The sequence below is a fragment of the Zingiber officinale genome, chromosome 8A (genome assembly GCF_018446385.1).
Source record: "Zingiber officinale cultivar Zhangliang chromosome 8A, Zo_v1.1, whole genome shotgun sequence".
NCBI lineage: Eukaryota > Viridiplantae > Streptophyta > Magnoliopsida > Zingiberales > Zingiberaceae > Zingiber > Zingiber officinale.
The window spans coordinates 63,246,184-63,318,272 of NC_056000.1; the positions used below are offsets into that span (position 1 = coordinate 63,246,184).

The 72,089-nt window shown below is 38.9% G+C and overlaps 1 protein-coding gene and 1 long non-coding RNA gene across 2 annotated transcripts; one reads left to right on the plus strand and one right to left on the minus strand.

Moving 5' to 3' along the window:
* Positions 1-6,285: 6,285 nt before the first annotated feature.
* On the plus strand, positions 6,286-54,810 carry LOC122009276 (oligopeptide transporter 7-like). The gene is made up of 6 exons (XM_042565378.1): positions 6,286-6,422; positions 6,515-7,011; positions 7,095-7,192; positions 53,027-53,596; positions 53,670-53,925; positions 54,013-54,810. Exons 1-6 carry the CDS (start codon positions 6,380-6,382, stop codon positions 54,808-54,810), a joined length of 2,262 nt encoding a protein of 753 aa, XP_042421312.1. The 5' UTR covers positions 6,286-6,379.
* Positions 47,734-49,381, minus strand: LOC122009277. Its single transcript, XR_006119518.1, has 2 exons — positions 48,862-49,381; positions 47,734-48,068 (listed from the first exon to the last, which is right to left on the minus strand). It is a non-coding gene; the product is annotated as an uncharacterized LOC122009277 (long non-coding RNA).
* Positions 54,811-72,089: the final 17,279 nt, after the last annotated feature.

A 72,089-nucleotide genomic window follows, 5' to 3' on the forward strand; every position in this document is an offset into this window, starting at 1 on the left:
ATGTACGCAATGGGTTGCACATCGAAATCCACTAATGGACCTAGACATGTTCGATCGAACTAATTTCAATACATGTGTGTTTCTTGAACTGCAAGGAGTCCAACGATTTTTTCTATTACTTATTTTGACTTCTTCGAAGGTGCTATAATATTATGCTAATTTTCTGCTAGAATATGGTTATGATCTTTTTAAAATTATAGTCATGTTGGACCTGATCTTAATTATGTGGCAAAAAGATGATTCGCTCGCCCCCAGTACCTCCGGCAACCCGTCCCTAGGTAAATACGGAGGAGGTAAATCACTGATGGCTACTAACCATTAGTGCAAATGGTCAAGACATGGGGGAAGTTATGAGCCTGATCTTAATTAGACCATAGCCATGATAGTGCAAATCATTATTATAATATAATTAACTTGTGACATTATATTTTAAAATCAGTACCATAATAGTAGTTACCAAGTAAAAGATGATTATACTTGTACTCAATGTCTTCTGTTAGTTCACTCTATGATCATTACAAAGGAAGGAAAGAAAGATAAATTATATTGGAGTATAAGGATTTATATCCAACCAATTTCAAAATTTAACACTATTTATTAAATAAATCTATCATATATCTACCATTTTAATTATGTGGGGCAGCATCATAAAAATTATCAGTTATTGTATGCGTACAAGAAACAGAGATAAAAGAAAGAAAAAAAATAATTTGACGGGGATAAAACGAAAGAAAAGTGTGTCTTTTCGACATTTTAAATTTTAAAACATCAGTTCAGCGATTCCAAATTTTGAAGCGTCTCGAGAAATTCCCGAAAACCCAAACAAATGGTTGTAGGTGATGGATTGTATGCAGGCCTAAACTACCCATGTGATGTGATGCTGACATGTCTTCTGACGATCTCTCAAATTAATCATTTCCCTGTTTAACTATTAATAGTCAACAATTATTTTATAAATAAATAATAAATATGGATAATTTTAAATACACCCCAATTATTAATAGAAAAGTAGCAGTTACGGTAGGTCAGTAACAGCTATTAAAATCGTAATTAGTATAAGCAAATTGCTTCCCCCGACACGCGTACCCCCTCCTCTCTCTCTCTCCTTCAAATGATCATTTTACCTTCTATCTTTTTTATTTTTTTTTATTTTTTAATTTTATTTTTAATTTTTTTAATTCATACTTATATATTCATACTTATATATTTTATATTTTATATTTTATATTTTATATTTTTAATTAATTTTAATTTTTTATTTTTAATTAATTTTATTTTTAATTTTTTTATTCATACTTATATATTTTTAAATTTTTATTTAGTTTAATTTTATTTAGTTTTATTTTTAAAATTAATCTTATTTTTAATTTTTTTCATTCATACTTATATATTTTAAAATTTTTATTTAGTTTATATACTTTAAAATTTTTATTTAGTTTATATATTTTAAAATTTTTATTTAGTTTAATTTTTAATCAATTTTATTTATTATTTTTCATTAATACTTATATATATTTTTAATTTTATTTAATTTTATTTAGTTTTATTTTTTAATTAATTTTTTTTATTATTTTTTCATTAATACTTATATTTTTTAATTTTTTTTAATTTTATTTAATTTTATTTTTAATTAATTTTATTTTATTTTATTTAATTTTTTAATATTTATTTAGTTTTATTTCTTTAATCAATTTTGTTTATTATTTTTTTATCAAATTTTTTTAATTTTTTTATTTTATATAATTTTTAAATTACATTCCTAATTTGACACTTAAATTACCCGCATCCAACTATTAACACATGTCATAATCTTCTCTCCCTTTAAATCATCCCTCCCTCCAACCATTGACATATAACGCATGTCAGAATCTCTCACCCTCTTTAAATTACTCATCCTCCAACCATTGACACCTGTCAAAACACTCCCTCCATTTAAATTCATCATTCTCCAACCATTGACACTTGTCAAAACACCCCTCTCCCTTTAAATTACCCCTCTTCAACGCTTGACATATGTCAGAACCTCCCCTCCCTTTAAATTACCCCACTTCTAACCCTTAACACATGTCAAAATCTTTTATCCCTTTAAATGACCCACTTCCAACCCTTGACGCATGTCAAAATCTCTCATCACTTTAAATGGACCCCCTTTCAACCCTTGACATATGTTAAAATCTCTCATCCCTTTAAATTACCCTACTTCCAACTCTTGACACATGTCAGAACTTCTCACTTTCTTTAAATTACCCATCCTTGACACATGTCAGAACCCCCCCTCCCTTTAAATTATACATCCTTCAACTCTTGACATATGTCAGAACCTCCCCTCCCCTTAAATTACTCACCCTTAAACTCTTGACACATGTCAGAACCTCCCCTCCCCTTAAATTACCCACCCTTAAACTCTTGACACATGTCAGACCCTCCCCTCCCCTTAAATTACCCACCTTTCAACTCTTGACACGTGTCAAAATCTCTCCCTTTAAATCCTCCTCTCACACTTCATTTTAAGTCACTCTTCATTCACAACTCCCTTCACTGCTATCTCCCTCTCAGCCTCTCATTCTCTCTTCCTGAAAATATGGATGACTATTTGGGTTTATTTTTAGATAGTTGGTCAATTGAGAATGATGTTCTTAGTCAAGATATCTCCAACAACAGTCGCGATTATACAATCGAATTTACCACAGATCAGGTTAGTTATTATCATTGTTTTATGTATATTCATTATTTATTTTATTAGTAGAGAAATTATATTAAGATTGGTAATGTCATACTTATACATCTTTGTTATATTTTTTATATAGATATTTAAAGTAGAGAAGATATGATAAATTGGGTAAAGACAGTTGGTTTGAAGAATGATATTGTAGTAGTTATTAAAAATTCTGCTAATTTAAAAGGTGGCAAGCTACCAAAGTGTCATCTTATGTGTGAAAGAGGTGGAAAGTATAAACTGCCACGATATCTAGTCGATGGACAATCCTTAAAAAGAAATATTGGGACTAAAAAATGTGAATGCTCATTTGAGCTGCGAGGTATACCAATACCTTTAGATGGTGTAATGTGGGGCTTAAGGGTTGTTTGTGGCTTTCATAATCATCAATTAGCAGAATATATTGATAGACATGAATACCCAAGTAGGTTAAAACTAAAAGAAAAAGAATTTATGCTTGACATGGCCAACAACACCACACCTCATAAAATTCTTAGTATTTTGAAGGAAAGAGACCCATCAAACACTACGGGGATCAAAAGCATTTATAATCCTATTTTCACAAATAAATCTGCTAAACGGGGCGGCCTAAATTCTATTCAGTATGTCTTTGACCAATTAATCAAGAAATAATACCTCCATAAATATCGTACAAATCCAAACACCAACGAAATCACAGATATTATTTGGGTTCATCCAAAAAGTTTAGAGCTGTCTGTCAACTTTTCATCTGTGTTGATCATTGATGCCACATACAAGACTAATGAGTATCGGATACCACTATTAGAGGTTGTGGGTATCACATTCACAATGCGAACTTACTCACTTATGTTTGCATATCTTAGTAATGAGAAGACAAAGCAACTGACATGGGCATTAGGTACCTTAAAGAAGTGGATGGTTGAAAAGAAGGCATCGTTGCCATTGGTATTTGTTTCAGATCGGGATTTGGCGCTTATTAATGCAATTGAAACATGTTTTCCCAATGTACGTCACATCCTTTGTATTTGGCACATAAACCAGTGCATAATGAAGAAATGCGCCCTTATACTTGGTCTGGAGTGACAACATTTTTATGCATCATGGCACTCACTCATTAATTCATCGACACAATGGTCTTATCAGCATAAGTGGAATGTCATGCGCAAAGAGTATCAACGATTCGAGGGTGCTCTAAATTATCTTTGGGATACATGGTTACACCCTTACAAAGAGCGATTTGTTTTAGCATGTGTTGATACATGTATGCACTTCGGGAGCAATTCAAATCAAAGGTATAATCATTTTATAGTTTTATTATTTAAATTTTGTTCATTATTGTAGTATTTCAATTCTTTTCAGTATTTAAACACAATGCATTTTTTTTATTACAAGGCAGAATCTGCACATGCGAGATTGAAGTTATATTTGGGAGATAGCATGTCATCCCTACACACATCTTTTGAAAAAATACATAAGATGTTGAGAATTCAATTCGGAGATATTAAGAAGTCGTTCGAAAAATCTCTGAACATTCCACGCCATCAACATTTACATGATGACATTTTCAGTCAAATAAGGTGTCGGATTTCATTAGAGGCAATGAAGTTGATTTCTAGTCAGCTAAAATATATTGAGGAAGCATCTCACCAGCTATCCGGCAGATGCAACTGTTCTATCAAAATTGTATACGGATTGTCATGCGAGCATGATCTTGCACATTACCATTACTTTTCTATTCCAATTCCGCTTCAGAGTATCAACGCTCATTGGAGGAGATTGTCGATGCACGTACATCAGTTTAATGACGAGAGAGCAGAACCTAACAGGACATCCCACGTTGTTTAGATATTAGATGGGATGGATCCATATATGCAAGAGCATATGATAAATAAGTTTCTTGATATGATTGATCCATCTCAAAGTACATTGCGAGCTCCTTCATACAACACAGAACATAAAGGTCGACCTACGGGTAGAGATGAGCAAAGTGGACGCCGCATATCTTCTTTCGGAGAAGCATCCACTTCAGGATCTAGGGTCTCTCAATCGATTACAACATCTCAAGGGAGAGGAAGACGTGGAAGAGGGTCGAAGGTTCGCAATACTCAAACGACCCATGATCACTCTCCAGTTCCACCCATCCGTGATACTTATATTGAGAAATTACCTGTGCCTCTGCAGCGTTATATTTCTCACACTGTTGATGTTCAACCTGATGGTCATTGTGGATTCAGGGCAATAGCTGCACTAATTGGGTATGGTGAAGAAGGTTGGGTTCAAGTACGATTTGAGCTTATAGAAGAGATTCAACAAAATAAGGATATATATGATCAACTTTATCCAGATCCAAATTTGGTAACCAATCTATTATTCTCATTGAATTATTTCGAGCAGTGGGCACCAGAAATATATTGGATGGACGCTATGCCTTTGGGAATTGTCATCGCATCAAGGTACAATCTTGTATTTCATACATTTGGTGAGAATATTGAGAATTATTTTACTTACTTGTCATTAAGAACTCCTCCAGTTCCAAACCAAGAACGTCGAGAAATAGTTATAGCTCATGTTGGCAATCACTTCGTACAAGTTTTCTTATATCCTCATTATCCTGTACCACCCATTCCAACTTGGTGGTGACAACATTCATCGTATGAAGCTAAAGGATGAGTCACTCGTTACAGGACACACGCTCATTTGTGGCACGAAGTAATAGGTGCACCACCACCAAACGCATCGGGAGCAGAATTTGGTAGCAATATTGATTAAGATTTCTATTTTTATATGTTTTTATGTTTTTTTGTATTATTACATGTACTCTTCATTTGAAAAAAAATATGTTTGTTCTTAAGTTATGAATATGTTCATTATTAATTGGTAGTATTTTTTTTAGTTTTAAATATAAACTAAAAATAAATAAAAGATTATAAACATATAAAAAAATTATTGAAAAAAAAATTGATAAAGAAATTGATTAAAAAAATTAATAAAAAAATAAAATTTAAAAAAAATCAATTGAAAAAATATAAGTATTATGAAAAAAATAATTAATTAAATTAATTAAAAAATAAAAACTAAATAAAATTTATATAAAATTGAAAAATAAAGTATTGATAAAAAAATAATAGATTAAATTAATTAAAAAATAAAACTAAATAAAATTAAAAATATAATTATATAAGAGTTATTTTTAAATAAAATTAATTAAAAAATTAAAACTAAATGAAAATTAAATGAAATAAAAAAAATAAAAAAAAACAAAGAAAAGACTACATGCATCTTTTGGCAAGGAGAGAGAGAGAGAAAGGGGAGGGGGAGGGAGGAGGTGGAGGGTGTGGGTATCAGACAGGGAAAAACAGCTCTCTTAGTATAATGAGTTCGATTGATTCAAGTTGTGTCATATCAATTGATGGGTTGAATGACTTTTTGATTTTAAAAATTAAAAAAGGATAACATGGGCTACTTTTTGATTTTGGTAGGGTAGCTGCAGCTGCTCCCATCATTTTGACCAACAAAATTAATTAAAAAAAATACAAACTCAATAGTCTATCTATCTTATACAAACAACTCCCGTCCCTTTACTCTTCTTCTCCTCCTCCTCCTCCGATTGGATTCCCATCTAATAGACAGAAATCGATCGAAAAATTCTAGGAGAAAGAAGAGAAAGATCGAGCAACAATAATGAACAGTCGACGAAGAGAAGAAGATGACACAACTCCGCTGCGTAAACTTCTGATCCCCGGCCCATTAGTCTCCTTTTCTGCTTGTTTTATGCTCCTCAGCCATCTCACGCCCACCGACGTCGACGTCATGCAGTTCACGCCGAAGCAGCCTCGCCGTCGGCAGCGTCGGTGGAGGAAGAAGAAACAGGGGAGCAGGTGCTGGAGAACTCGCCTGTGGAACAGGTGGCGCTGACGGTGCCCGTGGAGGACGACCCGTCGGCGCCGGCGCTGACGTTCCGGATGTGGGTGCTGGGGACGGCCTCCTGCGTGCTTCTCTCCTTTCTCAACCAGTTCTTCTGGTACCGGAAGGAGCCGCTGTCCATCACCGCCATCTCAGCCCAAATCGCAGTGGTGCCGCTCGGCCACCTCATGGCTGCCACGATCACCGACCGCGTCTTCTTCCGGGAAAGCCGGTGGGAGTTCACGCTCAACCCCGGGCCGTTCAACATCAAGGAGCATGTGCTCATCACCATCTTCGCCAACTCCGGCGCCGGCAGCGTCAAAGCCATCTACGTTGTCACCGCCGTCAAGATTTTCTACCGAAAGGACTTCAACTTCTTCGTCTCCCTCGTCGTCGTCATCACCACGCAGGCAAGTTATTTTTGTTAATTAATTTGAGAAAATAATTGTGACAAGAATTTCAGTTTCTAAAATTTGGTTGAAACATGAAGCAGGTGCTGGGATTCGGATGGGCAGGAATATTCCGGCGGTATCTCGTTGAGCCGGCGGCAATGTGGTGGCCGTACAATTTGGTGCAGGTCTCGCTATTTAGGTGAGGGATGAAAGTACTCCTTTTTTTTTTTTTCTTTTACAGATAAATATTTAAGCAAATATCAGAAACAACCCTTAGTCTTTATATTTCAAATCAGGAGCCATAAATTTAAAATTCTTTAAGACAACTAAAAATCATTTTTTTTCGAATTTATTGATATTTAAATGTAGTACAAATTCATTAAGCGACGAAGAGGATCAAGAGACAACTGAATTATAGTTGAGACTATCTTTTCATTGATATTGATTGACATGACAACAGCTCTTTGAATATATTTGAGATACAGTCATTAAAAAGGACACATAGATTTTTAAATTTATTAGAAAGAATACGTAACTGTATTATTTATTAGAAGACATTTTTGAAGTGTATTTCTTATAATGATGTTTATGTTAAATCTGACTTGTTTTTATTTTTTTATTTTTCACTCTCTCTTCTATTTTTTTTTTCTTTTTTATACATACATCCAACCATAACATAGACCAAAAATATAAATTATATTAAGCCCACAACATTTAAAGTTGAGTTGAAATCAAATTAGGTCTAATGTAATTTTATTTATTTATTTTTTTATTATATTTTAACATCTTTTAAAAATTAAAATAAATAATGAATAACATATTTAAACTCCTTACAATTTTAAAAATCCATATGAATTGAAATAAGTACAATCGGAGTTTTCTAAATTCATTAGTGGATTTTGATAAAAAAAATTCATTTATGTACCTAGAGAGTTCCAATTATATCAATTTCAGTTCTTGTGAATTTCTGATATTGCAAGAAGTTCAAATATACTATCCATTATTTATTTTGACTTCTAAGAGGTATTAAAAATATGATAAGAAATAATCGATAAAAATCTCCATATATTGGGCTTGATATAAATCATATCAAACGTATGTTGGGCCTGATAAATTTCAAAAGTGATAACCCAAAAAAACCTATAATTAAAGGTTTTAGTTTTGATATGCATGAAAATTAGGCAAAGGAATCTACAACTGATAGCATTCTTCTGTTCTTCAGGATCCTTGCATTGTATCATAGTGCAATTCCTAAACTAGATGAGAAAACTGGTGGCTTTATTTATGAAGCAGAATCGTCAGATGAAGCAGCATTTCTTGTTGCTGCCAAGGAATTTAGCTTTGAGTTTTGTAAGATAACTCAATCTAGTGTATTCATTAGGGAGAAATATGTTGAAGCAATCTCAATGGTCCGTGGGACAATTTATTTTGGTGTTTGGACAAAGAGTTTAAGTTAGGTTCACCCTTGTTATTTGATATGTGCACTTGAGTTGTACAGGACTGTAGGATACACATGTGACTCAAGTTGACGACTTCGGGTCCGGTGAAGGATGGAGCATCCGAGGGACCATGGACAAGGCAGCGAGGATAAGGGCCGAGGGAAGCGACTTCGACGCATACGCGAAGAATGACATTCAGGACGAGCTGTGAGTTTGAATGCATCCGAAGGACGAAAGTCAAAGGAAGTAGCCTTGAAGGCAAGAGGTCATGGCTGCAAAGAAGCACCAAGTGAGTCATAAGGGTGAGGGAACGAGTGCACGAGAGATTGTACTCGGAGTAAAATTTTAGTTTTAGGGTTTTACTGTAGCGTTACTGTAGTAGTACTGTAGCGCTACTGTAGCAGTCGACTGCATGTTTTAGCAGTGCAGTCGATTGGTGCAGTCGACCGAGTAGTCGATTGGGAGCGAACAGAATACTTCTGTTCGTTCGATCAGTGTGGATCAGTCGACTGCTAGTTTTAGCAGTCGACTGGTTTCGAGCCGTTGAGATGTAACGGTTGAATTTTCAAAAAGGGCAGTCGACTGCATATTTTGGCAATCGACTGGTAGGCGAGGTTTTCAACCCGCGACCTATATAACCAAAGCTTGGGAGTTTGGTTATAGTTGTCGAAATAGAGGTGGTTAATCTCTATTAGTAGTCTACCTGTGCCCTAGTTTGGAAAGAGTCCTTGGTGGGAGTTATGGTGAGGTTTCTCCACCCACAAGGAGCTACGTGAGCTAGTCGGAGGTCTTCCGAGGAGTAATCCACCGACGGATAGGGATCGTCCACCTTAAGGACACGTCGTGGAGTAGGAGCTTTATCTCTGAACCACGTAAATGATTGTGTAGCTTGGTTTGCATTCTTTCTTGTCTTTAGTTTAATTTCCTTTAGCTTGTTTGTTTTGTATATTCCGCTGCGCATACTAACAAGTGTAGGAAGATCAATCGATTTGGGGGTGTCATCTATCCAACCCCCCTTCAAGCCGGCCGACCGATCCCCTACAAGTGGTATCAGAGCTAGGACGCTCTCCTTTGGACTAATCGCCGAGGAAGCAAGAAGATGGCCGACTTGATAACACCTCCAAAGTTTGAAGGAGGAAGCCTTGGGGGTATCACATTTTGGAGGATGAAGATGGAAGTCTTCTTCAACACAGATTGGGATACCATGATGGTGATCAACGACCCGTTCGAAGTCCCAAGAGACAAGAAGGGGAAAAGACTCCGACCACGACATTGGACGGAAGAGCAAACATCATGTTCGGAGGCAAACTCAAAGGTAATATCAATCTTAATAGATATATTGCCGTCTAATGTGATAATTGGTATAGGTGAATATAAGAACGCCCATGATTTGTGGAGCAAGGTGAAGATGGTTCTATGGAAAGAACCTAAACCTACACAAAAAGAAGAAAAATCCAAGGAGATGGGTTTAATTGCTCAAGTTGAGGAGGAGCAAATGGAAGTTGAGTCACGCTCAACATCTGAGGAGGAAAAGGAAGATGAGATATCATCTACATCCTCAAGAATTGAAGAAAATTCCAAGACAAGTGAAGAAGAAAAAGAGGTATTGGAAGTGGTCAACCTAGCAAGCACCTCCACCGAAGTGAAGTCAAAGGACCACATAATTTGCTTCAGGTGCAATGAGAATGGGCACTACAAGAGTAGGTGTCCAATAAGTAAGAAGAAGGTAACTCCTAAACTCATTCAACTTAATTTGAATACTAATAAGGGTTGTAGGAATGAAGAAACCCAAGGAAGAAGGATGCACATCATATGCTTCACGTGTGGAGAGAAGGGCCACTATCACACCAAATGTCCCAAGAAGGGAGAGATTAAGAAGCTAGCGCATCTAAAGAAATGGGAGAAGAAGGAGAGAAGCAAGTGTCAAGGGGGAGCTTCAAGGGTAAGGGAGGTATACCCTAACTTGAATCGTAATTCAAATTCTTATACTCCCATGCATGCTAGGAAAAATAATGATTATCATTATGTCGCCATGCAAAATTTTGGATTTAAATATCATGATAGAAGTAGGGTAAATATGGATCATAACCCTAGGAAAGCAATTCATGATATATCTAGAAACGTTAGACCCAAGGAGATCCAAAATATTAATCCTAAGAAGGGGAGACACATGCCTAGAAAGGGTAGGTCTAGGAATATCCATGGTGGACATGTTAACTCTAGATTTAGGAACCTAGAAAGGAAAAATCAAGTTTTGAAGGCAAAACTTGATAAGTCGGAGAAAACCCTAGAAAGATTCAATGTTGGATCTAAGGGTTTAGGTATGGTGTTGGGTAGCCAAAGACCCAACAATGATAGATCGGATTTGGGATACCGATCTAGTGTCTCCAATGCTAAAGGAAAGTCATATGCTAGGGTTGCATATGACTATAGTAAGGATAAGCCAATAAATGGCAAGAGAAAGTCATTTAATGATAAGGTTAAATTAACCAAGGACAATATGTCCAAGGTTAAGAAGATGAGTTTTGTAGGTCAAGTGTCACCGGATGTGCACCGATGTTGCCTAGCTATTGTGGATGAGTCACCTAGGGAGGTGACTAAGGTTAAGAGCTCTAGGGGGAGCTCTAAGAGTCAAATTGGGACCTATGACCAATGGATCTCAAGTGAGTTTTACTTGGAAGTCTAGACAAGCCATGGAATGTGCCAAGTGGTTTGGAGACGGACTTGAGTGTCAAACCTAGGGGTTTGACACAATTGAGTTATGTTTCATGCTTAGAAATATGATATCGGGGTCATATAGCATGATATTTGATTTTGAATGTATAGATGTCATATAAACCAATGCTAGGGATGCTTTGTGGGTTAGTATGAGCAAATACATTAAGAGGAAGCCAAAACTAGGACTTTAGATCAACGTTCAATTGAACTTTTCTAGTTTTGTATTTTGTGTCAATCTTGAGATTTATGATAAATATATTTTATATATATTTTTCCCAAGTAGACATTGATAAAATAGACCTTTTCATAAAATTTGAGAATTTTTGGAGGTCTGTGGAATTTCTGGTGCATTTCTGAAGTTGGCTCAGAAAGGTTCATTTTTGCATGAATAGTGTACCACTCGACTGCTACAGTTAACAGTCGATTGGTAACAGTGTTTTTGAGCACGGAATGTCTCTGTAAACTCGTTTTCATGGAGCTAGTCGACTGGTACTTCTTGCAATCGACTGATACCAGTCTGAAAGTATTTTCAGCACTGGATTTTGACCGGGTCACCTCGTATAGATGTATGAGATCCATGGGAGATAAATACATGAGTTTAGGGTCAGTTGGATGATAAGTTTTCAATAATTGGGATATTGTTCGAAAGATTTTTGGATGTTAGGCAAAAGGAGAGAAGTAAAGGTTTAGTTGGGAAAACCTTAGTGTCTTTGCGTAGGGGGAGCCTTAGGATAGGTTCCAATACATGTTTGCATTTTTATTTTGGCGTTGTAAGTCTAAGTGTGTAGCCTTGGCATCGTAAGTTCATTCGGCAGTGTAAGTCCAAGTGTGTAGCCTTAGCAACGTAAGTTCATTCGGCGGTGTAAGTCCAAGTGTGTAGCCTTAACAACATAAGTCCATTCGACGGTGTAAGTCCAAGTGTGTAGCCTTGGCAGCGTAAGTCCATTTGTTTTAACATTTTTATTTGTTATTATGTTTTCCCTAACTTAAACGTATTGTCAAACATCAAAAAGGGGGAGATTTTTGAAGCAATCCTAATGGTCCGTGGGACCATGTGTTTTGGTGTTTGGGCAAAAGGTTTAAGTTAGGTTCACCTTTGTTATTTGATATGTGTACTTGAGTTGTACAGGACTGCAGGATACACATGTGACTCAGGTTGACGACTTCGGGTCTGGTGAAGGATGGAGCATCCGAGGGACCGTGGACAAGGCAGCGAGGACAAAGGCCGAGAGAAGCGACTTCGAGGCATACTCGAAGGATGGCATTCGGGACGAGCCGTGGGTTTGAATGCATACGAGGGACGAGAGACAAAGGAAGTAGCATTGAAGGCAAGAGGTCATGGTTGCAAAGAAGCACCAAGTGAGTCATAAGGGTGAGGGTACGAGTGCACGAGAGATTGTACTCGGAGTAAAATTCTAGTTTTAGGATTTTACTGTAGCGTCACTGCAGCAGTATTGTAGCGTTACTGCAGCAGTATTGTAGCGATATTGTAGTAGTCGACTGCATGTTTTAGCAGTCGACTGGTGCAGTCGACTGGGAGCGAACAGAATGCTTCTGTTCGTTCGGTCAGTGTGGAGCAGTCGACTGGTATCGAGCTGTTAGGATGTAACGGTCGAATTTCTAAAGAAGACAGTCGACTGCATGTTTTGGCAGTCGACTAGTAGGCAGGGTTTTCAACCTGCGACCTATATAACCAAAGCTTGGAAGCTTGGTTATAGTTGACGAAATAGAGGTGATTAATCTCTATTAGTAGTCTACCTGTGCCCTAGCTTGGAAAGAGTCCTTGGTGGGAGTTGTGGTGAGGTTTTTCCATCCACAAGGAGCTACGTGAGCTAGCCGGAGGTCTTCTGGTGAGTAATTCACTGACGAATAGGGATCGTCCACCTCAAGGACACGCCGTGGAGTAGGAGCTTTATCTCCGAACCACGTAAATGATTGTGTAGCTTGGTTTACATTCTTTCTTATAGTTTAATTTCCTTTAGCTTGTTTGTTTTGTATATTCCGCTGCGCATACTAACAAGTGTAGGAAGATCAATCGATTTGGAGGCGCCGTCTATCCAACCCCTCTTCAAGCTGGCCGACCGATCCCCTACAAAATATTCATTTTCTGAAGATCTTATTGAGAGGTAACAATTTAGTTTGCATGTTTTAATCAACAGATTTTCATTTTTTTATGAAGATTTTGGCGACTTGATATTTTATTCTGACATAGGGAGAATAAGATTCTCAATCTATTGGAATTCAATAGCAAAAGGAAGAGAATGTAATTGTGCATAATGTAAGTGGGAAAAATTTTCTTCTTTGCAAAGGTGTTGATAGGTATGTTTAATTTTTATACAAAGGATTTTTTTTTTTTGATTGGAGATGTAGTTTGTGTGAATTATGTCTTTAGTCAGATCTGAAATCACTGATGTAGGTGGTAAATAAGAATTGAATTGTTATTGCGATTTGATTTTTTTTTAAAAAAAAATATTTTTATTGAGTAGCATTATATTTTTGATTCTGAAAGGTTTTAAAATTTAATCAGAAATAATCGACAAAAATCTCTATACGTGGGCTTGATATGAATCATATCAAATCCAATATAGGTCTAATTTAAAATCATATCTGGCCCATATTAGGTTTGATATGAAATCATATTAGTCTCAGCATGAGCTTGATATGGTTCATATCAGCTCAATGTATGGAGATTTTTATCAATTATTTTTTATTATATTTTAATATCTTCTAGAAGCTAAAATAATTTAATTTATACATATAATATAATGAATCTTATGGATAACATATTTGAACTCCTTGCAATATCAAAAATTGATAGAAACTGAAATAGATGTAATTGAAGCTCTCTAGGTCCATTAGTAGATTTCAGTCAAAACCCACTAATGGACCTAGAGAGCTCCAATTATACTCATTTCAGTTCTCGTGGATTTCTGAGATTACAAGGAGTTCCAATATGCTAGTCATTGTTTATTTTGACTTCTAGAAGATATTAAAAATAGTAACGAAGAATCTACAAAAAAAAATCTCCATGTTGGGTCTGATATGATTCATATCATGCCCATGCATGAAAATTTTTGTCGATTCATCCTTATTATATTTTTATACGTTCATATAAGCTGAAATAAATAATGGATCAGTTTCTATCGATTTTTAGGGCTGCAAAATGTTCAAATATACTATCTATTGATTATTTCGACTTCTTTAAATGTATTAAAATGTTATAAAAAAATCAACTAAACTCTAAATATCGTGAGCCTGATATGATTTGCATTTCAGGTTTATGTTATGCATGTATAAAAAAAAGAGAGGAAAGAGAAGAGGAGAGGAGAGAAAAAAAATATGATTGGTTCCATACATATGAAAGAGGAAATAGAAGAGAGTGAGAAATGACGAAGAAAAAAAAAGTCAGATTTGTCAGAAGGATAAAATAGAAAATGCACTTAAAAAGGTGCATCCTTCGGTAAATACTAAAGTAGCGTGTATCTTTTGATAAATTTAAAAATCTACATACTCTTTTTAGTAAATGTCGTTTGAGATATGTCTCACTAGTATGTGGATTGATGTAGATGATTCGTGCAAGAGAGTTGCCATAGATTAATATAAAATCGGTTTTCATCAGGCATAGAATCAACCATCTTACATTTGCTATTATTATGGGATGAGATATGAGGTGTTGCTACATGAGGTTTTGAAGTCGAAACTCGGTACGTTCGAGCAAGTCTTCCCATGTCTTGGCTATATACACTAATAACTAGTAGTTATCTATGATTTACTTTCTCTGTATTGATCTAGGGATAAATTGACAGGAACACTGGAAATATTATTATTGGATGAAATCCTTCGTATCGATCTATTCTAGTCCCAAGAGGGATGACAAAATGATTGATACGGTGCATAAAGGTGTGGTTTAATAAGGTCAGACAGTTAGAAGTCAAGGGGATGTGGCAGTCAAGGATAGTCAGAAGTTAAGGAGACGTGACAGTCAATGACAGTCAGAAGTCAAGGGGACGTGACAGTTGTTGGTACAATTTATACTAACGGTCTAATTCAGGTTTCAATGAATGAAAAATAAATAAAGTTAGGTTTGGTTGTGATTTAACCACTTGATTAAGTGAGCAGAAAATCCAGCTAGGTCAACCGATAGGTCGACGGATTGACCGGATATCTGGCAAGAAATTCAGCTAAGTCGACGGGCCGACCGGATAGTTGATACAAAGTCCAGATAGGTCAACGAGCTAACCTGATATCTGGCAAGAAGTCCAATTAGATCAACGGGCTGATTGGATAGTTGGCATGAAGTCCAGACAGGTCGACGAGCTGACCGGATGTCTGGCAAGCTGTTAAGTTAAGGTAAATCACTAGAGGAGAGTGACTAAGTGAGGACGTGTCCCGGTTAGAGGGACAACAGACGTCGGTCCAGTTTAGGTCCATTTAGAATTCCTAAGCTGAGATCTTGACTAGTTCCTGGTCCTAGGAGGACAGGAACTAATTATTATCCTTTATTATTAATTATTATTTGTCCTAATACTTGTTTTGTAAGTTATTTGGACTAACGTTGTTTTGCAGGACAAAAGGAGAAAAATTATCTTTGGATGAACAATGCCGAAGGTGCCTTTAAGCAGTGAAGGTGCCTTTCGTAGGATAAATTTTGGCTGAAGTCGTTGATAAGTGTCGGGCTGTTCGGGATTAAATTTGCCTCATTGGAGGCGCCTTCCATGGCTATGGAAGCCGCCTTCCATGTCTTTTATAAGGCTGTCTCGAGAAGGCATTGAAACAACACTGAGATACGAGTTACTACGCATCCTTTTGAGCTTTCGACTGCCCCAGGCTTCTGCTACAACTCTGCTGCGAAGCTGCTGCACCCGACAACTGCTTTGAAAACTTCTGATCGCAGCCGGTAGATCGACACCGACACACGAGTGCTTCTACTTCCATTTCTAAAAGTGTCAGTAACATTTCATTTATGTACTTGTTTACTACTTTAAGAAGAGAAGTGTAGGCTGTTATACTGCCCCTATTCTTGTACTTGATTCCCTCTTCTGGAGGTCCTGGAAGAGATTTTTAGTGGATTACCCATCGATAGGTCCACGTGACCTGGGTCTTGGAGTAAGAGTCATCGAAGGCTCCGAACTAAGTAAACATGTTTGTGTTTTCTGGTGTTTGTCTGTTTTTTTATGCTTATCCGCTGCGTACTCATAATTTAAAACCGACAAAATAAGTTTTTGAAAACCATATGATTCACCCTCTCTTTCACATGTGATCGATCCAACAAGTGGTATTAGAGCAGGTTGTGCTCTGATTTGATGCAACCATCAATCAAGTCGGAGGAATCACTTTCAGATTTATTTTTGAATTGGTAAAACTTTTCAAATAATTTTTTTCGTTCGATTTTAATTTGAGATTGGTGCAACACCTCTCAAATTTTTTAATATTTTTATATTTATATCTCAAACTCTGTTAATCCAAGACAAAATCTTGGTACCTTCTTTAGTTTATCTTTTCAACACTCAAATGACACAACTTGAAGGGTACAACACTGTTCGTTCTTCTCTATTCAACGGTGATGACTGGAGGTATATTTGAAGATCGACTTTGACCAGTGGTTCAACATCACCAGAGGCTACAAGGTTCTAGTCGACACCGCCAGAATTCCAATGAACTTGGAATAGTGGAATCCGGAAATGAAGAAGAAGACTCAGATCGACTTCAAGGCTCGCAACACACTCTAGTACAGGCTAACGAAGGAAGAACTGAACTGCGTCGGTCCACATAAAAATACAAAGGAGTTGTGGGATAAACTTATCGAATTGCACGAGGGAACCAACGATGCGAAGATAACAAAAAGAGATCTTTATTTAAATAAATTATTTAACATAAAAATGCAAGAAGGAGAATCTGCGAGTCAACTACACGTAAGGATAAAAGACATCCTCAACATACTTCACACCATCGGCCACCAGATGGAGCACCGTGACCTGATAAGGTATGCCCTCAAAATAGACTAACTCAAAATTATTTTGTGAATGCCTATAAAATTTTGAAGAAACTCTCTAAATTAAATCTAAATGAATTATTTTATGAACTTGAACTCCATGAATAGACTAACTTAAAACAGGTCGAGAAAGGTGTTACTCTTCTTGCAAGACCCTCAAAAGAAGCTAAACATAAGAACAAACCTGAATCAGAAGTTGAGTCTGACCAAGATTCAGAGGATGAAGAATGCCTGGTGAACCTGGTAAGAAAGATGTTCATCAGGAGAAAGAAGAATTTCAGCAAAAAAAGACCCGCAGAAGATCAACTCCACCACCAACTCTAACAACAAGAATGTGACTTGCTTTGTGTATAACAAGAAGGGACACTACAAGACCGACTACCCGAATTTGAAGAAGAAGAAGAAGACCTTCAAAGTGACGTGGGACTAATCATCCAGAGATGAATTAGATGGCGGAGAACCGAAGCACTCCAACTACCTCGCGTTGATGGCTTACGAAATAGAATCGGAGAATGAATCAAAAGACCGGTCCGAACTCGAATCAAGCCACGAGTCAGTAATCGTTTCCGAAGGTTCCGATGAGGTATATTTTCATTTAACCAAAAGATTTTTCAAAATTATTGTATGCATAAATAAGAAACTAATTCTGAAAATTGCATAAATGAACTAATAAAAGAAAATAGCAAACTTAATGAACAATTAAAATCAAGTTCAACAAATGAACCAATTCAAGCTGAAATCCCAACTCAAGTTGCAAAACTTGAGGAGGATAATCTTAGATTAAAAAATGAAATAATTGAACTAAAAGAATTACTACAAAAATTCACAACTAGATCCAAGTATCTTGACATGATACTTTGGTCACAAAGAGTTGTGTACAACAAGTCCGGACACGGATACAAGTCCAGCTCAACCAACAAATCCTTTATATCATTAGTTAATCAAAATAAGGCTCAAACTAAAGTTTGGGTTCCAAAATCATACCTAACCACGTAAGTAGGAATCAACCAATATTATGTACCTAAAAAATGAGATCCACTACGTAAAATCAAATCCAACCAAAACATTAAATTCAAACCAAAATAAACCTACAAAACTAAATTCTAAAATTAAAAATAAAATTAAATTAAATAAATTTAATTACCATCAAGTCCACAATAATTACAAAAGTAATTGACACAAATTCATAACTTGAAAATCAAGTTCAATAATTTAGGGGAGGTTCCAAATTAGTTGACACCTCCAAAATAATAACTTACTCGGCAAGGTAATTAGGACTAGCTAAAATAGGGATGACAGTTTAACTTGAAAAAGTACTGGTAAAGTTTTGGATGATAGTAGGTTAGGAAAACTCTGTCTATGCATGTCTACGAAGATATGACTTCGACCTGGTGTATTTGGTTTAGTGGAACTAACTAAAACTACTCTTTATGGATTATAATTAGTTAGATCAAGGTTTTGTACTAAGTTCAGTAGATAGGACTATTTGAAAAACCTCGACGACATAGTTACTCTAATGATGTCCAAGTGACTCACCATAGCCAAGAAGTTTATCCAAAGAATGTCTATTTGTTGAACCCAAAACTAAACCTGAATTTAACACAAAGTTAAACTAAATCCTGAAATTAAACTTAATTCATCTCACAAAATTATAAGATTCATTAATTGAAAATGTAGATAGGGTAAGATAATTAAGGACTTTAAAATTAAAATTAAAATTAAAATTAAATTAAAAATTAAAATTAAACTTGTAACGTCCCGCCTTCTACTGATTAGGCTGTAAGGTCGGGGGTTACATTGTGCTAGACTGAACTATAAAGTGCGGAAAACTATACTAATTAAAATCTCTGCTATTTGCTGTAAAATATGGAATCTAAACTTCTCATATAGTCTAGGAGCTGAAATCAGCTGTTTCTAGCTGAAATCAGACTTCCCCAATCGATTGGGTTGGGACTCAATCGATTGAAAAGTCTTCAATCGATCCACTGATCGATTCAACGTGTTTTTGTGCATGGAAGAACCTTCTGGATCGATCGGTTGATTGATCCAGTCTAGCCAATCGATCCAATGATCGATTCAGCAGCTCTCTGTACGTGCAAGTCGTGATTCAATCGATCGACTGATCGATCCATGGCCAATCGATCAGCTGATCGATTCAGCAACCTTCTGTTCGCGGGGTGTTTCTCCCGATCGATCAGCTGATCGATTGAGGGCTCCTCAATCGATCAGCTGATCGATTCAATAGCGTTCTGTACGCGGAGAGTTTCTCTCAATCGATCGACTGATCGATTGAGTTTCTGATTTCAGCAGAAAACCCACCCGAACTCATTCACAACTCACATGAATTAACTACAAGTTTAAAAATACTACTAGACATGACATTACTCATATTTTGCTATCTAATATCAAGACAATTAGCAGTCTAAGCATAACATAGTGCCTACTTTCACAATTCATGATACTTAACATCCTAAAAGTGCAGAAAAGTAATAAGATCAGAAATACTAAGTCTTTAGATGGGCTAATCCCCAAGAGTCTTTATTCCAAGTTCCTTCTCACACACATCTGGTCGCATTGAACTCCAGCCTCCGCTAATCCATCTTTCCTTTACCTTTATCTGCAGTATAAGGAAAAAAGAAACTATAAGTTTGGGAGCTTAGTAAGAACCATCTACCTCACAAAACATGCATACGATAAAATCATGCTTTTAAAGATGCTATTTAAAACACATGCTAATATTTATCCTAAAAATGCAAATACATGGCATATCAATATGAAAATCATGGCAATCGCATACTGATCATAAAACTATCTGGTTGTATCAACGGAATTACTGAACTAATACTTAAGCTGAGATAAATTGATGCTAAACTAACGCTGAATCTAAACTGAATTCACATAACTGATTTGTGAAGCTTTGAAAATTATTTTTATAATAGATAAAAATAATAATCATGTTGTTGATGGGCCCGACAACTGTACTTGCTATGCGCGCATCCCTAACTAGACCTGAGGTAGCTAGTCCCGAATCTAGTAGGGTTTACTAGGTTATCTAAACTTAGGGACGACTATGGGAGCCCAACCCAAGGACAACTAAGAGTCCAGTACAGTGTCACTGATAAAAGTAAAATACTGATTCATAAGTTGATTTATCTCATCTTGTTCTTACTAGGTTATCTGAATCTAGAGCTAGGTTATCTGAACCTAGAGGCGACTATGAGAGCCCACCCATTGGACCGTAGTCCCATATACACTGAAACAAGATTAAGCATGCTATTTAAAATGCTTCTATGACATTTAACTGAGCTATAAAAATGCCTACTGTATCATTTAGCTGTATGAGTCATTTTATCGAGCACTTGGTGTGCTATAACTCTCCTCTCTATTAGGGGACCACCTCTAGGCACCCGACAATGTCCAAAATCCCAAAACTGAAGGGGGAAACAGGTCCGACCCATCTAGAGGTGCTCACATAGACCCTAAACTTGCGAGGAGGGTCAAATACACCCTACGTGTCGAAAAATCTGCATATGGCTGAACTAAAGGCGTAAAAACATGCGATTAACTACTTACAATTCTGATCGCTAGATTTCCGGAGAAGAAGACCTCTTCGGCAGTCTTCTTGCGTCTACGTGTTCTTCTCGCGGAGAGGAGCGTCCTCGTATCGGAGACGTCGCCGGAAGGTGCTCCTACGACCCTAGGGATGGAACCCTAGATCTCTTGGGGCTTGTGCGCCGAGAGGGTGAGGAAGAGAGAGGGCGGCATCGGGTGAGGGTTTGATGGAGAGTTGTCGATCCGAAATAATAAACTCTCACCTAAATTCCCGATTTATATTAAGTGATTAATACAGCCCAACTTGATCATAAATATAATTTCTCTCCTCTGCTTTCAGCACACCCCTGCTGGGGCCGCTTGGTTATTAAAGTCACCCTATAAGTCATAGGATCCATAGGTCACGGGTTCAATTCCCGCTTAGGTTGTTTTAGTTTTTATTTAATTTTGCTACTTCTGTTACTCCAAAAATTCTATAAAAATATTCTAAAATTCTAGAAAAATAATAAAATATTTCTAAAATTTATTTTGAGAATTTTCGAGCATTACAATCCCCCATACCTTATAAAAAGTTCATTCTCGAACTTAAAATAACTCTGGGTACTTCTGTCTCATACTAGCTTTTGTCTCCCAAGTTGCCTCTTCTGTTGTGTGATTTTGTCAAATGACTTTTACTAATAGTACCTCCTTGTTCCACAATTTCTTAACTGCTCGGTCTACTATCTGAATAGGCCGACTGTCATAGCTAGGTCTTCACGGACTTGTACCGACTGAGGCTCAATCACCTGGGTGGTATCTGGGATATGCTTCTTCAGCATAGAGACATGAAATACGTTATGGATAGCTGACATCTCCTGGGGTAGCTTTAGCTCATATGCTACCTTGCCAACTCTTCTGGTGATAAGGTATGGTTCCACATATCTGGGACTTAATTTACCCTTCTTCCCAAAACGCATTACTCCCTTCATGGGAGCCACTCGGAGGAATACTCTATCCTCAATTGAAAACTCTAAGGGTCGGCGCCGTGTATCAGCATAGCTTTTCTGGCGACTCTGAGCTGTCTCTATCCTTTGGCGGATCTGCTGTATAGCTGCTGTGGTATCTGCTACTAGATCTGTCTGAAGTTCTAGTTCTTTCTGTTCACCACTTTCATACCAGCAGATTGGAGATCTACACCTCCGCCCGTAGAGAGCCTCGTAGGGTGTCATGCCGATAGTGGCCTGATAGCTATTGTTGTATGCAAATTCTGCTAAACACAGATATTTGCACCAACTTCCCTTAAAGTCTAGGGCACATGCTCGGAGCATATCTTCGAGTACCTGATTTACTCGCTCCGTCTGACCATCTGTCTAAGGGTGGAAAGCTATGCTAAACTTTAACCTGGTGCCCAATGCTGACTGTACACACTCCCAGAAGTGTGACGTGAATCTACTATCTCTGTCTGAAATAATGGTTTGTGGGACTCCATGCAGTCTGACGATCTCCTTGAGATACAACTGAGCTAGCTGCTCCATGGAGTAGGATATCCGGATAGATAAGAAGTGGGCTGATTTATTCAATCTGTCGACTATTACCCAAATGGCATCAAAAACCATTCGTGGTTCTGGGTAGTCCCACTATGAAATCCATGGAAATATCCTCCCACTTCCATTCTGGGATTTGAATAGGCTGCAGAATTCCTCCTGGTCTCTGGTGTTCTGCCTTGACCCTCTGGCAGGTCAAACAGATACTGACATATCTAGCGATGTCTTTTTTCATCCCAGGCTACCAAAAACGTCTCTTTAGGTCTTGGTACATCTTGGTGGAGCCAGGATGCATCGCATAAGGAGTCCTGTGAGCCTCGTCTAGGATCTTCCTCCGTAGTTCCTCCTGATCTGGAACGCATAGTCTGTCTCTAAAATACAATACCCCACTATCAGATACTCTGAACTCTCCACTTTCTAATTCTGCTAACCCTTGCTTGATTTTCTGAATTTCAGGGTCCTGATCCTGAGCTGTCTGGATGTCACCAAGCAGGGTAGATGCTAATGTCATAGTAGAGAGTTGCCCAACTATAAGTTCAAGACCGAAATCTGTAATCTCCTTTTGTAGGGGTGGTGACATGGCTGCTAGGGATAGTAAGGTGGCGCTGGACTTCCTGCTAAGTGCGTCTGCCACCTTATTGACTTTTCTTGGGTGGTAGAGGATGTCTATGTCATAGTCTTTGACCAGCTCGAGCCATCTGCACTGTCGCATATTCAGATCCTTCTGGGTGAAAAAGTACTTCAGACTCTGATGATCTGTATACACTCTACACTAAGCTCCATACAAGTAATGTCTCTAAATTTTGAGGGCGAAGACAACTGCTGCAAGCTCAAGGTCATAAGTAGGGTAGTTCCTCTCATAGTCCTTGAATTGTCTGGAGGCATAGGCGATCACTCTGCCATTTTACATCAGTACTGCTCCTAGTCCCAATTTAGAGGCATCACTGTAAATATCAAAGTTGTCTGTCTTTTCTGGTAGAGTCAGAATGGGAGCACTGGTCAATCTTCTTTTTAGCTCGATGAAGTTGTTCTCACAGTCCTTTGTCCACTGAAATTTTCTGTTCTTCCTAGTGAGAGCTGTCAGTGGGGAGGCTATCCTGGAGAAATCCTCTATAAATTTTTTGTAATAGCCTGGCAGTCCCAGAAAGCTTCTGATTTCACTAGCGTTCTTAGGTCTTTTCCAGTTACTCACAGCCTCTATCTTACTGGGGTCTACCATAACACCATCCTTGGAGATGATGTGACCCAGGAAGGATACTTGATTGAGCCAGAATTCACATTTCGTGAACTTGGCGTACAGCTGGTTCTGCTGAAGGGTCTGCAGTACTATTTCCAGGTGCTCTGTGTGTTCTTCCTAAGTTCCAGAATAGATAAGAATGTCGTCGATGAACACGATAACAAACTTATCTAAGTATTCTCTGAATACTTTGTTCATGAGGTCCATAAAAGTAGCTGGAGCATTCGTCACGCCAAAAGGCATGACTACGAACTCATACTGTCCGTATCTTATCCTGAAAGCTGTCTTGGGTATATCACCTTCTTTAACTCTAACTTGGTGATATCCCGATCTGAGGTCTATTTTAGAGAACACTGCTGCTCCCTTTAGATGATCAAACAGGTCATCTATCCTGGGAAGAGGATACCTGTTCTTAACCGTAACTTGGTTTAGTGCCCGGTAGTCTATACACAGGCGCATGCTCCCGTCCTTCTTCTTCACGAACAATATAGGCACTTCCCATGGTAAGTGACTAGGACGTAAGAAGCCATTGTCGAGCAGCTCCTGTAGTTGCTCCTGAAGTTCCTTTAGTTCTGCTAGAGCCATGCGGTAGGGTGCTTTGGAAATGTGTACCGGGGATAAGTTCTATCTCAAATTCAATCTCCCTGTCTGGTGCTAGGCCTGGTAACTCCTCAGGGAAGACTGCTGGGTAGTCACATACAACTTGGACCTCTTCTAGCTTTTGGTCCTTGTCCTGACCGGTACTGACTACATGTGCTAGGAATCTCGTACATCCTGAATCCAGTAGCTTTTGTGCTTTCAGAGCTGAGAGAATCTTCTTGGCCTTTCTCTTTGGTTCTCCGATGTATCCAAACTGCACTCCTGCTTCAGGTTGGAATATAACTTTCTGTTTACGACATTCTATGGAGGCACCGTACTTAATCAGGAAGTCCATTCCCAAGATGACATCATAGTCAGCCATATCTAGCACGATCAGATCACTAAAGTGTTCTCTGTCCGCTATAATGACTAGCACTGCTCGGAGCCAGTGCGTGGATGCCATGATTTCTCCTGAATGTAGTGTTGTCAAAAACTGACCACTGAGTACGTCTGGAGATATTGCTAACTTCTCGGCAAATGCCCTGGATATATAAGAATGAGTTGCCTCAGTATCGAACAAGACAGTTGCATTTTTCTGTAAAATACTGATCTGACCTGTAACAACTGTCGAGGCATTCGTTACGTCCTCTTTGGTTAGTGAGTAGATTCTTGTGTTCGTCGTGGCTGAGGGGGCTTCTAGTCTGCCCTGGCTGATGTGTGGACCATCTAAAGCAGCCTGCATCTGGTGCAACTGTGCTGGCTTGCCTCCGTACTGAATCGGCCGTGGGGCGGGAAAGTTGGTCTTGTTCGGGCATTGTTTAGCCATATGCCCTTCCTGGCCACATTCGAAGCATCCTCGTGTGCCCTTGCGACAAACTCTTGGGTGGAATTTCCCACAAGTAGAACACTTGGGATAGCTAGGTTGTTTACTAGCTGGTCCTCCTTTTGGGTAACTCCCTGGTTTACGTTTGTTACTGGAGTTCCCTTTCTAGTTAGAGCTATGACCCTGGTGTTTCTGAGTACCTGAGCCTCCTTGGCCTTTGGACTCTGAGAAAGCTTGCTTCTGATGTTTGATGTTGTTCTGGTAATGCTCGGTAATCAAAGCACTACTTACCAGTTCTTCAGTGGTTTGCGGCCTATGAACGCCGCTGGCCACGTTCAGTGCTATTTCCGGCCTTAGCATTTTGAGCATCAACCGGACTCGTTCTCTTTCAGTGCTGACTAGTTCGGGGCATAGATGAGCCAGCCTGTTGAACTTCTTCACGGCCTCCTCAACTGAAAGGTTGCCCTGACGAAATTGAGTGAACTCGTCGTAGTGGCGGTTTGTGACCCGCATGTGAAAGAACTCCTCAAAGAATTATCTGTCGAAGTTGGCCCATGTCATCTGGTTCACTGGGCGCTTCGCTTTAATTCTCTCCCACCACATACGTGCGTCTCCTGCTAGGCAGAAGGAGGCGCATTTCACCTTTTCATACTCTGGCCAGTCCAGAAGCTCCATCGTACTCTCCAGTGTTTTGAACCAGGCTTGGGCATCCCATGGTTCATTGGTGCCTGAGAAGTTCTCTAGCTTGATTTTCTGCCACTGGATCAGATATGCTTCCTTCCTTGCCCCTACTGCTGGGGCTACTGGTGCTGTAGGTTGGACTGGTGGGATCTCTGTAACTACTAGGGTTGCTATGTTAGGTTCCGGGGTGGCAATGGGAGTGTTCTGCTGATTAGCCCTTAAGGTGGCTATCTCCTGCTGCTGTTCAGCTAGTTGCTTCTGTAACTGAGCCATTACCGTTGTAAGGTCTGGGGGAGGCACTGAGCTGTCTGCCTCATGCTGGGGCTTAGTAGCTGGTGCCCTTTTTGTTGGGCGTCCTCGTGCCATTTCTAGCGAAATAGAGGACATACATAACTAATACGATCATGTTTACATAACTACTACTATCATGTTAGATGCTATCATATATAAACATGCTTTAGTTATCTATAAATATGAAAGCAAGGAACATAAATAAAATGAGAGGTATTCTTACTTGGAAGCTACAGGTTCAATGCTGATGTGTGTGTGGAGGAAGTATGGAACTTGCTCTGATATCACTCTGTAACACCCTGCCTTCTACTGACTAGGCTGTAAGGTCGGGGGTTACATTGTGCTAGACTGAACTATAAAGTGCGGAAAGCTGTACTAATTAAAATCTTTGCTATTTGCTGTAAAATCTGGAATCTAAACTTCTTATATAGTCTAGGAGTTGAAATCAGCTGTTTCCAGCTGAAATCAAACTTCCCCAATCAATCGGGTTAGGACTTAATCGATTGAAAAGTCTTCAATCGATCCACTGATCGATTCAACGTGCTTCTGTGCACGGAAGAACCATCTAGATCGATCGGCTGATCGTTCCAGTCTAGCCAATCGATCCAATGATCGATTCAGCAGCTCTCTGTACGCGCAAGTCACGATTCAATCGATCGGCTGATCGATCCATGGCCAATCGATCAGCTGATCGATTAAGCAACCTTCTGTTCGTGGGGTGTTTCTCCCGATCGATCGGCTGATCGATTCAATAGCATTTTGTACGCGGGGAGTTTCTCCGAATCGATCGGCTGATCTTTTGAGGACTCCTTAATCGATCGGCTGATCGATTGGGTTTCTGATTTTAACAGAAAACCCACCCGAACTCATTCACAAGTCACATGAATTAACTACAAGCTTAAAAATACTACTAGACATGACACTACTCATATTTTGCTATCTAATATCAAGACAATTAGCAATCTAAGCATAACATAGTGCCTACTTTCACAATTCATGATACTTAACATCCTAAAAGTGTAGAAAAGTAACAAGATCAGAAATACTAAGTCTTTAGATGGGCTAATCCCCAAGAGTCTTTATTCCAAGTTCCTTCTCACACACATCTGGTCGAATTTAACTCCAGCCTCCACTAATCCATCTTCCCTTTACCTTTATCTGCTGTATAAGGAAAAAGGAAACTATAAGCTTGGGAGCTTAGTAAGAACCATCTACCTCACAAAACATGCATACAATAAAATCATGCTTTTAAAGATGCTATTTAAAACACATGCTGATATTTATGCTAAAAATGCAAATACATGGCATATCAATATGAAAATCATGGCAATCGCATACTGATCATAAAACTATCTGGTTGTATCAACGAAATTACTGAACTAATACATAAGCTGAGATAAATTGATGCTAAACTAACGCTGAATCTAAACTGTATTCAAAATAACTGATTTGTGAAGTTTTGAAAACTATTTTTATAATAGATAAAAATAATAATCATGTTGCTGATGGGTCCGACAACTGTACTTGCTATGCGCGCATCCCTAACTAGACCTGAGGTAGCTAGTCCTGAATCTAGTAGGGTTTACTAGGTTATCTAAACCTAGGGACGACTATGGGAGCCCAACCCAAGGACAATTAAGAGTCTAGTACAGTGCCACGGATAAAAGTAAAATACTGATTCATAAGCTGATTTATCTCATCTTATTCTTACTAGGTTATCTGAATCTAGAGCTAGGTTATCTGAACCTAGAGGCGACTATGGGAGCCCACCCATTGGACCGTAGTCCCATATACACTGAAACAAGATTAAGCATGCTATTTGAAATGCTTCTATGGCATTTAACTGAACTATAAAAATGTCTACTATATCATTTAGCTGTACGAGTCATTTTATCGAGCACTTGGTGTGCTCTAACTCTCCTCTCTATTAGGGGACCACCTTTAGGCACCCGACAATGTCGAAAATCCCAAAACTGAAGGGGGAAACAGGTCGACCCATCTAGAGGTGCTCACATAGACCCTAAACTTGCGAGGAGGGTCAAATACACCCTACGTGTCGAAAAATCTGCATATGGTTGAACTAAAGGCGTAAAAACATGCGATTAACTACTTATACTGCAAGTGAGGGGTTACTTACATCCTGCACTAGGTTTCTTATAATTCTGATCGCTAGATTTCCAGAGAAGAAGACCTCTTCGGCAGTCTTCTTGCGTCTACGCGTTCTTCTCGCGGAGAGGAGCGTCCTCGTATCGGAGACGTCGCCGGAAGGTGCTCCTATGACCCTAGGGATGGAACCCTAGATCTCTTAGGGCTTGTGCGCCGAGAGGGTGAGGAAGAGAGAGGGCGGCGTCGGGTGAGGATTTGAGGGAGAGTTGTCGATCCGAAATAATAAACTCCCACTTAAATTCCCTATTTATATTAAGTGATTAATACAACCCAACTCGATCATAAATATAATTTCTCTCCTCTTCTTTCAGCACACCTCTGCTGGGGCCCCTTGGTTACTAAAGTCACCCTATAAGTCATAGGGTCCATAGGTCGTGGGTTCAATTTCCGCTTAGGTTGTTTTAGTTTTTATTTAATTTTGCTACTTCTGCTACTCCAAAAATTCTATAAAAATATTCTAAAATTCCAGAAAAATAATAGAATATTTTTAAAATTTATTTTGAGAATTTTTGGGCGTTACAAAACTCAAAATTAAAAATAAAAAAAAATAAAATAAAACTTAAAATTAAAATTAATTTTAATTTAACTTATTGAATTTCAAATTAAGTTTAATCTAAATTAGTTTTAACTCCTACCTACGGTAGGAAACTAAGTGGATATTGGACAGTGGTTGTTCCAAATACATGACTGAGGTTCACACCAAATTCACTCAATTAACATACAAAAGCTTAGGAACAATTATCTTTGGAAAGAACGACAAACTCAAGATAATTAGGATAGGTAATATTGAACTCAAAATTGATTTTATTATTAAAAAAGTATTACTTGTTGAAAATCTCAAATACAATCTTCTTAGCATTGGTCAATTGTATGATTCTGGATATAATGTTAGGTTCTTATCCTTTGAATGCTTAATTAAACATATAGATAACCCTACCATAAAACTAAAAGGGTTTAGAAAGGACAATATCTATGCAATCAACCAAATTGATTCCTCATTTAAGTGTCACTTAACACAAAAAGAAGAAACCTGGCTATGAAATAGAAGAATGTCACACACAAATTTTAGAAATTTAAGTAAATTAAATGAATTAGTTAAAGGCTTACAAAAGTTGCCCAACTTAGACACAACAATTTGTAATGTCTGTCAACAAGGAAAACAAACAAAGTCAACTCACAAATCAACTAATCAACTTCAAATGAATTCTATACTAGCACTATTACACTTGGACCTATTTGACTCCCATGGAATTAAATCAATAAATGAGAGCCTTTACTACCTAGTAATAATAGATGATTACTCTAGATTCACCTATGTAAAATTCTTAAAAAATAAGGATGAAACATTTGAAGTATTTAGTAATTTTTGCAAATAAATTGAAAATAAAAAAGACATAAAAATTAAAAGAATAAGAAGTGATAACAGAAGTGAATTTAAAAAATCATAACTTTAATCAATTCTGTCTTGAAAATGGATATCATCATGAATTTTCTTGCCCTAGGACACCCTAAAAAAATAGAATAGTAGAAAGAAAGAATATAACTACTTGAAGCCTCTAGAACAATATTAAATGAATATAAACTACCAAAATATTTTTGGACAGAAATTGTTAACACAACATGCTATGTACAAAACAGAACCACAATAAATAAAACTTATAATAAAATCTCATTTGAAGTATATTATAATAAACAACTTAATATAAATACTTTAAAGTATTTGGATGCCCAATCTACACACTAAACACAAGAGAATACTTAGGAAAATTTACCTCAAAAGTAGAAAATGGAATATTTGTAGGCTACTCGTTAAACAATAGAGGTTACAAAGTATATAACAAAGTCACACTAATAATTGAAGAAACCTCAAATGTAAAATTTGAATAGATCAACCAAAACTTAGTACAAACCTAGTTTCAAACAATTGATTTTGTTCAAGGTAATAGTAGTCAAGGGGGCTAGTGAAAACCTAAGTCATAAAGAAGAAGATCAATCTCAAGTAAATGAACCCATTAGAACTGTATGAGTTAACCCAAACCATCCAATTCACCAAATAATTGGTAACTCGAACCTAAGAGTTCATACTGCAGGTCCCTTTGGAGGCCGGCAAGAGGCGAGGGGTGAATTTCCCTACAAATTAAAACCAAAAACCCTTCTCAGATATTCAACTAACTTAAAAGAACTTGTAATTAAAAAGGCAGAGACTAAGTAAAGAAAAACAGACACCAGAGTTTTACTTGGTTTGCAATCAGGGGATTGCTAATCCAAGGAATGTAAGCGCACTATCTGATTCTCCTCTGGGCGGAGTAGCCTCTTACAGCGTTGAACGTACAAGAAGAAAAGTAAAGCACACAGAAGTTGATTATGTAACGACCCAATTTTTCCTATTTCAAGTTCTAAAAGTCGATAAAAATATTTGGAAATACCTTTAAAATATTCTAGAGATTTTTAGAAATTTTTAGAGTATTTTTACGTAATTTTTGGAGTTCGTTTGGTATTTTTACCCAGAGGAAGAAGTTTTAAAAAAAATAAAAGAAAATAAAAGAAAAATAAGTTTGTAGAAGCTAGGGTTCGAACCCAACTCCTCGGACCCAAGCACAACCGAACCATGCCCGACCAGTTGAGCTATGCTCGTTCTGTTAACTAGGTATGGAGAGAAAAATATCTAAAGTAAAGTTATATGGAAACCCTAGAGATAATAAGAGGGAAAAAACTTAAGTGGGTTTTCGGAAAAGGGATCTTTTTCTCCCGAAATTCTTTCTCTCCTCATCTCTCTCGCGCGACAGCGGCGGCTCGGGCGGAAAACACTTCGAGGCGACGGCGCTAGGGTTCCTCTCCGGTGCCGGCGAAAGGATTCTCTCGGCAGGTCAGCGCGCGGTCACAAGAAGAGGCCGAGAGCTGCAAGCCAAACCCGAGAATCTTCTCACGAACCCTAGATTTTGCTCCCCCGGTTGTAAGTTCAAAACAGCGAGGTGAGTTGCTACTCACCTGCAGTAGGATAGCTCCGAGATTTTCGTTTCCTTGCTTTCGGGAATTGTTGTGCCGAATTTATTGTGCTAAGGATTTAGGTTCCCCTTGGTTAAGAACAAGTTGTATAGGGCTTATTGAACCAAGGTTGTTTCAGATTATAGAGTACAGGATTGGGGTAGTCCGGGAATTTAAGAGTAGTATGCGTCCTTGGGCTTTTCCTCTTAAGTTCTGTTGTAGCAGAAAATTCAAGATTCTGTTGTGCTGTAAAAGTATAAGTATTGTAGTATATTTTAGCTTGTTTTCTGTGATTCTGTGAAGGTATTGTTTGAATAAGTTACATGGGTTTTGATTGTAAAATTTACAACAAGTTTAACTTGAGTTAGGCAAAGAAAAGGGGCACGGGTAGTTTCTTTAGGGTTGCTGTGCAATCCGGTTACTTAGTTGACCATGAGAAAACATATGCTTGTTGATTAGCATGTAGTTCCCTTCATGTTGTTACCTTGTTAGAGGATTTAAATGGATTCTTGTTAAGAATTTGTTAAGAGGTTATTAGGAGTCTTTCTTTTAATTGCTAAAGAAATTAGAGATTTCACATGCTATTTGTAATGCTAGATTTGAGTTAGTTGCCTTTTCTTTAAGCAAGTGCATATTCGTTTATGTTTTAATTTAGTTTCCTCAAGCAAATGCAGATTTGATTTCTGTTCAGTTTTGTTCCTCCCAATTGCACATGCTAGTTTCACTCTTTCTTACATGTTCCATAATTTATTTAATGCTTTAGTTAGTGCTGTAAATTGTGGAATTGGCTACCTTTATTAATGTTGATGTTGTGCTAAAAAGGGGGCAGTTTAGTGCTTATGAAAGGAAAAGTTTTGGATGTAGTTTACTGATAACGTTTTGTTCCTTTGATACACATGTTTAACTCAACCTCCAAAGCATACAGTTAGTTAGTATGCAGATTTTAGTTAAGCTTGGCATGCAGATTTCTTATAGCTTAAATGCAGATTTTTATTAGTCCTATGTGCAGTTTTTAATTGCTATGAGTTGAGCATGATCAGTTTTCTTTATTACTAGATACACATGAGCAGTTTTTTTTAGTTTTATTTGCTATTTTAACAAGCATGAACAGTCATGTATTTTAAATGGAAAAATAAGAATCCTATTAAATACTTTTAGAAGTATTAACAAGTAAAAGGAAGAAAAAGAAAAGAAAGAAAAAGGCCAAGGCCTTAAGTAAATCCCAAAGTCAAGACTTTAGAGATTTTGGCACACCAGATGCTATTAAAATGCCAAGGCATTTAAAGAAGAAGTATTTAAGATAAAAAGTATTTTACTTTTAAGAAGAGGCTAGTACCCGACTTCCAAGGTTGTCGTTAAACAAATCCAGGTGTCCAATTCCTTGGCCCTGGTAGACCAAGGTCTGCTCTTTTAGGATTGGCGGCTCGCTACCCCAACCTATTAGGGAACGCGCATAAATGGTACTAAGCCTGGGCCCAAGAGAAGTTGATTATTATTTTCAAGTATTAAAGTATAAATTTTAAACAAGTGAAATAAAAGAATAAGATTAGAGTAAAAGAAGTAAGTTTCACTTTGTTTTAAAGATCAGCAAGTTTAGCTTTCTTTTATGCTAGCAGCTTTTACATGTTTAGTTTCTTACATGTTATTTATTTGCTAGTTGATGAGCATGTTTTGCTTTATATGTTGGCATTCCAGTTAGTTGTTTTCTTTATTAGTTTATGAGCATGAGTAGTTATACATGTTATCTTTTCTGTTAGTTGATTTCTTTGCTATTTATGAGCATGAGTAGCTTTACATATTAGCATTCAGTTTTAGCATGTTTTTATTTGTATACATGCATATCGAGTTTTTGTGAGTTAGATAGCGCTCACTAAGCTTTATGCTTATAGACTGCACTTTCTCCTACTGCAGATAAAGAAAAAGGAAAGCTAATATGAAGGAAGGCGACAAGGAGATGCAAGAGGGGTGTGTGATGTCTGCACTATGGAAGTTCTAGGGATCCTTGCGAATAAGATGAATTATGATTTGTTCTTCGAGTTAATTAAGTTTTTATGTGTTAAGGAAATTTGATAACTGTTTATAAGGACACTTGATACTGTGTTTGCTATTCAGTTGTGGTTGTGGATTAGTTTTTCTTTATTGTTGCTGAGTTAGATTTATTATACTGCGTGGTTGTTAGTTATGTGTTCCAGCCGCTTGTGGCTGAGTATATATACTGCATGTATTGTTGAATATGGTCACCGGTACAGGGGAGACTCTGTCGAAATTTTTCGGTAGGGTTTCCATGTGGTTTTTAATCACACCGGTTAAGTAGAGTTAATAGATAAGTAACGGTCACTCTTAGAGAGTAGTAGTAGTAGTAAGAAGGGTGGACGTTACAGTTGGTATCAGAGCAGTGTTCCATTCTCCAGCATCACACACACATCAGCATCATCCTTGCCGTCTTCAAGTAAGAAAGTATTTAAGTTTTCTTTCTTATGCTTTCCTTATCATTTGCAGTACAGAGTATTTGCTTGTATGCGCTTTAGTAAGATAAAAAGTTTGTTTCTCTTTATGCATACTTATGTATGTTTAGAAAGGATTATGTTTAGAAAGGATAAAGAATATATCAAGTCTTTCTTTCCTTTGCATAATTAGATGTCAAGAAGAGGACGCCCCGCACCACTCGTCGAGGACCGCTCGGAGAGAACCCAGAGCAGCTGAACCAAATCTCCTGAAGTTGTTGCTCAACTCGAGGCAGTGTGAGCGGCAAGTGATCGTCGATCCTGATGGCGAATCGCCAGCCTCCCTCCCACTCCTCCAACGATCAATGCCGTGGAGACTGAGGAATGTCCATGGCCACAGTCGTCACAAAGACCTAGAAGACAAGAAGCCTACCGATACGGTGGTGGCAAATCGAAACCAGAGCTTCTCGAGCACGATCGAGCCACAGGATGCCAGTGCTTGGTTCAAGACACCGGAGAGCACCATGGAGCTTCTTGATGGCCGAAGTTGAGAAGGTCAAGTGTGCCTCATTCTGTGTCTCGAGATGCTCGTATGTGGTGGGAAAGAGTTAAAAGCAAGAGAGCAGTTAATCGGATGAGCTAGGTGACTTTGAAGCGAGTTTTATGAGGAATTCTTCCGTCGGATCACCAATAAGCATTATGAGGAGTTCATAGAATTCGGACAAGGTGACCGGTGGAAGAAGCAGAAAGAAATTCAATAGGCTAGCTCGTCTACCCGAGCTAGTAAGCACGGAAAAGGAACGAGTCGGACCGATGCTCCTGAGGCCAGTGATAGCACTTAACGTGAGTAGTGGAGCTCATCAGCTCGCGAAGAGCGGTCAAGAGCATTAGTTCTCGAGCACTATCTCGGACAAAGACGTGAGCACAACGAGCGCAAAGAAAAGTCACCAAGATCGAAGATAAGGCAATGGGAGTCGAAACCTCGTGCAAATAAGCGTAATGGAAAGGCAAGGGTAACAAAAGAAAGCGGTGGAACTCGGGAGGTAACCAAAGGAGGACCAGCAAATAAGCAGACCAAGATTCCTCTCTGTTCTAAATGTGGGAGAACACATCCAGGAGCCTGTCTTTTGGGTAAGACTGGATGCTATGCATGTGGGCAGGAAGGACACATGGCTAGAGAATGTCCTAACAAGCTCAAAGCACCTCAGCCACAGCCAATACAATATGGAGGCAAACCTCAGCTACATTATATGCCTGCAACTCTAGAAGGACCTCAGATCAGTCAGGGAAGGTTGGAAGCCCCACCAGTTCTAGCCAGTGCCAGAGTATTCTCCCTCACCAAAGAAGAAGCTGCTAGTGCCTCCACGGTCGTAACAGGTCAAGTAGTTATTTTTCAGCATATAGCTACTGCACTATTTGATACTGGGGCGACCCATTCTTTTGTATCCATACCTTTTGCCAAAGAATTACAGGTACCTACAGAAAACATGAACTCCAAGTTCCTGACCCTACCTCGGGAAGTCATGGAATCCGACCGATGGCTTTGGCCGTCAATTTGAATAGTGAGCTATGTATAACTGGTGGTCCTCGCCACGTGCGATTTCGATATCATTTTGGGTATGGATTTCCTCGGCAAGTGCTGGATTGCCGCAGAAGGAAAGTGATCTTTAGTCCGAAGGTGAATCATCCTTTGAGTTCACGGGGTGCCAAGGAGGAAGACCCGAGTTCCTTTCTTCTCTCACTCACCGATGTTAGATAAAGGGTGTCTTTGGTTTTCTTCGCACATTGTGTAAGAACAAGAAAGACCCAGCGGGAGGAAGTTTGGGTGAGTATCCAGGGTATTCCGAAGAACTACCTGGACTACCTCCCAACAGAGAAGTGGAGTTTGAGATTGAACGGTTCCTGAACTGGTCCAATTTCAAAAGCTCCATACCGCATGTCTCCAGCAGAGCTGAAAGAACTACAGGAACAACTTCAGGAGCTGCTTGACAAAGGCTTCATCCGCCCTAGTCATTCACCATGGGGAGCTCCCGTGTTGTTCGTCAAGAAGAAAGACGGATCTATGCGGATGTGCATAGATTATAGAGCTCTAAATCAAGTGACAATCAAGAATAAGTACCCCCTCCCCAGGATCGACGACCTATTTGATCAGTTGAGAGGGGCGACAGTATTCTCAAAGATAGACCTGCGCTCTGGGTACCATCAGCTAAAAGTGAAGGAAAGAGACATACCCAGAACGGCTTTCAGGACCAGATACGGACACTACGAGTTCGTAGTCATGCCTGGTGTGACTAATGCACCTGCAGTTTTCATGGACCTGATGAACAGAGTGTTCAGAGAATACCTTGACAAATTTGTCATTGTGTTCATCGACGACATTCTAATCTATTCCAGAACCCCAGAGGAGCATGACACGCATTTGAGGATAGTACTGCAGACTCTTCAGCAAAAGCAACTTTACGCTAAGTTCTCGAAGTGCGAGTTCTGGTTAGATCAGGTGGCATTTCTAGGTCACATAATTTCTAAAGAAGGCATTCAAGTGGATCCAGCAAAAATAGAAGCAGTCAACAACTGGAGTAGACCCAAGAACGCCAGGGAGATCAGAAGCTTCCTGGGGTACTACAGGAAATTTGTGGAGGACTTTTCCAGGATAGCCTCTCCACTAACATCCCTCACCGGAAAGAATAAGAAGTTTGAATGGTCGATAAATGTGAGCGAGTTTCCAAGAGCTCAAGAAGAGACTGATCAGTGCTCCAATCCTGAAGGAGTTTTGACATCTATAGTGATGCTTCCAAGATGGGCTTAGAGCTGTACTCATGCAGGAAGGAAAAGTGATAGCATATGCTTCCGACAACTCAAAGATTATGAAAAGAACTACCCCACTCATGATCTTGAGTTGGCAGCTGGTCTTTGCACTAAAACTCTGGCGACATTATTTGTATGGCGTTCAGGCAGAATTTTCACGGACCATCGAGTCTTAAGTACTTTTCACTCGGAAGGACTTAAAGACAGCGTGGGTGGCTAGAGTTGGTCAAAGATTATGACCGTGAAATCCTCTACCATCCAAAGCTAATAAAGTGGCGGATGCACTAAGCAGAAAATCCGGTGCATCCACGATGTCTTTGTCATCATTAGCCCTACCACTGCGGAAGGAGTTGTCGATTTTGGAATGGAAATTATTTATGGGCAACTCTCTACATTGACCTTAGAGTCGACCTTGCTTGAGGATATACTGAGAAAGCAAAGTGAAGATCCGGATGTCCAAAAGATCAAGCAAGGGATACGAGGAGAAGGAAATTCGGAGTTTCGAGTATCAGACGGTGGAATTCTTTATCGGGCGCCTTTGTGTCCCCAATGATGAAGAGCGAGAAAGAAAATTTTAGAAGAAGCTCATAGTACACCTTACTCCATGCATCCCGGTTCTACCAAGATGTATCAAGGCGTGAAATAGAGATTCGGTGGTCCGGACTCAAAAGAGATGTAGCTAAATATGTCAAGACACACGTGAGGGTCAGCGAACACCGAGACCGAGGAGGTTCTACCTCTTCCTATACCGCAGTGGAAGTGGAAGACATATCCATGGACTTCATAACAGTCTCCCAAGAACCACAAATGGATATGATGCGATATGGGTAATAGTGGATGATTGACCAAGTCTGCTCATTTTCTAGCCATCAAGATGTCCCACTCTATAGAGCAGTTAGCGCAGCTATACGTTAAAGAGGTGATCGGACTTCACGGAGTTCCCAAATCTATTATTTCGATAGAGATGGGCGCTTCACCTCTCACTTTTGGGAGAGACTGCACTAGGCACCAAGCTCAAGTTCAGCACAGCCTTCCATCCTCAGACTGATGGACAGACAGAGCGAGTAAATCAGATCCTAGAAGATATGCTTAGGGCTTGTGCATTAGATTTTAAAGGCAGTTGGTGCAAGTATCTGTGTTTAGCTGAGTTTGCCTACAACAACAGCTATCAAGCCACCATCAAGATGGCACCTTATGAGGCACTGTATGGTAGGAAGTGCAGATCACCCATTTGCTGGCAAGAAGCAGGTGAAAGAAGAGAGATGGAAGTGGAACTGGGCATTCAGACAGAGCTGATAGATGAGACTACTCAGGCTATCCAGAAGATCAGACAGAGGATTGAGACTGCCCAGAGTAGACAGAAGAGTTATGCTGACACACGCCGTAGGCCACTTGAATTCCAAGTAGGGGATTCAGTTTTCCTCAAGGTCGCTCCTATGAAGGGAGTGATGAGATTTGGCAAGAAGGGCAAATTAAGTCCTCGTTATGTAGGACCTTACCTGATCACAGAAAGAATTGGGAAAGTAGCTTACAAGTTGGATTTACCACAGGACATGTCGTAATACATAATGTATTTCATGTCTCTCTGCTAAAGAAGTGTCTCCACGACCCTAGCCAAGTGATTCAGCCTCAGTTAGTGCAGATCCAAGAGGATCTTAGTTATGAGAGCAGACCTACACAGATAGTGGACAGAGCAGTCAAGAGACTAAGAAATAAAGAAGTGCCACTAGTGAAGGTTATCTGGCAGAACCAGAAGCATGAGGAAGTCACTTGGGAGCAGGAGGACAGTATGAGACAGAAGTATCCAGAGCTATTCTAAGTTCGAGGACGAACTTTTTATAAGGTATGGGGGATTGTAACGACCCAATTTTTCCTATTTCAAGTTCTAAAAGTCGATAAAAATATTTGGAAATACCTTTAAAATATTCTAGAGATTTTTAGAAATTTTTAGAGTATTTTTACGTAATTTTTGGAGTTCGTTTGGTATTTTTACCCAGAGGAAGAAGTTTTAAAAAAATAAAAGAAAATAAAAGAAAAATAAGTTTGTAGAAGCTAGGGTTCGAACCCAACTCCTCGGACCCAAGCACAACCGAACCATGCCCGACCAGTTGAGCTATGCTCGTTCTGTTAACTAGGTATGGAGAGAAAAATATCTAAAGTAAAGTTATATGGAAACCCTAGAGATAATAAGAGGGAAAAAACTTAAGTGGGTTTTCGGAAAAGGGATCTTTTTCTCCCGAAATTCTTTCTCTCCTCATCTCTCTCGCGCGACAGCGGCGGCTCGGGCGGAAAACACTTCGAGGCGACGGCGCTAGGGTTCCTCTCCGGTGCCGGCGAAAGGATTCTCTCGGCCGGTCTTCACCCGTACGTGGTCACCGTGACGAAGGGAGCTCGGGAACTCAAGGGAGCCGCCGAGATCTTCAAGCTTCACCCGAAACCCTAGAATTTGCTCTCCTCCGGTTGTAAGTTCAAAACAGCGAGGTGAGTTGCTACTCACCTGCAGTAGGATAGCTCCGAGATTTTCGTTTCCTTGCTTTCGGGAATTGTTGTGCCGAATTTATTGTGCTAAGGATTTAGGTTCCCCTTGGTTAAGAACAAGTTGTATAGGGCTTATTGAACCAAGGTTGTTTCAGATTATAGAGTACAGGATTGGGGTAGTCCGGGAATTTAAGAGTAGTATGCGTCCTTGGGCTTTTCCTCTTAAGTTCTGTTGTAGCAGAAAATTCAAGATTCTGTTGTGCTGTAAAAGTATAAGTATTGTAGTATATTTTAGCTTGTTTTCTGTGATTCTGTGAAGGTATTGTTTGAATAAGTTACATGGGTTTTGATTGTAAAATTTACAACAAGTTTAACTTGAGTTAGGCAAAGAAAAGGGGCACGGGTAGTTTCTTTAGGGTTGCTGTGCAATCCGGTTATTTAGTTGACCATGAGAAAACATATGCTTGTTGATTAGCATGTAGTTCCCTTCATGTTGTTACCTTGTTAGAGGATTTAAATGGATTCTTGTTAAGAATTTGTTAAGAGGTTATTAGGAGTCTTTCTTTTAATTGCTAAAGAAATTAGAGATTTCACATGCTATTTGTAATGCTAGATTTGAGTTAGTTGCCTTTTCTTTAAGCAAGTGCATATTCGTTTATGTTTTAATTTAGTTTCCTCAAGCAAATGCAGATTTGATTTCTGTTCAGTTTTGTTCCTCCCAATTGCACATGCTAGTTTCACTCTTTCTTACATGTTCCATAATTTATTTAATGCTTTAGTTAGTGCTGTAAATTGTGGAATTGGCTACCTTTATTAATGTTGATGTTGTGCTAAAAAGGGGGCAGTTTAGTGCTTATGAAAGGAAAAGTTTTGGATGTAGTTTACTGATAACGTTTTGTTCCTTTGATACACATGTTTAACTCAACCTCCAAAGCATACAGTTAGTTAGTATGCAGATTTTAGTTAAGCTTGGCATGCAGATTTCTTATAGCTTAAATGCAGATTTTTATTAGTCCTATGTGCAGTTTTTAATTGCTATGAGTTGAGCATGATCAGTTTTCTTTATTACTAGATACACATGAGCAGTTTTTTTTAGTTTTATTTGCTATTTTAACAAGCATGAACAGTCATGTATTTTAAATGGAAAAATAAGAATCCTATTAAATACTTTTAGAAGTATTAACAAGTAAAAGGAAGAAAAAGAAAAGAAAGAAAAAGGCCAAGGCCTTAAGTAAATCCCAAAGTCAAGACTTTAGAGATTTTGGCACACCAGATGCTATTAAAATGCCAAGGCATTTAAAGAAGAAGTATTTAAGATAAAAAGTATTTTACTTTTAAGAAGAGGCTAGTACCCGACTTCCAAGGTTGTCGTTAAACAGATCCAGGTGTCCAATTCCAAGGTCTTGGCCCTGGTAGACCAAGGTCTGCTCTTTTAGGATTGGCGGCTCGCTACCCCAACCTATTAGGGAACGCGCATAAATGGTACTAAGCCTGGGCCCAAGAGAAGTTGATTATTATTTTCAAGTATTAAAGTATAAATTTTAAACAAGTGAAATAAAAGAATAAGATTAGAGTAAAAGAAGTAAGTTTCACTTTGTTTTAAAGATCAGCAGGTTTAGCTTTCTTTTATGCTAGCAGCTTTTACATGTTTAGTTTCTTACATGTTATTTATTTGCTAGTTGATGAGCATGTTTTGCTTTATATGTTGGCATTCCAGTTAGTTGTTTTCTTTATTAGTTTATGAGCATGAGTAGTTATACATGTTATCTTTTCTGTTAGTTGATTTCTTTGCTATTTATGAGCATGAGTAGCTTTACATATTAGCATTCAGTTTTAGCATGTTTTTATTTGTATACATGCATATCGAGTTTTTGTGAGTTAGATAGCGCTCACTAAGCTTTATGCTTATAGACTGCACTTTCTCCTACTGCAGATAAAGAAAAAGGAAAGCTAATATGAAGGAAGGCGACAAGGAGATGCAAGAGGGGTGTGTGATGTCTGCACTATGGAAGTTCTAGGGATCCTTGCAAATAAGATGAATTATGATTTGTTCTTTGAGTTAATTAAGTTTTTATGTGTTAAGGAAATTTGATAACTGTTTATAAGGACATTTGATACTGTGTTTGCTATTCAGTTGTGGTTGTGGATTAGTTTTCCTTTAATGTTGCTGAGTTAGATTTATTATACTGCGTGGTTGTTAGTTATGTGTTCCAGCCGCTTGTGGCTGAGTATATATACTGCATGTATTGTTGAATATGGTCACCGGTACAGGGGAGATTCTGTCGAAATTTTTTCGGTAGAGTTTCCATGTGGTTTTTAATCACACCGGTTAAGTAGAGTTAGTAGATAAGTAACGGTCATCTTTAGAGAATAGTAGTAGTAAGAAGGGTGGACGCTACAGATTACAAGTTCGTCGTTCTGATTAATTGCTTTGCTTCTGGACCAAGGCTATATTTATAGCCTTGGTCGGGGCGCCTGGAAGGGTTCCGGGCGCCCTGGGGGGATAAAACTTTATCCCCCAACGTTCAGATCGGGTTTGACTCGATCTGGTCAAAAGCCACATTCCGGGATGGCGAGCGCCCGGACCAAAAGTCAACTCGGTTGACTTTTCCGTCCGATCGCTCTGCTTCGGTTCAGCTCGGTCCGGGTTTTCTGTTCCGACTCCACTAGCTTGGGTGATCTCGGCCATCGGAATAGGGCTCACCAACCCATGTTCCTTCTCCTCGGCCCTTCCTTCCGGTTTCGTCCCTCGAGCCGCGTTCTTCTCGCCCACCGGTGTACTCTTGCACGTCACCTCGCCCCGTCGGCTCTCTCTCGTGCCGTCCTTCTCGCTAGCCGCGTCTTCCGCTCGACTTCTGTGTTCCTAAGTTCCTGCACACTTGGACACAAAGACAAACGAGACCTAACTTAACTTGTTTGATCACATCAAAACACCTCGGGGTTCCAACAATCTCCCCCTTTTTGATGTGAGCAACCCAAGTTAAGATAGGGAAAAACAGATGTAATAAAAACAATTTATTTGTAATTAAGTCCAAAGATATTTCATAAAAAAGTTTATATACCTCCCCCTAGACTAGACTTAACATTCTTCTCCCCCTTTGATCACATTAAAAATAGAGGTTCTTTAAACAAGTCTAAAAAAAAATTTAAGTGAATTTTCATAAAAACTTTCTAAGGCAATTAATATTAATTTCTAAGGCAATGTTTCAAAAGAGAATATTTAGTAAAAAAAATTCTAAGTCAATATTCAGAAAATTTTAACGTGAATTTTTATAAAAGATTTCTAAGGTAATTTTCAAAGGAAAATGTCTAAGACAGTATTCATAGAAAAATTCCTAAAAAAATATCTAAGTTAATTTAAAAAGATTTAAGTCGATTTCCAAAAAGAATTTCTAAGCCAATTTTCAGAAAATTTCTAAGTCAATAAAAAAATTTAATTTAAAAAAATTATTATAAATTATATCAATTGAATAACTCTTTTAAAGCATTAGGTAAATTAAATTAATGCTTTTTCAGTTAGTCAATTAAACTTTTCATTTCGATACTTGGCTTCCAGGGGCACTAGGCCTTCTTGGTTATTGGAGCAACAACCACTTCCTTAGACAAAGCCTCATAATGAAATTAGTCGTTTAATTTCCTTGCTGAAAATGCTAAGTTAAATTAGACAGGTTTTTGGAACCCAGTAGAGGTTCCTACCTACAGGGTTAACCAAGTATTTCCTAGGTACATAGATTTTTGATATATTTCTAATTTGACTTTGATGAAATCTATAATACCAATTTAAACCTCTATAATTTCTAAAAGTAGAAATATTTGAACTTTTATATTTTTTCAATCTTTCTATTTCTTCTTTTAGTTTTTCATTGTGAATTTTCAATTTATCAAAATCCTCTATTAGACATGATTTTGCTAAAATTCCTTTTGTTTCCAAAATTTCATTTTTTAATTTGGCATTTTCTTTTTCTAATTTATACATGGATTTAGTCATTGCCTTAATGCCAGAGTAAAGTTGATCAGGGGGTAAGAGGCATACCTCACTTACCATGTCAGACTTAAAGCCTGAATCTCCCCCTGCTTCGCTGCCTTCATCCGAGGTCGCTCCCTCTTCATCGTTGCTCGATTCTGATATACTTTGTCCATCGTAGCTTGCCATCAGTGCTATCCCGGCGTATTCTTGAGCTTCTGATTCAGATGAAGAAGTGTCATCCCAAGTTGCTTTTAGGTTGTGTTTCTTGGGAGACTTCCTTTTGTCCTTTTTGAGTTCTGGGCAGTCTTCTCTTATGTGTCCCTCCTTCTGACACTGGTAGCATCGCACCTTTCTTCCTCCTTTTTGATTCTTTTTATTCTGCATTTTAAATTTATTAGACCTAAAGAATTTTTTAAAATTTCTTACCATGTGCGCTTCTTGATCGTCTTCGGAGTCTGACTCGAGTTCATCCTTCTGTGTTGTGTTTACGCTATAGTCCGGGTTGTATCCTTTGTCGTTCCTGCACATCTAGTTTCGTGTAATTCAAGAGTAGAAAAACATTCCTCTAATGTACTTACCTCCAGGTCCTTTGAGATGTAGTAGGCGTCGATGATTGACGTCCACTCTGGAGTTCTGGGAAAGGCGTTGAGTGCGTAGCGTAAGGCGTCCCGATTTGTTACCTTTTCACCGAGGTTCTCGAGACCAGTAACTAGTTCTTTTACCTTTGCATGTAGACCGGCTACTTTCTCACCTTTCTCCAAGCGGATGTTCATTAGTTTGTTTCGGAGGATGTCCCTTCTAGCGAGCTTCGCTTCGGATGTGCCTTCGTGGTGTTCTAGAAACTTCTTCCAAAGTTCTTTAGCTGATGAGTAGCTTACGGTTTACTTCTGAGGCTGTCGCTTAGCGGTGATGTTCATACGCTTGTTTATTCTGAACTCATTCTCGCTCTTTTTGTCAATTGCTTTCTTCTTTTCTTCACCGTTCGATTTGTTGGAGCTACAAAACCGTATTTCATAATAAAATAAATTTCAATCTCGGTTTTAGAAATACCTCCATACGACGCTTCGATCTGTGAAGTTCCCCTCGAATTTTGGTGGAGCGATGCTTGGTCCGCCATCTTCTTGCTTAGGCGGTTAGTCCTCTGAAGCGTCCTGGCTCGATACCACTTGGGTCCCTTTGGAGGCGAGAGGAGGGTGGTGCCCTACAAATTAAAACCAAAACCCTTCTCGGATATTCAACTAACTTAAAAGAACTTGTAATTAAAAAGCAGAGACTAAGTAAAGAAAAACAGACACGAGGTTTTACTTGGTTTGCAATCCAAGGAATGTAAGCGCACTATCTGATTCTCCTCTGGGCGGAGTAGCCTCTTACAGCGTTGAACGTACAAGAAGAAAAGTAAAGCACACAGAAGTTGATTGCAAGTTCGTCGTTCTGATTAATTGCTTTGCTTCTGGACCAAGGCTATATTTATAGCCTTGGTCGGGGCGCCTGGAAGGGTTCCGGGCGCCCTGGGGGGATAAAACTTTATCCCCCAACGTTCAAATCGGGTTTGACTCGATCTGGTCAAAAGCCACATTCCGGGCGCCCCGGATGGTTCCGGGCGCCCCGGAGGGGTCCGGGCGCCCCGGATGGTTCCGGGCGCCCCGGACCCCAAAAGTCAACTCTGGTTGACTTTTTCCGTCCAGTCGCTCTGCTTCGGTTCAGCTCGTCTCGGTCCGGGTTTTCTGTTCCGGCTCCACTAGCTTGGGTGATCTCGGCCATCCGGAATAGGGCTCACCCGAACCCATGTTCCGGCCTTCTCCTCGAGCAGCCTTCCTTCCCGGTTTCTCGTCCCTCGAACGCCGCGCACGTTCTTCTCGTCCACCGGTGTACTCTTCCGCGGTCACCTCGTCCCTCGGACGCACTGAGCCCGTCGGCTCTCTCCCGTGCCGTCCTTCTCGCTAGCCGCGTCTTCCGCTCGACTTCCTGTGTTCCTAAGTTCCTGCACACTTAGACACAAGGGTTAAACAACGCAGGACCTAACTTAACTTGTTTGATCACATCAAAACACCTCGGGGTTCCAACACATACTAGATCGTCCTTTAAAAATTTAAGTCAAATATCTTTGATATCAAAAATTGAACCCAAAATGATAGAATAATTCTTACTTGACCTAGACTGGATCATAAGCATGCAGGAAGAACTAGCCTAGTTTGAAAAAAATGAAGTCTAGGACTTAGTACCACCACCTAACAATAAAAATATAATAGAAACAAAATGAATATTCAAAAATAAACTAAGTAAAAATGAAGAAATTATTAGAAACAAGGCTAGACTAGTGGCTAAGGGATTTAGTCAAGTAGAATGATTTGACTATGATGAAACATAAGTCTCAGTAGCTAGACTTGAGTCTATCAGAATGCTACTTAGCTATGCAGCCCATAAAGGATTTAAACTTTATCAAATAGATGTTAAATCCACCTTTTTAAATGGGCTAATAAAAGAAGAAGTTTATGTAAGTCAACCATCTGGGTTTGAGAGTCTAGACCACCCTGACCATATCTTTAAACTTAAGAAAATATTGTATGGTCTTAAACAAGCACCTAGGGCTTGGTATGAAAGATTGACCTCTTACCTAATTTCCAAAGGATTTAGTCAAGGATAAATTGATCCAACTTTGTTTGTAAAATCAATCAACCAAGATCTCTATAGCACAAGTATATGTAGATGACATAGTCTTTGGTTCAACTAATTCAGAATTTTTACAAGAATTTATAATCTTAATGGAACAAGAATTTGAAATGAGCTTAGTAGGTAAACTAACTTACTTTTTAGGTTTACAAATTAAACAAACAAATGAAGAAAATTATGTTTACTAACAAAAGTATATCAAGGAATTAATTAAAAAATTTGGAATGGAAAACACTAAGGAAATAAAACACCAATGATAACTAACACAACCTTAGATAATGAGTCAAATGGAAAACTCGTAGACTTAAAATACTATAGAAGTGCGACAGGCAGTCTTCTATACTTAATCGTAAGTCGACCTGATATTTTATTTGTGGTTAGTATGTGTGCTTGATACCAAACCTGTGCTAAAGAATCCCACTTAATAAACGTAAAAAGAATTTTCAGATATTTAAAAAGAACATCAAATGTAGGAATTTGGTATCCTAGAACACTTAACTATGAACTCATAGGCTACTCTGACTCAGACTATGCTGGCTGTAAACTAGACTGTAAGAGTACAAGTGGTGGATGTCAGTTACTTGGACCATCACTTGTCAGTTGGTTTAGTAGAAAATAACATTGTATTACCGTATCTACTATTGAGACTGAATATATAGCAATAGGAGAATGTGTTGCACAATTGTTATGGATGATGCTCACTCTAAAAAATTTCAACTTAAACTTTACAAATACAAAAGTACAAATTAAAAATGTTAGCTCAATTAATTTAACAAAAAATCCTGTGTATCATTCAACAACCAAACACATCGAAATTAAAAGTTAAATTTAGCTGACATATTTACCAAACCTCTCCCTGAAAGTGAATTTAGCAACTTACATCGATAATTAGGAATGTGTTTAATAGATTAGAACTACTATTTTTAATTATTTCCCAAATAATTTACAAATTCTAGGGTATTTTTTTTAATTTTTCTCAAAATTTCCTTATTTTTAGAATTCTTCAAAATCAATTTAAACCTTAGCCTAGATCAAACCCATAGAAAGCATGTTCCTATAGATCTAGGACTTGCATTATCACGCCCCAGAGAGAGTCCCTGTCAGACAAAAATCCGACAGCATCTCCCCTGTACGGGTGACAATATGAAGCAATAAATACATATACACAAACATATAACATAATACAACAGCCCACATGGCTGGATATAAACACAACCACGTAGTTAATATATTCAGCCTACCCGGCTAGACAAAATGAAAATAACCACGTAGTTAATAACAACCCACACGGCTGGAAATATGCACAGCGGAAAAACATAAAATAATACGAACAATCCACAACTACAGTTTACTAGCCAATTAGGCTTGCACCACCATAAGATCTCGAAAGTAAAACACCACGAAGCAAACACCAAACATAAATCAATTCACACAATACCAAAATCGTTGTATACTAAAAATACAAATAAAGCGGAAGTAGAACCGATATAACGCAGGACCCAGGACTGGCAGCCGGCATCTCTCCAAGCATCCATGAATCATCTACTGCTACTTGGCGAAAGAAAACCATTTTGCGAGGTGGTGAGTACAGGGACTCAGCGGTAAGGAAAGACAGTGCATGAACATAATATACAAATAGAGAATGCCAAGAGAATGCAGTCTCATAAGAGAAATAGCAGATACTAAAACAGAATCATAATAAATGCTCATACCTGAAACCATATCCTAGGCTAGTAATAGAAGTTCAGAAGTAGTACTAATCTGCTACAGTACTGCTTATAACTACAGAGGAAATATGTAAGGTATATACAAACTTCCAATATGTAAGTCAGTCTAGACACCCACAACATATATATATATATATATATATATATATATATATATATATATATATATATATATATATATATATATATATATATATATAAAAGCAAATCAACATAAGCTAGCAACAACAACATGAGTAAGCAACAACAACATATGCAAACAGCAGCAGCCAAAGCAAGAATAATAACAGTGCATGCACGGATGGTCATCTCGCCCAGCTCTCTGCACTATGACCCCTGTATGGTCGAGAGGTCGGATCGATGACAACTGTACCACCCAAAAGCCGCCACTACTCTCGAGTGACCGGATGGACAGGTGCTAAGTAGGTAACTAGCTACACAGCGAAGGGGGTCCCTGCTGCTCGCAACTCCAGCTACCACTACCCACGCGTGGCCGAGTGCGGCACGACAGGACAAGCGACATCAAGTCCAGCTACCACTCTCTCAAGTGGCCGAGGATGCGGCCTTGGCCAACGACTCTCTCGACCGCAAGGGAGAATTGGTCGTTGATATGCATGTCATGATATGATGCGCCAAATGCAACAGTCATCATACAAATATAAGTAGAAAATTAGGTATGATACATGAAGCCAGCATGTTCAATATAATACTTAAATAAACAACAAACAAAGTATACAACCATGGTATCTAGTATATGCTACATATTATGAACAACAACGATAGACTGCATAGATATGGAAACGAATTTCTCAAAGATCACGTGGAAGTATCAAGTACAGGAAAAATAAGAGTGGAGTCAAGGTAAAAGAAGTTTCTATCCAAAAATAGCTCACGTATTAAGTTCAAAGAACTAAAGAGACAAAGTAAGAAGTACCCGCCTTCGATATCTAGTATGAACCAAACCACGTCCCGTCAAGTCAACCGTCTCAATCAACGCCCTGTATCAGTGCACGCAAATTAACTACCTTCATATAAATCAAATAGCTAATACCAACTCTCAAACCATATATAACCCATTCCTAGAGCAACCCTCAAAACCATCAGCCTATCTCAAAATAGATGCGTAAAACGACCAAACCCAAACACCCCGGTTCTGTTCAAAGAATCAGCTGCATCGAGAGAAAACTACACAAAGCCCCAAAATCCAATCAAGATCTCATAATCTCCAAAGCAAAAGCACAACGAAAAGTCATCTTTAAACCCTTCGAATGTGTCAAAAAATTCCACTACCAACACAAGAAATAAAAGCATAATGAAAAGGCATTGTAATCGCTCCAAATGTGTCTAGAACATTGAACTAACATAAAAAAAGGCAAAGACCATCTCCGACTGATTCAAAATCCACCAAAACATCTGTCCCAAAAATCTGAAGCCAACACAAGATAGCAATGCTCAATGAATAACCCGTCTAAGCCCCTCAATTCTATCCGGAACTACCACAGCTAACCCAAGAGGTGTAACATATTGCAAAACCATCCTTAAATATCAAAAATCTATTCATAAATCCCACAGTCAATTACAAGTTCTCAAATCTGTTCTAACAATTAAAATCCAAGAATAAAACAACATTGGAAAAGAAATAATCGCGACCTTCTCAAATCCGTAAACCTAAATCACAACCGATACATTCACATTCAAGCATTAGACCTAATTCTTAACCCCCGGCCTAATTTCCAACTTCTAATCAGATCTAACATAGGTTAACAAATCTAAGGTTAGGGAATTTGTTACCATTCAGCATCGACCTCCACCAATCGAGGCTAGGGCTCGGCTAGGAGGGAAAGAATGGTGTCGCCACTGCTCCGATGACGATCCACAGCAACATATGTTGGCCACTAGCAGTTGGCTGTGGTGGTTGTGCCGTCAAAGAAGCGAGATCAGTGGAGAAGGGGCCTTGGTCGGTGATTCGAGAGGGAGAACATTCATTGGACAAGCTCCGTCGATGGAGGAGGATCGTCGCTGTGCTACCCGCGTGAGGGAGAGATCCGGCGGCTGGACGCGACTCTGGTGCTGTTGTGAGGAGGAGAGGTCGCCGGCTGCTGTGTGCTCGCGTGCGAGGAAGGGAGCTCGGGGAAGAAAGGGGTCAACCGGAACGAGAGGGAATAAGGGAGAGGCGACTGTGGCTTCAGTGCTAGGGCACGGGAGCTCGCAAGAGGGAGAAGGGAAGGATGGCGACGTCGGCGATGGGTTTGGGGAAGATGGAGTTCGGCGGGGATGTGGGGATCGGGAGGAGGAGATAAAAGGAGAAGAGGGAAAAATAAAAATAAAAATAAAAATAAAACCTAGGTTTATATATATTAGACTTAGGTTAATTGAAATCAATCAACTCCAATTTAATTTGGATATCTAAACGGACTTTTACCAAGCTTATAAATTTATCCTCTTAAAATACGCCCTACGGCTTCGATTAATTCCAAAAAAAAATTAAAAAAATCCTAAAAATTATGTTAAGACTATTAGCCTATTAAGCCTTATTATTTAATTTTTATCTGGTTCAGTATTTTACATGTTCCTATAGATCAAACCCATAGAAAGCATGTTCCTATAGATCTAGGACTTGCGTATCTCACCAACACATTAGGGATACCTTGTTTGTGTATTATCAAACTTAGAAAGGGGTGAGATGCATAGGCAGATTGCCTAAACTTAAGATACTTATATCAATGCATCAACATAAGTCTGGACATTAAATACCAAATTTATAGTGATCAGGTTAAGTAATCCATGTTAGTCAAATACTAATTGGATAAAAGACTTAACCTGACTAACCAAGTGAACACTGTTATCTTTTGATAGTTAGTTAGTAACTAATGGTTAGATATTTAATAGTTGACTAGTAATATCAGGTTTAGGGGAAGAATTAATATCCTGAAAAACTATCTTAAATTTTGAAATATTCTAAAATCACAAGTTTTGAATTGTTTTAAAAAAATATTTTTGAAAAGCAATACAAATTGTTGCAACACTTATGGTGCGTTTGGTTTGCACCGTTTTCATTTTTATTTTTTGAAAAACGCGCGTTTTCTGAAAAATGGTGTTTGGTTTACGTTTTTCGTTCTTGTTTTCTTAAAAAAATAACTTGTGTTTTCTAGAAAAACAGAGAATGACAAAAAGTCGTTTTCTGTTTTCTAGAAAATACGCGTTTTTCAGAAAATGAAAATGAAAACGGTACAAATCAAACACACCCTTAGTTTTTTTTGGAAAATACTTTTTGAAAAAGCTTCATTGTTACAAAACCTAGCACTCTCAAAAATCATAAGCATCTTAAAGGGGGTTTTAAAACTAAAAATTAACATATATTGAAAAATATTTACCTTTCATAACACCTTTTAACTTTCCCAAATAATCCTGAAAATTATCCTATTGTCAAAATTCTATTTTGATTCCTTTACTTAGCATTTTTATTTTACTTAGTTGTCTATTCCTATTTTTGATGAATGTCAAAAGGGGAGGGTTAGAGATTAAGTTAGCAAACAACTTAAACTAAATCATAATCATATTTGTCTATTTATGTTTGCATGTTTTTTCTAACTTAACCCAAGTTGTCATTGCATCATAAAGGGAGAGATTATTGGTGCAATTTGAACTCACGGTCTAACTTAAGTTTTGATGAATGACAAATAAGTTAAGTTACTTTTAGTTATGATCTAACCACTTGATTAAGTGAGCAAGAAATCCAGCTAGGTCGATGGACTGACAAGATAATTGGTATGAAGTCTAGATAGGTCGACGGACTGACAAGATATCTGACAAGAAATTCAGCTAGGTCGACAGGTCGACCGAATAGCTGATATAAAGTTCAGATAGGTTGATGGGCTGACCAGATATCTAGCAAGAAATCTAGCTAGGTCAACGGGCTGACCGGATAACTAGCATGAAGTCCAGACAGGTCAACGGACTGACTGGATATCTGATAAACTGTAAGTTAAGGAGTCATTGGAGGAGTGCGACTAAGTGAGAACGCCTCCCAGTTGGAGGGATAGTAGACATTGGTCTAGTTTAGGTCTATTTTGGATCCCTAAACTGAGACCTTGACTAGTTCCTGGTCCTAGGAAGACATGAACTAATTACTATCCTTTATTATTAATTATTATTTGTTCTAATACTTATTTTACAGGTTATTTGGACTAACGTTGTTTTGTAGGACACAGGAGAAAAATTACCTTCGGATGAACAATGCCGAAGGCCCCCGCGGGATAAATTTTGGTGGAAGTCGTGGATTAGTACTAAGCTGTTCGCGATCGAATTTGCCACATTGGAGGTGCCTTCCATGGCTATGGAAGCCACCTTCCATGTCTTTTATAAGACTGTCTCGAGAAGGTATTGAAACAACACTGAGATACGAGTTACTGCACATCCTTTTGAGCTTCTGACTGCCCCAGGCTTCTGCTACGACTCTGTTGCGAAGCTGTTGCACCCGACAATTGCTCCGAGAACTTCTGATTGTGGCCGGTAGAGTGACACTTACACACAAGTTCTCCTACTTCCATTTCTTAAAGTGTCGATTACATTTCATTTGTGTACTTGATTACTGTTTTAAAAAGGGAAGTGTAGGTTGTTACACTACCCCTATTCTTATACTCGATTCCCTCTTCCGGAGGTCCCGGAAGAGGTTTTAGTGGATTACCCATCGATAGGTTCGCGGGACATGGGTCTTAGAGTAGGAGTTGCCGAAGGCTCCGAACCAAGTAAAATCACTTGTGTTCTCTGGTGTTTGTATGTTTTCTTATTCTTATCCGTTGCATACTCATAATTTTAAAACTAACAAAATGAGTTTTTGAAAACCACTTGATTCACCCTCCTTTTCACGTGCGATCAATCCAACAGCAGTCAAGGATAGTCCGAAGTCAAGGGGACGTGACAGTCAACAGTTAGGAGGGAAAGGAGTTAGACTGCCCGACAACATCAGCCACATAATTCCTGGCCGGGAATGGACAGATCAGGATCCCGGATCTGAGACATAAGATGTAGCCTGGAGTCATGCCTGGCTTGGTTCGACTAGTCGGGTTTCCTCAAGCCCGAGCCACATAGCCAGGCTTGGTATTTTCACTTGTCCTCCTTGTCAAGACGCGAGCACAGTGTCACACTTGAATGGTCATCTTGAGTTGTCCGTAGATAAACCCTGGCAGGGCAAAAAGCACTAGGCGACAACAATGTTAGGGAATCGTAACATCCTGTCAGAGAATAACTGTCATATGTCAGGGAATATTCCAATGGTCTGCTATCATCTGTGAATGGAACTTTCCTTCAACCAATGAGAGGGCACCGTGTGTCTTTCATCACCCGACAGGCTCTGGCACCCGATATTCTCTGACATCGGTTAAACTCCAGAGGTAGCATTGTTATATAAAAAGGGAGGTCCTCTCCCTTGAGCAGGTATGCGCACATAAACACTCGTCTTCTATAGTTCTTTTTTCCTTCGTGTACTATTCTTTTGGGAAAACGTACCTGACTTTTTCCCTAGTTTCTTGTCTCTAACGTTCTGTGTGTTTGTTTGAGTATACACAGAACATAAGTATCGTTGGTTTCGTCACCACTGTCCTTCAATTCCGTGTGGGGGTTTGTTTTCCGGTGCATATACGCTAGGTGTGTCCAAGTCACCTTTCTGTTAATATCTAGCCATCTCAACTGATTTTCATCTAACTCAAATTTCAAATCGAATCAATGACGACTCCACATTTTTGACAAAGGTACATGTCTAACTTATTTGTATTTATTTTATTATAATTATCCAAACTGTACAACCATTATTATCATTAACATACTAGTAAACAAATTTCTTATCTGTTTTCAATGGCTTCCAAACTTAAACCTACAAAATAAAATAAAATTGTAAATCGTTTACTGAATTTACAATTTAACTTTTTTTGTTTAAAATAATTCTGTTGTGATTTAGAGTTTTGCATGAGAAGGAAGAAGCACCAAAAGGAGGATTGACGAGGAACCAGTTCTTCACCGTGGCCTTCCTTTGCAGCTTCGCCTACTACGTCTTCCCCGGCTACCTCTTCTCCATGCTTACCTCCCTTTCCTGGGTCTGCTGGGTCTTCCCTCGCTCCATCTTGGCGCAGCAGCTCGGCTCCGGCCTCTACGGCCTCGGCCTAGGGGCAGTCGGTCTCGACTGGTCCACTGTCTCCTCGTACCTCGGCAGTCCACTGGCCAGCCCTTGGTTTGCCACAGCCAACGTCGCCGTCGGCTTCGTGCTCATCATGTACATCATCACGCCGATCGGCTACTGGCTCAACTTCTACAAGGCCAAGAGCTTCCCAATCTTCTCCGACGGCCTCTTCGCCTCCACCGGGCAGAGCTACAACATCTCCAGAATCATAGACCCGAACTTCCACCTCGACATCGACGCCTACGAAAAGAACGGCCCACTCTACCTCAGCACCTTCTTCGCGGTCACTTATGGCGTCGGCTTCACGTCGCTCACCGCCATCATCTCGCACGTCCTCCTCTTCCACGGAAGGTGAAGACGGCCGCCCCTGCTTTTCCACGCTAACGGTGTTGAAAACTCTGACCTAATTTGCCTTCGAATTCAGCGAAATCTGGCAGATGAGCAGGTCGGCTTTCAAAGATCAGAAGATGGACATCCACACGAGATTGATGAGCAGGTATAAGCAAGTCCCTCAGTGGTGGTTCATCGCGATCCTCGTCGCCAACATCTCACTCACAATCTTCGCCTGCGAGTACTACATCGACCAGCTCCAGCTGCCGTGGTGGGGCGTGTTGCTTGCCTGCTCCATCGCACTTTTTTTCACGCTCCCCATCGGAATCATCACAGCAACCACCAATCAGGTCTAATTAATCCGAAGCTTTCTCCCTCGGACGGTGAGTAATTGACTGACAAACTGATATCTCGATTTTCTGTGCTTGATGAACCAGACGCCGGGATTGAACATAATCACAGAGTACATTATAGGGTATCTGTACCCTGGCCGGCCGGTGGCGAACATGTGCTTCAAGGTGTACGGGTCCATCAGTATGACGCAGGCGTTGACGTTCCTGCAAGACTTCAAGTTGGGGCACTACATGAAGATTCCGCCGAGGACGATGTTCATGGCTCAGGTGGTAGGGACGTTGATCGCCGCGTTTGTTTACTTGAGCACCGCGTGGTGGCTCATGGAGACGATTCCAGACATTTGCAACAAGAGCTTGTTGTCTCCGGATAGTCCGTGGACCTGCCCGCACGACCACGTCTTCTACGACGCGTCGGTGATATGGGGCCTGATCGGCCCTCGCCGGATCTTCGGGGACCTTGGCACGTACGCAGCCATCAACTGGTTCTTCCTCGTCGGCGCGTTGGGACCGCTGCTCGTCTGGCTCGCGCACAGGGCATTCCCTGACAAGGAGTGGATTAGGCTCATCAACATGCCGATCCTGATCGGCGCCACCGGGAACATGCCGCCGGCGACGGCGGTGAACTACACCACGTGGATTCTGGTCGGATTCCTTTCGGGCTACGTGGTTTACAGGTATAGAAGGGACTGGTGGAAGCGGCACAATTACATACTTTCCGGTGCTTTGGACGCAGGATTGGCGTTCATGGCTGTCCTGATCTATCTCTGTTTGGAGCTGGAGAATGTTAGTCTGCATTGGTGGGGTAACGAGTTGGACGGTTGCCCCTTAGCCTCCTGCCCGACAGCTCCCGGCGTTGTCGTTGAAGGCTGCCCGGTGTTATAAGACGATCTAATTTAAGGGTATTGGACTTTGGATTATTGGTTATGAGTTTAATGTGTAGAATTTTTTAGTCTAATCAGTTATTATTTATGGACTAATAACGGATTGGATTCATATATAAAGAGGAGGTCTTCAAAAGTTTAGGAGAGATCTTGACCTAGTTTCTTGTTCCTATCGATAAGAAAATTTTTAATTCTATCATCCTCTAAGTCTCTTGGAAGACTTTTTCTGTTATATCTTTTTCCATAGAGATCAAGTTGACAACGCTAAAGATAAAGACATGACTCTTCAATCAAGTTTCTTATCATTTTTATTTATACTTATATATTATGTCATGTTTTCGATGAAATTATATCTTATTTTGTGTTTTCTCTATTCGAGTTCTTATTTTATTTTTAAAATTCATACAGCCAGGGAAAAACTCATGTTCTATCATACCAATCTAATTTTGATTGAGAATAGAAGGTAGAAGATAATTTATTAATTCATAGTTTAGCTCTAAAAATGTGCCGGAATAGAGGAAGAAACTAAGAGTACATTGGCAGTTTCAGTAGACTCCAGATCTAACGCTGAAGCATAATATCGACCACTTGCAAACACTATAGCAGAAGTTATGTAGCCAGTGAGTTGTTTGCTCACTTTAGCAACTCAAAATTGACTGTAACTTCATTCCTCAAGAACAAATTATTGACCTTCTTAATTAGTAAGTCAACGTGCAATATCAAAAGGGAGAGAGCGTTAGCGGATATGGGCAGATCACAAAGAGGTTAGTGGTTGATTGATCGTTAGTGGTGTGTAGTGATCGATGGCTTCATTCAATTTTGAGAGCACACATATTTTCTAAAATACTCTAACCACATTTAGTGAATTTATTATCACCTAGGCTGTCATTCGATGAGAAGTAATGTTGTTAATTAGTCAGTGAACTAGTTAACTTGATATGATTTCAAGCGATTTGTTGCACCTATACAGTTTTGACAAAAAGTGTTTGATGATTATAAAGTTCTCAAATTCGTATCAAATAAATACTTTAATACTCTGAATGACTCTTATCTGAATGAGGAGCCGAGAAAGGCATTGCACTAGGTCCATGAAGGCAAATTGTGGTAACGGTGAGGGACGAGCAGAGCGACCTGTAGAGCATTAGAGTAATGGCTAGAGAGTCTATGAGTTAGCCCTTTAAATTTATCTATATTATTATTTAAAAAATGAGTTTTTTAAAGTCTTCAAATACTTGATCGCATTCATATCAATTAATTTTCATTAAGTATTTTTTAATATTTAAAATATTAAATTAATATTCTTAGAACATTCATATTTATTTTTCTATAATATCTCTAAAATTTAAAATAAATTATTTATTTTATTAAATATAGATAATCATTTTTTACTGTATACTATATCAATTATTTTAAAATTTCTATTATTTTTATTTTTTTTATTATTTTCTTCTCTCTTATATATTTTTTTTATTATATTTATAATAATAATATAGAGATTGAAAAGAAATTTTATTTTATTCTTAGGATAGACAACTTCAATCACTATAATTGATATAAATAAAGTTTTTATAAAACAAATGTAAGCTATAGGATAGTAACGGATTTTATATTACACATGCTCTTATATTTTTTAAATTCCTCTGAGTCGTGCTAATAATATTTTCGATTTTAAGTCCTATAGGGTTACTATTGTCAGTTTAGAGTGAATTAAATATGCCTAAGTCCAAAAAAATTTTTCTTAAAATGTCAATAATCGATTGAAAAGGGTATGAAATTATAAAATTGGGACATGGAAAGGTCACAAGGAGGCATTAGGAATACATTTATGTAAAAGATCATACGTGGATCTTGGACACTCTGCATGATTGATCCCATAGCTATCCATAAAGAGGTAGATCAGGAAACCAAATAGAGTATTTTACATAGGTTTCGTCGGAATCAACTCTTATCCATTTTTCCAAATCTTTCATGTGATGATTGTTATGCCATGAAGACAACATTAGGAATACATACTTTTATAGTAGATTGTGTTAGTTTCAATACGGCCGACAAGAAAAGGTGAATTACCTAAAATAAAATTAACCTTTCCCAATCTTTCAGTTTTAGCAAATACACACTTAATTAAAGAAAACTAAAATGCATAAAAAAAGAAAAAGAAAATATGAGACAATCATATCTACTTGGTTTGCAATCAGAAGATTGTTTATCCAAAATAATGAGAGTTCATTAAGATCTACTTCTACGAGTGAATCTTCAGAGGCGGAGAAGCCTCGTACATTTGTTTGAAGAATAGAAAAGAAAGTGTAAAATATGGAAATGAAAGTACAGAAAGTGTGTTCTCCGAATAGGAGAACAAGCTCTCCTTTTATTGCTCTCTGGTTAGATTTTACCGTTGACTGACATGACATCTCTGGGCACCTGGAGTGGGTCTGAGCGCCCTAGCGGTGCACTCTATCTTCTATGTAATGGCTTTAGGATAAAATTTTATCCTCACTTGGGCGCCTGGACCGATCCAGGTGCCTAGAGTGTTGTTTGTTAGGATCGGTTGAGCTAGAGGGGGGGTGAATGGCTCACTTCTTTTTCTGACCAACTTTGTTTTGCACAGCGGAAATCTGAAGGCAATGCTAACACCGTTATTTACTTGGTATCCACCTCCTCAAGGAGGTGACTAATCCAAGGATCCACACCACTCACACTCTTTCACTATCAAAAACCCTCCTTCTCGGAATTACACCGAAGGTGGAGAAACCTTAACAGAAATACACCTCTTCCTTTTCTTCAAAATAAATATCACAAACGCTACAAAGAAGAAGTAGAGAAGGATTACAAGCTTTAATCAGCTTCTTCTTTGCAGGTGAGATTTCAGTACGTAGTGGAGAGGAGCTTGAACCCTTTCTTTTGAATCTTGATCACTTGAGAGCTTTCAAAAGGCTTGGAGAGCAATGGAACAGTATGTTTTTCGTTTTATACGTTTTCCAGCTTCTTTCCGTGTTTTATACGTTGAGAAAACTAGCCGTTTCTCACGCCGCCGTCGCCGTGGATCGATTGAGGTCATATTCCAATCGATTCACAACTATCCGTTGGAAGCCATCGCGTCAAGATCGACGGTGCAGATTCTTTTATTTGACTTGGATCGATTGGGGCAGCGTTTGAATCGATTCAAGCGCTTGCTCATGAAATTAGCAGCTGCGTGAATCGATCGGTCGATCGATTCAATACCTTGAATCGATCGGCTGATCGATTCAGTGTGATTCTGTGCTTCGCACAGAATGTCCACGGATCGATCGGCCGATCGATTCAATCCCTTGAATCGATCGGCTGATCGATTCAGAACGATTCTGTGCTTCTCACAGAATGTTCACGGATCGATCGGCCGATCGATTCAGTAACTTGAATCGATCGGCTGATCGATCCAGATGCATTCTGTGCTACGCAGAACTTTACCAATCGATCAGCCAATCGATTGCCTTACCTTCAATCGATCGACTGATCAATTCAGAGGCAATTTGCCGCACAACCATGTCTGAATCGATTTTCCAGTCGATCTCTGACAGTGAGCCTATCACACACATAATCTTGTGACTTGCAGGAGCTTCTCTTGCCAAGAATCCGGTCCCCGACCTTCTTGGACTTCTCTTGCCTTGCATCTGGTCTTCTGACCTGCAAGAACTCTTTTTGCCAAGAATCCAGTCCTCGACCTTCTTGGTCTTCTCTTGCATCTGGTCTTCTGACCTGCAAGAAACTCCTCCTGCAAACTCACAATGCATGTTAGTTCCACCGTATTAACCTAAACTTAAATAATTGTCAACACATTGAAACTTCCAGGGCATGATTGCACCAACAATCTCCCCCTTTTTGATGTTTGACAATCTATTTAAGTTTAGGCTAATTTCCAATACAATGATAAATAATGATTGTAGCTTGCTGAAATAATAATTGCATAATTGCAGTAAGCTTGATTTTAATTTACTAAGATAGGCATAAGCAATAAGCATGAACTTCAACATAGATCTCCCCCTTTGTCAAAAATCAAAAGCAAATAACTCCTCCTCAATAAGTGCACAAGGCAAATATGATAAATCCAATGAATGCTCCCCCTAAAACACATATATCAACAGAACAGAACAACACTGAAATGTAGAATCAAAAGGAGAGTGTAGCAAAAAAAATATCATACATTCAAAATAAAAGAGAGTTCACAAAAAGGACTCCAGAACAACTATCCATACAACAAGATAAAAATACATCATATAGGAACATAAAACTCGATAAGCTCGTCTCCAGGAGGAGTGGGAGCAGGATCAGCAGCTGGAGCGGACGTAGTAGCCGGAGCAGGAACCGCCGCAGAGTCAGGATCAGGGGCATCCTCAGCAGGGGGAACAGGGGCGGGGGATGGACCAGACTGAGATGGGTGGACCGTCACCCACGAGCCCACTAAGTCCACTAGTGTGTCCAGAGTCCGCTGCATCGAAGTCATAGTCGCCTGCATCGAAGTCTGCTGCTGGACCACGGTATCCAACGTGGTACGCAGGCTGGCTACCTCCAGGGTCAGCTCCTCAAGGCGAGTGGAAACCGTCTCCTCAAGATTCGGAGAAGCTGGCCCGTGGAACTCCTCCTCAGCCTCATCCTCCGCAGGAGCCAAGGCCTGTGCATCCCCCCTGTGGCGAGCCCGGGGTCCCTCCCCAAAAGCACGGCCATCGATCCATCGAACTCCAGCGGGACCACCAATCAGACCCGACTTCTTGAAAGAGCGGGAAGAAATCCGAGAATAAGCCACTGTCATGTGCTCCAGCCATCCCCGGGAGACATCAACCTTCTGGGACGCCAGCCAATCTGTGATAAGATGCCCGAAAGGCATATGTATCGTCTGCTGCACGGGCTGGGTGAAATGGATGATGCAATGAAAGATATTCAGAGGGATGTTGATGTCAAGGGAATGACGAATGGCGTAGAGAGCAAACATATGAGGCGGTCGTAGAATGGCTAGGGCACGAGAGGCAATGGGGAAAAGACAGTTGATGATTACTTTAAACAAAGCGGCATTTTCAGCCGATAACTCAAGAGAAGAAAACTTAGTGATATGAGCATCTGGCCCATCCGGACGAGGACGACCAAAGAAGAACTGATGCATGGAGGCAATGCTAATATGCTCAAAAGGTGGAGGCAGCTCATCGGGAAGATTCGGATAAAAGACAAAATCATTGTTTGAGGGTAGACATTCGAGATAAGATTGAAGAATCTCATAAGAGAAGTCCAGGCTCCGTTTTGCAACACGAGTGCGATAATTTACACCATCTGAAGTGTGTAAATTATTATAGAATTCGGAGACAAGACCTATATTGATGTCCCTCTCACAAGTCAACAAAGAGTCAAGTTTATAATGCTTGAACCTATTATAGGTATCAAAACAAGAAGATCTATAATATTGCAAATTCACCGATCTAGGGGAATAAGTTTGAAAGTGTTTTTGGTGAAAGCTTGTTGCATTGCAGCATTTGGAAACCTAGGGTCAGTGGGAGGTTGAGGACGTGAGGAAGGAACAGACGACCCTTCGCCCGATTCACGGACCTTTTGTTTCTTTCTGTGGGATAGAAAACAAATGCACGAGATGCCCAGGGTTGACAGTGAACGGGAAGGAATACAAAGTGCGTGAGGAAGGGACAGTGAATGGTTTGACAGTAATGCAAAGATTCAAGGGTAATGCAAGTAATGCAATGCATGAGGGATAATGCAATGCACAAAGACACACAAAAATACAGATTAGGTCAAGAATAGGAGCAAAAAGGAACAACAAGGAGTAGAGCAACGAGTTTTACCTAGGTTTAGGGTTTTGAGTCCGCATTTTGTGCGAGGATGCGGAGAAGAGGAAAGGAGCTGCCCAGTGTGTCGAGAGAGAACTGGAAGAGAATTGGAATAGCGCCTCTTCGCACGAGAAGCACGCCGGAGTGACGATTGAGACAGGCAGAACCGTCGCCTGGGAAGTCGCCTAGGGCAAAAGCCGCGTCGAGAGAGAGAAAGAGAAAAGGAAAAATTAAGGGATCGATTCAGATCCACGGGTTTAAGACGGGTTTTAGGGTTTCGATCGATCGACCGATCGATTGAGAGTAATTGAATCAATCGGTCGATCGATTCACAATGCTTCTGTGAAAGTCGAACAAAAGTCTGAATCGATCCATGGATCGATTCAGACGCCTTCTGTGGAAAAACGAAAGGGTCTCTCAATCGATCCATTGATCGATTGAGGTTCTCTGAATCGATCCACTGATCGATTCAGATGCCTTTTGTGGAAAAGTGCGAGCCTCTCAATCGATCCATTGATCGATCGAGGTACTCTAAATCGATCCACGATCCACTGATCGATTCAGATGCCTTCTGTGGCCAAGTGCGAGCCTCCCAATCGATTGACCAATCGATTGGGAAGCCTGATAGTTCTGCATGTCTGAAAAACTTTCAGAACCAAGATTTGGAACAACACAACTAATTGTACACTACCCCAAAAATCATGAAATTTTGCATAGACACTATATATGTCCCATATTATCAAGGAAAAATAAAGTTTAATAAAAATAAACTCGTCTTAGTGAAAACTTACACAAAACCACAAATTATTGAAAACTTCAAAGATATGAGGAAGTTTGTATCTATCTTTTTCATAATAATCCCCATCCAATAACACACTACAACCAATGTTTCAGAAATGAGTTGTTACATGATCAATTGGAAATTTCCAATCATAATCGTAGGGCAACGGGCACATGAGTTGTACACTTGCTTTCCCTATGATTGGACAAATGAATGTTTCATGTGACAATCATTTTTCTTGGCCAACTTAATGCATCATAACAAGCATTATGACCAAGATAAATGTTCCTAACCTCTCACCCCCATCTAAATCACACAAAGAAGATAACCCTATGTGTTTGTGAGAGGCAAAAATTAAGGTGAAGAACCCAAAGACTCTACCTATAAAGTGACCATGGAGGATTTGATTTAATCAATACAACACATTCCCAATTCTCTTCTAAGAAAGCTAAATTCAACTTCAGGAAGAGGTTTGGTGAAGATATCGGCTAAGTTAGATTTTGATCCAACATAATTTAAAATGATATCACCTCGAGTTACATGATCACGGATAAAATGATGTTTAACCTCTATGTGTTTCGTTCTGGAATGATGAACGGGATTTTTTGTTAAATTGATTGTACTTACATTATCACAAAGTACTTGAACATTGTTATAGGTAAGTTTATAGTCTTCTAGAGTATGAGTCATCCACAATAATTGCGATACACACTCTCCCATGGCAATATATTCTGCTTCGGTTGTGGAGAGAGCTACACAATGTTGTTTTCTACTTGACCAACTTACCAAAGAGGACCCTAGAAATTGACAGCTACCACTAGTGCTTTTGCGATCCAACTTGCATCCGGCATAATCGGAATCGGTATAGCCCACTAGGTCAAAAGTTTCGGTTCTAGGATACCAAAGACCAACATTTTGAGTCCCCTTAAGATAACGAAGAATTCGCTTAACGGCACTCAAATGTGACTCCTTGGCACAAGATTGATACCTAGCACATATACCTACGGCGAACAATATATCCGGTCTACTAGCCGTGAGATAGAGAAGACTTCCTATAGCACTACGATACACTTTGGAGTCAACTTCTTTCCCCTCAATGTCTTTATCCAACTTAGTATTTGTGGCCATGGGGGTAGATATTTCCTTTGCATTTTCCATTCCAAATTTCTTAAATATCTCTTTGACATATTTGGATTGATGAATGTAAATGCCCTCTTTTGTTTGCTTAATTTGTAATCCTAGGAAAAATGTCAACTCACCAACCAAACTCATTTCGAATTCACTCTCCATGTGATTAATGAATTCATTTAAAAAATCTTTATTTGTGGAACCACAAATAATGTCATCTACATATACTTGGGCCACAAACAAATCATTACCATTATTTTTCAAGAATAAAGTAGGATCAATTTTTCCTCTATGAAACCCTTTTGATACTAGAAATGTTGACAATCGTTCATACCAAGCACGAGGAGCTTGTTTTAGTCCATATAAGGCCTTTTTAAGTTTATATACATGGGTTGGACACTCCAAATTTTCAAATCCCGGTGGTTGCTCAACATATACTTCTTCTTTTATTACACCATTTAAAAATGCTGATTTTACATCCATTTGGTACAATTTGAAGCCCTTGTGGGCGGCAAAGGCCAACATCATTCTAATTGACTCCAATCTTGCTACGGGTGCATAAGTTTCATCATAGTCCAACCCTTCTACTTGATTGAAACCCCTAGCGACCAATCTAGCTTTGTTTCTCACCACTATCCCTTTATCATCAAGTTTGTTCCTAAAAACCCATTTTGTATCAATAATTGATTTGTTGTTAGGCCTAGGAACTAAATCCCAAACTTGACTTCTCTCAAATTGAGATAATTCATCTTGCATTGCTAAAATCCAATCCGGATCAAACAAGGCATCATCAATGGTTTTTGGTTCTATTTGAGATATTAGGGCAACTTGACTTCCTTCATTTCTAAAGTAAGATCGAGTTCTCACTCCTTGAGTAATGTCTCCTACTACTTGATCTAAGGGATGATTTACATGAGTCCTAATAGGTCTTGAGTCTTGATTTGTTATAACTTCGGGTTCAAGTGGCAAAGGTTCATTTTTCTCACCATCACTTTCTTGATTTTCTTCTCCTTGATGATTTTCCTCATTTAGTGTTAGTTTCTCTAACTCAAATTGTAATTCTTCATTGTTTGTTCTTATAGCGTTTAAAGAGGGATTTTCTTCAAATACAACATTTAGTGATTCTTCAACTAGTTTTGATCTTTTGTTGTAAATTCAGTATGCCTTGCTATGACTTGAGTATCCTACAAGAATCCCCTCATCCGCCTTAGCGGAAAACTTTCCCAAGTGATCCTTGGTGTTTAGAATATAGACCTTACACCCAAATACTCTAAGATGCTTAATTGTAGGTTGTTTACCAAACCACAATTCATGAGGTGTTTTTCCTAGAAACCTATGTATTAAAGTTCGATTTTGGACATAACAAGCCGTATTGATTGCTTCGGCCCATAGGAAACTATGTAGTGAATATTCATTTAACATGCTCCTAGCGGCCTCTTGTAACACCCTATTTTTCCTCTCAACAACTCCATTTTGTTGAGGTGTTCTAGGGGTTGAAAACTCATGTTTGTAGCCTTTTTCCATACAAAAGCTTGTGAATCTATCATTTTCAAACTCACCTCCATGATCACTTCTTATTTTGTTTATCTTATGACCCTTTTCATTTTCTACTCTATTACAAAAAGCAATCAAGGTATCTAGAGTTTGATCCTTATGTTTCAAGAAAAACACCCATGTATATCTAGTGTAATCATCCACAATTACAAAGCAATATCTACTACCGTTTAAAGAAATATATTTGCTACTATCAAATAAATCCATGTGAATGAGCTCTAAAGCATTTGAAGTACTTACAACATTTTTACCTTTATGAGTAGCTTTGGTTTGCTTACCCATTTGACATGCATCACATATTTTGTCCTTTTGAAACTTCAACTTTGGCAATCCGTGCACCAACTCCTTCCTTGAGAGATTTTTGATATTCTTCATGTTGGTGTGAGCGAGTCTCCGGTGCCAAAGCCATGTCTCCTCTTCTTTGGACATGAGACACTTAGCAAACACATTAGTAGCACCAAATAGTTCAACTTGATAAATATTTTCTTTTCTATGGCCTATGAGAACATTGGTGTTTAGTTCACTATGTTTGACTAGGCATTGAGATGAGTTGAACTCAACTCTATACCCCGAGTCACATAGTTGACTAACACTCAAGAGATTAAAAGCCATGCCTTTTACTAGTAACACATTTTTTATTACAAATTTCTCGGAAATTCTAATATCTCTAATTCCTATAACTTTTAGCTCACCACTATTACCAAAAGAAATGGTACCTTTACTTTTGTGTCTAAATGATGAAAATTTTGATGAGTCTCCCGTCATATGCTTAGAGCATCCACTATCTACGAACCATGTTGTTGGATGCTCCCCCTTTGCGCATGCCTGTTTAAACACGATGAACTAAATGTTTTGGTACCCACACTTTGGGTCCGGTAGCATCAATAACAAATTGCTTGGGTACCCAAGCTTGAACAACCTTAACCCTTGAAGCATGGTTTCTACTAATTAGGGACATGAATTTAACTTCCTTATCTTGAGATTTGAAACCTAGTCCCGCTTTATTGTACACGCCTCTTTGAGCTCCTAGAATCATGTCTAAGTATTTTGAGCTTGAAGTAAATTTTACTAGAGCACATCTAAGATCATCAACTTGTGATTTCAATGATATATTTTCTTTTTCAATATCATCAACATCATTTTTGTCATTTTCATGAAGCATGCAACTTTCACATGGCACAATTTCATTTTTGAGTGATTTCAATTCATTTTGCAATCTTTTGACCTTCCCTTTTGATTTAGCTAGTGCATTGGTTAAGCATGCAATGGTGGCATACATCTTATCAAGCTTGGGAGAAATTACCTCATCATCACTAGAAGATGACTCACTTGAAGACTCCACATCTTCTTCATGACTATCTTCATCTTCACTATCTTCTACATGACTTAAGGCCATGAGAGCCATGTGCTTTGAGCTCTTCCTTTCATCTTCTTCCGATGAGCTTGATGATGAGTCATCCCATGTGGCTTTCAACGCCTTCTTCTTTTTCTTGATCTTTTCCTCTTGCTTCTTCAACTTTGGACACTCCGTTTTGTAGTGCCCCTTTTTCTTACATTCATAGCAAATTACATCAGTTTTATTCTTAGAATCCACAAGAGATTTACCTTTTCTTTTCTCATCATTGAAGATTTTCTTAACATCCTTTTTGTCAAACTTCCTTGAATGTCTCATCATTCTTCGAACGAAGTTTGCCATTTCACTTGATGATAGCTCTTCATCACTATCACTATCTTGTTCGGATTCTGAAGATGACTCCTTCTTCTCCTTTTTCTTTTCCTTGTGCTTCTTTTTGCTCTTTTCACCTGCAACCAATGCTATACCTTTCTCCTTATGGCTTGTGTTAGCTTGCTCATGCAATTCAAGTTCACAAAATAATTCATCCAATTTCACTATTGACAAATCCCTTGAAACCTTATAAGCATCCACCATGGATGACCATAAAGAGTTTCTTGGGAAAGATTTTAAAGCATACCTTATGAGATCTCGGTTCTCCACACTCTCTCCAACTGAATGAAGACCATTTAGGAGTTCCTTGAATCTCCCATGTAGTGAGCTTACCGTTTCTCCATCCTTCATGGTGAAGTTTTGAAGTTGATTTATCAACAAATCCCTCTTTGCAATTCTTGAATCCTTGGTGCCTTCATTTAGTTCAATAAGCTTATCTCATAAATCCTTGGCACTCTTAAAGGGTCCAACTTTGTTGAGTTGTTCCGAGCTTAATCCACATTGAAGAGTCACAATCGCCTTTGCATTTGCTTGAGCCTTCATTTTTTGTTCAACAGTCCACTTGGATGACTCAAGCATTTTTCCATTTTCAGTTGGCGCCATGAATCCCTCCGTGATTGAGAACCACATATCAATTTCGGTCATGAGATAGTGTTCCATGCGGCTCTTCCAATAAGCAAAATTCCTGCCTTCATAGAATGGTGGTCGTGAAGTACTATGTCCCTCCTTCATTGACATCTTGTAGCTCTTTGACTTGTGCTTTCTTGACGATGAATCTTCAAAAGCAAACCAATGCTCTGAGACCACTTGTTAGGATCGGTTGAGCTAGAGGGGGGGGGTGAATGGCTCACTTCTTTTTCTGACCAACTTTGTTTTGCACAGCGAAAATCTGAAGGCAATGCTAACACCGTTATTTACTTGGTATCCACCTCCTCAAGGAGGTGACTAATCCAAGGATCCACACCACTCACACTCTTTCACTATCAAAAACCCTCCTTCTCGGAATTACACCGAAGGTGGAGAAACCTTAACAGAAATACACCTCTTCCTTTTCTTCAAAATAAATATCACAAACGCTACAAAGAAGAAGTAGAGAAGGATTACAAGCTTTAATCAGCTTCTTCTTTGCAGGTGAGATTTCAGTACGTAGTGGAGAGGAGCTTGAACCCTTTCTTTTGAATCTTGATCACTTGAGAGCTTTCAAAAGGCTTGGAGAGCAATGGAACAGTATGTTTTTCATTTTATACGTTTTCCAGCTTCTTTCCGTGTTTTATACGTTGAGAAAACTAGCCGTTTCTCACGCCGCCGTCGCCGTGGATCGATTGAGGTCATATTCCAATCGATTCACAACTATCCATTGGAAGCCATCGCGTCAAGATCGACGGTGCAGATTCTTTTATTTGACTTGGATCGATTGGGGCAGCATTTGAATCGATTCAAGCGCTTGCTCATGAAATTAGTAGCTGCGTGAATCGATCGGCCGATCGATTCAATACCTTGAATCGATCGGCTGATCGATTCAGTGTGATTCTGTGCTTCGCACAGAATGTCCACGGATCGATCGGCCGATCGATTCAATCCCTTGAATCGATCGGCTGATCGATTCAGAACGATTCTGTGCTTCGCACAGAATGTTCACGGATCGATCGGCTGATCGATCCAGATGCATTCTGTGCTGCGCAGAACTTTACCAATCGATCAGCCAATCGATTGCCTTACCTTCAATCGATCGACCGATCGATTCAGAGGCAATTTGCCGCACAGCCATGTCTGAATCGATTTTCCAGTCGATCTCTGACAGTGAGCCTATCACACACATAATCTTGTGACTTGCAGGAGCTTCTCTTGCCAAGAATCCGGTCCCCGACCTTCTTGGACTTCTCTTGCCTTGCATCTGGTCTTCTGACCTGCAAGAACTCTTTTTGCCAAGAATCCAGTCCTCGACCTTCTTGGTCTTCTCTTGCATCTGGTCTTCTGACCTGCAAGAAACTCCTCCTGCAAACTCACAATGCATGTTAGTTCCACCGTATTAACCTAAACTTAAATAATTGTCAACACATTGAAACTTCCAGGGCATGATTGCACCAACATTGTTGACATGGAAGTTCGACGTCATCCATAGCAACGTTTACGAAGAGGCGCCTGTGCTGGCCAAACTCGTCCAAGCGCCTGGACCCTGTCCGGGCGCTTGGACAAGTCAACACGGAGTTGATTTGTCTGATTGCTGTTCCGGACGCTTAGGTGATTCTGTGGCTATCCAAAGTTGAGTTCATCCAAACCCAACTCTGGTCTTCTCTCCTCGATCAGTCTTCTGTTCCCACTTCTCGTCCCTCAGAAGCTTCACGAGCGTCCTTCTCGCCCCACCTTTGTACTCTTCCTTAACTTCTCATCTCTCAGATATACCGAACCTGTCAACTTGCTTCCCATGTTATCCTTTTCATCCATTCCATTTTCTACTCAACTTCTTGTGTTCCTAAGTTCCTGCACGCTTAATCACAAGCATCAAAAATACAGAGACTAACTTAACCTGATTGATTATATCAAAACTTACCCAATGTACTTATAATCTCACTTTTTTTTGTGTGCACTAACCCAAGTTAAGTTAGGGTAATAATAAACAATAAAATATTATTGTAATTAAGTACAAATAAAATTTTTGCAATTAACTAACCCTTAACTCCCTAAATTTCTCTCCTTATTTCATCACATAAAAAAAAGGATAAATAGAGAAAAAAAATGAAAATTTAACTAAGGGTGATAGAAATAGTGACCAAGGAAAAAAAATTCAAGAATTATTAATTAAAAAATTATATTTATCAAAAATAAAAAGAAATATTATTTTAAATCTTCAAAAAAATTTAAAATTTTTTATCAGACTAGAAATATTCAGATTAGGATAAAATTTTTTACAAAAAATATAAATATATCTTTACAAATATAATTTATTTAATATAGAAACATGTATTTTTAGAAAATAAATTTTGACTTTACAAATCTTTCTAATTTTTATGAATGTGTAAAACAAACATTTATTCGTAGAAAATTTAAATTTTTGCAAATAACGTTTATGTGAATTTTTAATAATTAAAATTAGTTTTTCTATAATTAATTTATGAAAAATTATTTATTAATCATAAAATTTTGAAAATATTTTTGCTAACAAAAAAGCTATGGTTTTATCACATTAAAAGTTTTGAGAATAAAATTTGAAGAGTACGTTTGTACGAAAAATAACATATCAATTAAGCTAAAGAAAAAAACTCTAATCTAACAAATTTATTATTAATTTGAAGAAAATCTAGATTAGACATGCTTTTGGAATTCAAAATAAGTTCCTACCTACTGGATTAATCAGAAATTTTCTAAGAATTACATTTCTTGGTATTGTTATGATTTGACTCTTGTGATATTAAAACATTCAAACATGAATAATTCTTTTTTAATTTTTCTATTTGATCCTTCAACTTCTCATTTTCAACCTTCAATTTATCAAAATCTTTTAATAGGCATGATTTTGTAAAAGTAATTATTAATTCTAAATTATCCTTTTTAATTGTTCATTTTTTGTTTCTAATTTCTAGGAACTTCTAGAAAGTATTTTGATAAATTTATATAATTTATCGGGAGGTAGAGAACGTACCTTACTTACTAAATCGGTCTCGTTATTCGATGCTTCCCCTTTATCGCTGCTTTCTTTTGAAGTATGTCTCCCTTCGTCGATGCTCATCTTTGAGATACTTTCGTCATCTTTTTGGTGATATGCTATTAGTGTCACAGTCTGTCATACACTTTTAGCTCGGACGCGGATGACGACTAGTTCTACGTTGCTCTGAGCTTCTTGTGTTTGGTTTTATTTGGCCCTTTATCCATCTATTTTGTCTTGTTCTTCTGTTTTAGCAAGTTGTCTTTTACGTGATCTTCTTCTTTACAATTGTAATATCTGATTTCTCTTTTACCTTGAAGAAGCTTCGTTTCCTGTTTCTTACCAATGTTATTAGACTTAAAAAATTTTGAAAACTTTCTCACCATAAAAGTTGCTTCGTCTTTGTCGAGTGATGTGTCGGAATCTGGTTCATCTTTCTAGTTAGCTTTTAGTGTTGAGTTTTGAGCTGACTTTGTTTCTTTTGTAACTTATGCATATCAAGACTCATGTAATTAGAAAGTAGAGAATAATTCTTCTAGGGTACTTGTCTCTAAGTCTTTAGAAATATAGTATGTATCTACTAAGGTTGACCACTCTTGTGTTCTTAGAAAATCGTTGAGCATGTACCGGATCAAGTCCCGATTAGTTACGATTCTCCAAGATTGTTGAGTTGGGTGATCGGTTCCTTGATCTTCGCATGGAGTTGACCCATCTTCTCTCCCTTGTTCATCCGAAGGGTTGTTCGTTGATTTCGGAGGATGTCCCGTCTCGCTAGTTTGATTTCCAAGATACCTTCGTGTATCTCCAGGAATTTTTTCAAAAGTTCCTTTGCTGAGTCATAGCTGGTAATCTGATTGACTTCTTGAGGTGAAAAAACACTCAGCAGATAGAACTCTACTTTGTTGTTCGCCATGAACTCAGCTTGTTCCTTTTTGGTCTACATGTATTCTTCTTTTTTAGCTCCATGTTAATATTTAGGTGGTACAAAATCATATTTAATTATTAAAAAAATTTCAAAGTATATTTTAAAAAAATACCTCTATTCACTTTTTCCATATAACGAACTCCCCCTCGAACTTTGGTGAGTAAATGCTAGATCTGGCCATTGTCTTGGTGCTTCAGTCGGCGATTAGTCTTTTTGAAGTGATTGCGCTCTGATACTACTTGTTGGTCCCGATGCGGCCGGTAAAAGGAGAGTGAATTGTCTAAAATAAAATTTAACCTTTCTCAATTTTTCAACTTTAGCAAATACACACTTAATTAAAGAAAACTAAAATGCATAAAAAGGAAATACGAGACAACCAGATTTACTTGGTTTGCAATCAGAAGATTACTAGTCCAAGGCAATAAGAGCTCACTATGATCTCCTTCTACGAGTGAATACTTGGAGGCAGAGAAGCCTCGTACATGTGTTTGAAGAATAGAAAAGAAAATATAGAATATGGAAGTGAAAGTACAAAAAGTGTGTTATCCGAACAGGAGCACAAGCTCTCTTTTTATATCCCTTTGGTTAGATTTGACTGTTGGCTGACGTGGCATCTCTGAGTGCCTGTGCTAGCTAAAGTTCGACATTCGATGTTATCCGCAGCAACATTCGTGAAGAGGCGCCTGTGCTGGCCAAAGTCGACCGGGTGCTTGGACAGAGTCCGAGAGCCTAGACTTGGTATAGGCGCTTGGACAAGTCAACACAGAGTTGACTTGTCCGGTTGCTGTTATGGTCGATTGGATGATTCTACGACCATCCAGAGTTAAACTCACCCAAACCCAACTCCAACATTCTGATCTCCTTGATCAGTCTTCCGCTTCGGCTTCTCGTCCCTCAGAAGCACCATGCGCGTTTTTCTCGCCCCACTGGTGTGCTCTTGTTGGTTGCTACTCGAAAAGCCTAACGGTTCCACTGTACAAAAATTTTTGTACAAAGGTCTGAACCTTTTCCTAGCTACCATGTGTTCTTTTAAATTAAACTTGGATCTCCTGCGGAACTTTACACGTTTGATCCTAAGTTTAACTTATTTGTTCTTTTAGATTTAGACTTGGATTTCCTGCGGAACTTAACACGTTTGATCCAAATCTACCTATGTTATTAATTCCATTAAATATTAATTTTCAAAATTAGCTTCCAGGACTACATGGCGAGGCACATGACCTTCTTGGATATGGGAGTAACCACCACCGCCTAGACAAAGCCTTTTAAGGAAAGCTAATATATAATTTCCTTAAATAACTCTAGGTTAACCAAAAGGAACAATCAAATCACAAGGAAAAGAAAATAAAAGAACACAACATCGAAAACTAATTTGAAAACCTAGAATCGCATGCCTCTTGTATTTAGTATTTTTACAAAGAAATAAAACTAGTATGATGCGGAAATTAAATACTAGTGTATCTTTTCTTTTGCAAGCAAAAACCTCTAGGTCTTCTACCGTATTCCTCTTCTAACCTCGGACGTTGTGTGGGCAACGATCTTTCGAGATGAGAAACCACCAAAGCACCTTCTTCTCCTCCTTGCAAGGTTCGGCCACAACAAGAACACCTCCAAGGATGAAGAGATTCAACCACCACCAATGCTCCAAGGGATGGTAGAAAAGAGGCTTCTTTTCTCTCCTTCTTCTCCTTCTTAGATCCGGCCACCAAAGCTATCTCCACC

Coding starts and splice junctions, on each gene's coding strand:
- LOC122009276 (XM_042565378.1), top strand. CDS start 6,380: ATGAACAGTCGACGAAGAGAAGAAGATGACACAACTCCGCTGC. Junction 6,423..6,514: donor AGATGACACAACTCCGCTGC/GTAAACTTCTGA, acceptor GACGTCATGCAG/TTCACGCCGAAGCAGCCTCG. Junction 53,926..54,012: donor TCACAGCAACCACCAATCAG/GTCTAATTAATC, acceptor TTGATGAACCAG/ACGCCGGGATTGAACATAAT.